This window comes from Dendrobates tinctorius, unplaced genomic scaffold, assembly GCF_039654945.1.
Source record: "Dendrobates tinctorius isolate UK_male_01 unplaced genomic scaffold, ASM3965494v1 ptg000165l, whole genome shotgun sequence".
NCBI classification, from domain to species: domain Eukaryota; kingdom Metazoa; phylum Chordata; class Amphibia; order Anura; family Dendrobatidae; genus Dendrobates; species Dendrobates tinctorius.
The window spans coordinates 28069738-28141826 of NW_027361832.1; the positions used below are offsets into that span (position 1 = coordinate 28069738).

Here is a 72089-nt window from a genome sequence, read left to right on the forward strand (position 1 = left end):
AATATATATAAAGATGTAAGTGTAGGTATGAGTAACCGACACGGGCGTGACCCGCTTTTTGCCGCTGACAGACACGAGACGGAGGCAGAATTTGTGTTCAACAGGTCCACTTTTATTGGCCGTACTCCTGACGACCACAGCAATACACCACAGCAGCTTCACACTTCTTCAAACAGAGGCCCGGGTACCTTCACTCTCTTTTCCTGTAGTCATGACGTCCTCCGTGGTTCTTTTTCGCTGTGACTGCCCTAGGCCTATCTACCACAGCGCTTCACCAATCTGAGTACGTCGTCCGTTTGGTACCCCCAGGTCGTCTCAGTCTGTGGCTTCTGTAGTGTGGGCCACCCCCCATGACCGTCTCAACTGTCAGTCCCCTATGGAGCCTCTTCTCCGTCCTCTCTCCTCAGCAGAGCCTCCTATCTCTTGCGCTCCCCTCACTGACTGACCTTTCCAGAAACTTCCCACAGCCTTTTATCCGTCCCATTCTGGTAACCCCGCCCACCATGACCTGACAGTTTCTTCAACCAATGGCAGTTATTCAGTCCCTTCCCTACACTCGTCACTGCCCTCTAATGGTCAAACTACAATACTACACTCTTTCTCTCCAGCTGTTTCCCATCTTTCACTCTAACGGTCCACCCACAATACACTACACCTCTGCCTCTCCACTGCAAACAGGTCCACCCGTCAATCCACCTTCCCTACATAAGGATAGGTTCACATCACGTTAGGCAATCCGTTTAACGGATCCGTTAAACGGATGTGCTAACGATGCGCCCCAAATTGTCTGTATTTTTGCAATCGCAATAACACATGGTTGCATTGCATTGGCCTGCATTAGCAATAGAGTTCTATGCAGAGCGAATGCTTCCGTTCGCTGTGCGCTCGCCATAACGGACCCGAAAATGCGGTAGTTCGCATTCGAAGGTGCATCACAAAATAACGGACCATTGCTAACGCATGCAGATTTTGACATGCATTAGAATCCGTTACGCTAATGGAAGTCAATGGGTGCATTAACGGATCTGTTAAATTGCATTAGTGCCACTTAGAAATGGATCCGTTAAACGGATTGCCCTAACGCGATATGAACCCAGCCTAAGATATGTACGATCTATATATATATATATATATAAATGTAATATACTGAAGTGGACCCCCATTTCTGTTTTGTCTGTATAAAGTTTGATAGACAAGAGAACAGGAGCAGACAGAAGACCTGCTCCCACTTCATGTAGAGAGACAAACTCCTGCCTCCGCTTACTGTAATGAGACACAACTTTTAAATTCCTATTTTGCATCTGTTTTCTCTCAGAAAGGAAATGTAACATCAGCTGTTCTTCAATGTCATATTAATGGAATAGAAGAATCCAGGATATCTATAAACAGAAAAATAGTGACGAAACACTTAGCTAACCTAAATGAATTCAAGTCTCCAGGTCCAGATGAATTACACCCCAGAGTACTGAAGGAGATAGCAGAAGAAATATCTGAACCCCTCTCCATAATCTTTGAAAATTCTTGGAGAACAGGAGAAGTCCCAGAAGACTGGAGAAGAGCAAATGTTGTTCCTATCTTCAAGAAGAGGAAGAAGGTGGACCCAGGCATCTATAGGCCGGTGAGTCTGACATCTATACCAGGAAAGATCTTTGAATAAATTATTAAACAACATGTATGTCAGTACCTGGCTAAGAATGAAGTGATTAAACAGAGTCAGCATGGGTTTGTAACTAATAAGTCATGTCAGACTACCTTAATTTCCTTCTATGGCGGAATCACTGGTTGGGTGGATCAGGGAAATGCTGTAGATATAGTATATCTTGACTTCAGCAAAGCATTTGACAAAGTATCTCACACAATCCTTATTGAAAAAATGACTAGGTATGGAATGGACAAGGCAACTGTTAGGTGGATTCATAACTGGCTTGGTGATCGGACCCAAAGAGTAGTCATAAATGGCTGCACATCCAGTTGGAAGAAAATCTCAAGTGGGGTACCACAGGGCTCTGTCCTGGGCCCTGTATTGTTCAACATCTTTATCAATGATTTAGATGAAGGAATTGAGGGTAAACTGATTAAATTTGCTGATGACACAAGCTAGGAGGGATAGCTAATACTAGAGAAGAGAGAGAGAGGATTCAAAAAGATTTAAATAAACTGGAGCAGTGGGCAGCAACTAACAGAATGGGATTTTAACAGGGAAAAATGCAAAGTACAATAAGACAAGGGGGATAGGGAAAATCTGGGTAACAATAACAGTGGTGGCCCTGCGATAGGGAAACGGGGAAGTGGAGACCTCCTGCACTCCCCTGAGTCAGTGTCTCTACACTCCTAACGTTCCCTAGGCCGGTTCCACACCGGGCGACGATCAGGAACCTAAAAACCCTGACTCGCCCTGCACCTAAACCCTCACTAATGAATTGGTCGGTGCGGAAACTATTCCCACCACTGCGCTAAACACACATAAGGAAAAGTGACACCACTTAGCTTTGCTCTGTTGCTTATGCTCCCAGCAACAGAGCCCACCACCTGTGTGCATCTTTTCCTGCACTGTGTTCGACATCTGGGTGTGCTGTCCAGAAACGGACCTTCTCAGCATCATAGTGCAGCCAACCAAGTCCAGCATTTTGAGTGCAGCTCTACACCATAGCTGCCACTCCACCAATCCATGCATGAACTCCTTGCTGACACCATAACTGCGACTCCACCACGCCATGCCAGCACTCCATGCAGACACCATAGCTGACACTCACTGAGCTGCCCGTGACTCTCCTTTAGCTCCATTCTTCTCCCAGGCTTGCTTGCAAATTAATACCTTATCACCAACAGTGATTACCACACCTGATACCCTCTTATAGAGCTATCACACCTGTTACATAATTAAGTGCACAAACTAAGGTAACCAAAGTGTAATGACCCTAATGGCCACCGGGGGGGAAAACTACAACTGAAATCACCACAGTGCAATGACCCTAATGGCCACCAGGGGCAAAACCACCTTTGGCACACAGCCAAGGGAGAAAAATGGTTACTTTGTGCATTTACTCTGTCAGATCCAACCTGGATCTTGACACAGCACATGTGAAAAAGACTTGGGTATACTAATAGATCACAGACTGAGTATGAGTCAACAGTGTGATGCAGCAGCGAAAAAGGAAAATGCAATTCTAGGATGTATTAACAGAAGCATACAGTCTAGATCACATGAAGTCATTATTGCCCTCTACTCCTCCTTGGTCAGACTTCATCTGGAATACTGTGTCCAGTTTTGGGTGCCACATTTTAAAAAAGACATCAACAAACAGGAGCAAGTTCAGAAAAGAGCGACCAGAATGGTGACCAGTCTGCAAACCCTGTCTTATGAGGAAAGGTTGCAGGATTTGGGAATGTTTAGCTTGCAAAAGAGAAGACTGAGAGGAGACTTAATAGCTGTCTACAAATATCTCAAGGGCTGTCACATTGTTGAAGGATCATCTTTATTCTCATTTGCACAAGGAAAGACTAGAAGCAATGGGATGAAACTGAATGGGAGGAGACACAGATTAGATATTAGAAAAAACTTTTTGACAGTTAGTGATGAATGAGTGGAACAGGCTGCCACGAGAAGTGGTGAGTTCTCCTTCAATGGAAGTCTTCAAGCAGAGGCTGGACAGACATCTGTCTGGGATGATTTAGCGAATCCTGCTTTGAGGAGGGAGTTGGACTAGATGGCCCAGGAGGTCCCTTCCAACTCTACGATTCTAAGATTCTCTGACAATCCCGCTCCACTTCCTGTACTGAGACATAGTCTTGCCCCCACTTCCTCCAGTGAGAAAGTCCAGCCCCCTTGCTGTAAAGAAACACAGTCCCGCCTCCCCACCTGCTATGACAAGACATAGTCCCACCCCCACTTTTTGTACTGTGACATAGTCCCACCTCCGCTTCCTGTACTGCGACATAGTCCCGTCCCTGTTTCCTGTTGGGACGCAGTAAATATGCATTGCATTCTGTTCTGTGAACATACCTAAATGGCACCATTGATAGCAACATTGTGGGGTATATCTACAAGGTGATTCAAAAGGGACGGTGCAAAATTATAGCCTTGGTATTTACAGTGGGTATGGAAAGTATTCAGACCCCTTTAAATTTTTCACTCTTTGTTTCATTGCAGCCATTTGGTAAATTCAAAAAAGTTCATTTTTTTCTCATTAATGTACACTCTGCACCCCATCTTGACTGAAAAAAAAAACATAGACATTTTTGCAAATTTATTAAAAAAGTGAAACTGAAATATTACATGGTTATAAGTATTCAGACCCTTGGCTCAGTATTGAGTTGAAGCACCCCTTTAAGCTAGTACAGCCATGAGTCTTCTTGGGAATAATGCAACAAGTTTTTCACACCTGGAGTTGGGGATCCTCTCCAGTTCCATCAGGTTGGATGGTGAATGTTGGTGGACAGCCATTTTCAGGTCTCTCCAGAGATGCTCCATTGGGTTTAGGTCAGGCTTCTGGCTGGGCCAGTCAAGAATGGTCACAGAGTTATTCTGAAGCCACTGGTTTGTTATTTTAGCTGTGTGCTTAGGGTCATTGTCTTGTTGGAAGGTGAACCTTCGACCAAGTCTGAGGTCCAGAGCACTCTGGAAGAGGTTTTCATCCAGGATATCTCTGTACTTGGTATTCATGTTTCCATCAATTGGAACAAGTCATCCTGTCTCTGCAGATGAAAAACACCACCATAGCATAATGCTGCCACCACCATGTTTCGCTGTTGGGATTGTATTGGGCAGGTGATGACCAGTGCCTGGTTTTCCCCACACATACTGCTTAGAATTATCACTAAAAAGTTCTATCTTTATCTCATCAGACCAGAGAATCTTATTTCTCATAGTCTGTGAGTCCTACAAGTGTTTTTTAGCAAACTCTATGTGGGCTTTCATATGTCTTGCACTGAGGAGAGGCTTCCGTAGGCAGGGCCGGTTTTAGCCAAAGTGGGACCCTAGGCAAAGTTTTAAATGGGGCCCCAAATTCTAACATATTGCACATCACAGAAGCATTCCGATTGTATTTACATGTGCTGAGTTCAGGACGCTAAATGAGTGTGATCGACAAAACTGAAGAAGTCGTTCAACACTTGTTTCCCGGCCTCTTTCTACCGTCAGAGAAAGAGTGATGGGAACAGAACGATCACTAATGGATCATTAAGGGTATGTGCACACGTTGCGGTTTTTGCTGCAGATCCGCAGCGGATTTGGTCCTGCGGATCCGCAGCAGTTTCCATGCGGGTTACAGTACCATGTAAACCTATGGAAAACCAAATCCGTCGTGCATATGCTGCGGAAAATTCTGCGCAGATTTGCTGTGGTTTATTTTCCGCAGCATGTTACTTCTTTTTTGCGGAACCGCAGCTGAAGTGTACGTTCCGGGACACACAAATCAATCAATCTCTCTCTCATCCGCACTGCCAAACCGCACTAGAACCTGCATCAAATCCGCTGTACACATGCTAGGAATCCACAGGAAAAATGCATTTGTTTTACCCTGCGGTTTCTGCCAAGAGATATTGGTTCTCTGCAGAAAAAGCAGCAGACTAATCCGCAACGTGTGCACACACCCTAACAGATCACCATACAATATCATGTTATCAGCAGCACATCTACAGTTTGCACCCCATATTCCTCCGTATAATATAATCTGCCCCATAGTCCTCCATATAGTATAATACACACCTCAGTCCTCCATATAGTATAATACACTCCTCATAGCCCTCCATATATTAAGATACACTGCTCAGTCCTCCATATAGTATAATACACTCTTCATAGTTCTCCATATAGTATGCCATAGTCACCCATGTAGTACAATTCACTTCCCATAGCATAATGCACCCCATAGTTCTTCATATAATGTATTCTCCATAGTCTTCGATACAGTATAATGCAGCCACCAAATAGAGCATAATGCAGCCTATCCCACAGAGTATAATGCAGCCCCGCCATACAATATAATGTAACCCCCATAGAATATAATGCAGCCCCCCTCTTATAGTATAATGCAGCCACCCCTTAGAGAATAATGCAGCTACCCCGGAGTATAATGCAGCCACTCCACAGAATATTATGTAACCCCCCATAGACTATAATGCAGCCCCACCCCCCATATAGTATAATGCAGCCCCTCCATAGAATATATGGCAACCCCCTCATAGGATATAATGCAGCCCCTTATAAAGTATAATGTAGCCCCTCCATAGAATACAATGTAGCCCTCCTCATATATTATAATGCAGCCTCCATCGAATATAATATAATACAGCCCCCCCATAGAATATAATGTAGCCCCAAATAAAATATAATACAGCCCACCTCCCCATAGAATATAATGTAGCTCCCCATATTATATAATACAGCCTCCCCCTATAGAATATAATGTAAAATGTACCCCCCATGGTATATAACACAGCCGCATAGTATACACCCCAGCACAACATGGTATATACCCCAGCACCACATGGTATATACCCCAGCACCACATGGTATATACCTCAGCACCACATGGTACACAGCCCAGCCCACCATGGTATACAGCACAGCATGGTATATAGCTCACCATGGTATAATACAGCCCACCATGGTATAATACAGCCCAGCATGGTATATAGCCCCCCACAGAATGGTATAATACAGCCCAGCATGGTGTACTACGGCCCAGCATGGTATATAGCCCCCCCAGAATGGCATAATACAGCCCAGCATGGTATATAGCCCCCCAGAATGGAATAATTCAGCCCAGTATGGTATAATACAGCCCAGCATGGTATATAGCTCCCCCAGAATGGTATAATACAGCCTGTATAACATGCTGAGCTGTATACCATGGTGGGCTGTATAATACAGCCCACCATGGTATAATACAACCCACCATGGTATAATACAGCCCACCATGGTATAATACAGCCCAGCATGGTATATAGCCCCCCCCAGATTGGTACAATGCAGCCCAGCATGGTATATAGTCCCCCAGAATGGTATACTACAGCCCAGCATGGTATAATACAGCCCAGCATGGTATAATACAGCCCAGCATGGTATATAGCCCCCCCAGAATGATATAATACAGTCCAGCATGGTATATAGCCCCCCAGAATGGTATAATACAGTCCAGCAAGGTATAATACAGCCCAGCATGGTATATAGCATCCTCAGAATGGTATAATACAGCCCAGCATGGTATAATACAGCCCAGCATGGTATATAGCCCCCCCAGAATGGTATAATGCAGCCCAGCATGGTATAATACAGGCCAGCATGGTATATAGCCCCCCCAGAAAGGTGTAATACAGCCCAGCATGGTATAATATGGCCCAGTATGGTATATAGCCCCCCCAGCATGGTATGATACAGCCGAGCATGGTATATAGTCCCCCCAGAGTGGCCCCACAGTCCAGTACTCACACTAAAAAAAAAAAACTCACCTTCTCCTCGTTCCTGTGCTGCTCTGGCTGCTCCTGTCTCCACCTGCTCTGTCTGGCTCACAGTGAGAGCGTGATGACGTCATCATCCTCAAGGAGGATCACAAGGACAAATGGACAGCATGTGACTCAAATATGAGTGTCTGAGCAAAGGGTCTCAATACTTATTACCAAGTGATATTTCAGTTTTTCTTTTTTAATAAATTTGCAAAAATTTTTAATTTCTGTTTTTTTTCAGTCAAGATGGGGTGCAGAGTGTACATTAATGAGAAAAAAATGAACTTTTTTGAACTTACCAAATGGCTCCAATGAAACAAAGAGTGAAAAATTTAAAGGTGTTTGAATACTTTCCACACCCACTGTATAACCAAGAGAACATAACACAAATTTATTAGCAAGAAAAGATTCCAAGTTTTAGCTAGACCTGTTTGAGGACTTATTTTTTAGGGATAACACGTATTTTTCACTTGTAATTTTGAAGTAATTTTGTTGCATTCTTTTTCAGTATTACTAAAAATCTGCATTTATTTTATTACCATATTTACCACGCAGGATAAATGGACTAATCATTTTATTGCACAGGTTGTTCCAGATGTGGTGAATGCCTATTAACATATGTATAGCTTTTAATTTTTTATTTTAACTTGGATTTGTCTTTTCAAAACATTTTTTTCTCTTCTACATTTTTTTTAAGTCCTGATAGGATAGGCGAATTTGCAATCCTCTGATTGCTAACACAGTACACTGCTATACTTCTGTATTGCTTTGTTCTATGTCCGCCAGTGTAAACCTGACAGTGATATCCCATCAGACTTCTGTGCATGCCAGACCTGGAGGTCATTGTTAGGCCATAGGCACACATTGAGTATTTGGTGAGTTTTTTACCTCAGTATTTGTAAGCCAAAACCAGGATTGAGTGAAAAATACTGAAGTGGTGACGTGTCTCTATTATACTTTTCCTCTGATTTTTCCACTCCTGGTTTTGGCTTAAAAATACTGAGGTAAAAACGGACCAAATACTAAATGTATGAACGTGGCCTTAAGGCCCCGTCACACTAAGCGACTTACCAGCGATCCCGACACCGATATCAAGGTGTCAGGATCACTAGTAAGTCGCTATGTGATCGCTGGTGAGCTGTCACACAGACAGCTTCACCAGCGATCAGCACAGCGATGCCGAGCGCCCGGCATCGCTTGCCATCCCTGTAAAAAATAGAATCAAAATAAAAAATATAGTTATTCTCACCTTCCGACGTCCCGTTCAGCCATCCTGCCTCTCTCCATGCTCCGGTCCCAGTGATCCTTTGCGAGAATGACCGCGAGATGTCACGGTCTCGAGGGCTAACAAAGTCTCGCGGTCATTCGTGCAAAGGATCACTGTGACCGGAGCGTGGAGAGAGGCAGGATGGCTGAACAGGACGTCGGAAGGTGAGAATAACTATATTTTTTACTTTTTTTATTATTTTTTACACCTGATCGCTGGTCTCCCGCCTGTCACACGCAGCGATGCGTGCTGGCCAGCGGGAGACCAGCGACCAAAGAAATGTCCAGAGGTTTCTTCCAGCGATCAGCGATACCGGCAGGGGGGCTGATCGCTGTCACACACAGCGATCTCGCTGGTGAGATCGCTGTTACGTCACAAAAGTTGTGACTCAGCAGCGATCTCGCTACCGAGATCGCTTAGTGTGACGGGACCTTTAGTCCCTCAACCACTATTGCAAACCACAGATAGAGGAGACAGGTTGAAAGTTGACACTGGCATCTATGAGGTTAAATCAGGCTATAATACCGATGACTCCTGCAAATGATGGAGTCATTTTTACAGCATTGTCTGGGAAGGAGTTATCTTCAGTAAACAATCTCATTAAAAATCAATAATTTTGGAATGACTGAACCAGGAGCCTGTCCAACAGATCTTCCTCATAGTATTCATTTCATTAGTTTGTCAGATCAGTGGCCATATATGTTGCTTTCCAGTGGTTCCCAAACTCCAGTCCTTGCGGACCCCAACTGGTCATGTTTTCAGGATTTCCATAGTGTTACACATGTGAGAGAATTCCTGACGCCTTGATGATACTTCCATAACCTGTGAAATACTAAGGAAATCCTGAAAACATGACCTGTTGGGGTCCGCGAGGACTGGAGTTTGGGAACCACTGCTTTATACTATACCTTTACACATCTGCATATTGACACTTGTTTTTAAAATGTAAAATATCCAAGCTGTCGGAATTAGAATTTTGCTTGTAGATTTTCTTTCATTTTCGCTTCATTTTCCGTCACGAAAATTACAAGAGCCCCATTGTGTCTATAAAAAAAAAAGCAAGTACATAAGAAGAAATGAGCAATTACAGTAAGAAAACTTGATATGTCTGTAAGCCGTAGAGCAAACATGTTCCTCATACATAAGTAAATCCATGATTAAATGATAAGATAAAAGCACTTGTGCTCCACAAATGAGCAGAGCTGTATGTCCTCCATATTAACACACTGTATGTACAGAGAATCCTCTCAAATGGCAGAATCATAGAAAAACATGGGCTTACTGAGAGCTATTAGATCCAGAGGACATGGTCCTTAGGAAATGAGGAAACTGAAAATACGGATTAGGAGCGACTCCCTCAAAGAGGTGGTGGTCTTTTGGAGAGTTTTCACTGGGTATAAAATCTTACTCAGGTGGTGCTGAAAAAAATTCCTAACCTACAGTATGTGGGTGCAGGACATCAGATCTTTTGATCAACAGATTTTCTTAAAAATTATTGGTCCTAGTATAAATTCAGTTTTTTTTCAACTGTACTTCCTTTTTTCTTTTAGGCCGGGAACAGACTCGTGAGAAACTCGCATGAGTCTTGCATCTCAATACCCCGCACTGCCACCGGCACTCGGGACTGGAGTGTGCGGTTGCATAAAAATACATGCAGCCACACACTCCGATCCCGAGTGCCGGTGGCAGTGCCGGTTATTGAGATGCGAGACTCGTGCAAGTTTCTCGCGAGTGTGACCCCGGCCTTAAAAATCTTCTCTGATAAACAGTTCAATCAAAGAGGATGTAATTTCATGATAACCCATACCCACGGTGCATTTGAAGACGTTGTGGAACTGTTTGGTATGGTTTTGTCAGTATTGAACCTGAAAAAAAATTTCTTGTAAAAAACGCAATTGCACTAATTGCAGAGTCCCAGCCTTTATGATTACAAATGTATTAAATAAATACTGTATATATACTGTGTCAAATCTGCACTAAAAAGAAAAAAAAATGGAAAAAGGCATTGTAAAAGTGCAACAAAACCACAATAATCAGAGCAGAATTGCTATTAAGTATTTTGGTGCAAATGTGGCTCAGTTGCCACAGAGGTACTGCACCTCCTCCTGAGGTGTAGTATCCCACCATCCAGGTAAGGTGGGAGCTCCCAACCACACTCCAACACCTGCACCCCACACCACAAAGTAGTGTAGCAAAGCACCTTCGGCGGCTCCCTGCTTGGAGTATAGCAAAGCACCTATTGGTGGCTCCCTGCTTGGAACACGAAACATGCTGGGAGTTGGGTGGAGTTAGTTTACATTACAAGGAGCGGGAAGAGTTTAGGATTGGAGGTCAGTTGGTTAGAGAGTTGGAGAGAAGAAGATCCCCGGTGAGAGGGATCGATGGATGGAAGTGCTGCAGCAGATCCCAGTGATCTGGGTCTGCTGGCACGGGAAAGGAAGAGAGAGAGCAACATAGACTGAAAGCCTGATTCTAAATAGAAAGCAAGGATTAGCACGGAACGTGAGGAGTAAGAGAGAACAGAGGACGTGGGTTAGAAGAGAACCCTTCATAGTTCTAATCTCAATGCCGGGGCCCCGTCCCCGAGGTTGTATGGATACTAATGGTCCTGCAGCAGACACTGGAGGAATAGAAGTAGTGACCACTTTATTCCCACACAAGACTTGGGGGCACAACAGCATCTGGATAGTGAGCCGGGATTTAGTAGCAAGGAGTCCCCGAAGCAGGCTACAGCTGTCTGCCGTACAAGTAGAGTTCATAGGAACATCGGACAGGAGGAACTCCAGTGTATATCAGTACTAGGAGTACTTCATCTAAAGGCGCTATAAGAGGAGACGTTCAGAAAGGCACATGTTGGCGGAGTGTTGGATAGGAGTATTCCATCTGGCCTGGAGGTTGACTGAGTCCCTGACCCGGAGGACACGGCACGGAGGCAGGCACCTGTTTGCACAACAGACTGAGTAAAGCTTTAGAACTACATGCTTTGGTGTCCTCCACTTATTCCTGCGCCAACACACCCGGCACTGCTACATCTTGGTATTCGACATTGCCTCACCTACGTCTTCCCTTGGCTTCTACATCTACACATCCCTGGGACTACAGCTCCACCTGTGGGGAGCTATAACATCTTTGCTGCGCCATACCATCAGTCCCAGAGGACCTGCATGCAGCGTCGGCTTAACACCTCCCTTGCCGAACACCACAGGTTGCGTCACGAACTATTCATTTCAACTAGATTTCACCATTCAATTCCCCTTTTACATTGGGCGCCCAGGGCCACGGATCGGCTCACCGCTGCTGTAACATTCCCATCTGAGAGACCGGCCCGATACCGAGTACCCCACAGCCCTGGGAGGGTGGCCCAACAACCTATCCAGAACCGAAAAAATACAGAAGGAAAAAATGCAGCATAAATGGTAACAAAATAATTTTAAAAAACTACATAGCAAAAAAAAAAATTATGAGAGCTTGGCTAAAATAATTATTATGTGTCAATGACTAAATTGTCAGTCCTAAACGGTTTATTGGTCACAAAATGTATTAAGTCAGATTCGTCATAGTCTTTACTGTGGAAGTCCGGTATATTTTCCTCTAGCAGCAACGCCAAGTAATCTGGAATATGCTGGAGGGTGGCAAAGTTTGTTTCAATGAATACAGCAAAAAAAAATCCTTTACTCCTTGTCTTGTGTAGATAAAAAGTAGAAGATTTAGGTTAAGTTCTTGCGGTGAGTTTTCGGTAAGTTTTTGGCGTTGCAGTATATTCGTTGTGCAAAAATGCAGCGTCTTACGGTTAAACAGCGCTTACAGTGTAAACTGACCTTGCGAGTAAACTGTGTTTTCTGTACAGATTTTGCTCATAGAATTGCATTAGATGTGGAAAATCCGTAGCTAAAAAATACAAAAGCGTTTTGTATTGTATTTCAACTGCAGACCACACGTTAGCCGCACGTGACTACCGTATATCAGTTAAGTTTTATCAAATCCAAATACCAGGAAGTATCAAAAACAAACCAGATTTATTTAAAACCTGACATTTCAAATAAGACAAAAACCACAGCGTCATTTAAAGCATATTAAAACACAATAAAAAGAACAGAACATAGTAATATAATTTACATAACCGGTGCAGAAATGCTGCAACATCGAATACTCAGCCTTAACAAGACTTTAACCTCTTAAACACCGAGTCATTATTATTTTCTAGAAAACATAACTTTTTATAATTTGTTTTGACTCAGGAGTCCAAAATTTATATCTTATTTTTTCTTTCTATTGTACCTTTTCTGTGGCTGTATCACAATGACATTTACATCATTTGGTGTATTTTTTAATTTGAACTATATAATATACCAATATGCCCCTCCCTACCACCCCCCATTAAAAGAACAAAAATGTAAGGTCTGTAAAAAAAAAAAAAAAAAAAAGATGCAAGCAGAAAAACTGTTAAAAACTTACCCTAAATATGTAAAAAATAATTGTATGTTCATATTGGGCGTTTTTGCTGCTTTTTTATGCTAATTTTGAGCTGCTTTTTGCATTACCAGCAAAGCCTATGAGATTTCAGAAATCTCATGCACACCCATAGATTTTTTGTGTCATCAGGATTTTGTGCTTTGCTGCTTTTTTTTGGACATAGAGCATGTCACTTCTTTCAGTGTTTTTGCAGCATTTTTTACCCATCGACTTGAATGGGTGTTGAAAAAATGCTGCAACAACGCAGGCATCATTACTTGCAGCGTTTTTTTCTGCAGAAAAGTCATGGACGTTAGCATGGACAAAAGAGACAGAAAAAATGCACCAAAAAGACGCACCAAATCCGCACCTAAACCTGCGTTTTTGCTGCAATTTCTTTCCTGCCAAGAAATCAGGTTTTGCTGCAGCAAAAACGCCCAGTCTGAACTTACCCTTAATGCTCATAAACAATACACTTCCTACAACCACCATATGAATCCGTATACCCTGCAAGTAAAGTCATCCTGCTGATTTAAATAGGAGATGGCGTAACACTCTGTCATAATCAATTCGGATGTTATTCTATGAATGCAAGGTGACTCCCATATTTGTACAGTGCTGAAATTATGACTGATCACAGAACTGAAGAAGCTAATTGGGAAGGTATCGGCGGTGCCCAAATAACTGTTAGTAGAAAAAATGTAGGTCATTGTGCATCAACTAGAAGTCATCCATGACATACAATTTTTCAATGAGCTGGGAAGGAGCTAATCTATACAGTTATTACAATGAATGGTGATGCATTAATATCATAAACCTGAAGATAAAAAGCGGACGGCACCGCTGTTACCGTATAACTTCAGATGATGATTTATTGACATATCACGTACATGTCAAGTCGGGGGAGTGACATAAGGAGTGCGGGAAAGGCTGACAACGGCCGTTTCGCGCTGCTTGAGCGCTTCAACGGGTCAACGAGCAGCGCGAAACGGCCGTTGTCAGCCTTTCCCGCACTCCTTATGTCACTCCCCCGACTTGACATGTACGTGATATGTCAATAAATCAGTGAAACTTTATCTCGATGAGTGCGACCTTTCTTCTTTGCATGGATTGATGCATTAATATGTTCTGCGTTATTGGCTAAAATGAGTAAAACTTGGGGTGTTCACAGACATCAGATAATTGATTACAAAATTTATTTTCATTAACTATTTAAAAAAAACCCTCTTCTTGTAATGTGAAAGTTAATGTACAATGGAGAAGAGTCCCTCTTCTTTTCTTCTGGAGAACACAACCAGCAAGAAATCCGCACTTCCCTGCTGAAAGAATGCTAGTGGGTTGGTGAGAATGTTCCAACTTTTATATACTCACACTTGAATATTGTGATATTTTGTAGTACCTATCACTATAGGACCAAATATTGACTGTTTTCTCCTCTACAGGTTTAGTTGGGTCCGGTTCTATATATTCCTTACAGGATAGGAGATATGGTCCCACCATTTCAAAGCCTTTGCTCTATTGTTTGTCTTACAGACTTACTATTTCGGTCCCATGCACTCCTGTGCTTTTATTAGCGCTTATATGTTGTTGTATGATATTTTGCGAAGCGGTACCACACCATTGTTCAACTCATCCCATAACATTGGGTCTATATCACCGTTGACCTCGCTATTCCTACATAGAGGAGTGATGGTCTCTGAGATTGTTCTTACCGGTGGACAACTCTCCTGCGAATACAGTTGGAGTTATTCTCCCTGTCTGGAAGATCTGTCCCCCGATTCTTTTTATGGTGGTCCTTATGAAAACTTTTAATCAATATGTTAAAATAATGTAATGTTTTAATTTTTCTCACTTTTGCTGTATACTCACTATTTGGTGAAAATTCTCAGTTTTTGTGTTAAGCAGGCGGTAATCCCATCACATGCTGTCTTGTCTAGTAGCCACATTGACCATAGACAGCAATACACTGGCTCTGACTCATTCCATTCTGCAGTAAACTTCCTGGGCATGGTCTGACGTATGCAGAGACCATAGTCAAGGGAGGGGGAGGAGGTGAGCTCTGACAATCACCTATCTGTTTTTATCCTGCCTGAGATTTTTTTTTATTTATTGAAATATAGTTATTAGATATATTAAAGAAATATGTTACCATAAAAACTTGATTCGGGCAGTCGGCCGTTTTCTGATGAGACAGTGCCTTTCAAAATGTATTCTAATAGCACAGATACAACCACAGTTATTACATAATTGCTCTGTACTGCTTTATGTGTTTTTGAAATATATGTTCCTTTCATATAGATAATAATTTGATTTTTTATTAATTTTAGATTTGTATACAGTCGGTGTATTTCATTTTTTGAGGTTTTAATCTGGATTCAATAGGAAAATCAGCCAGTGAAATACTCATTCTGCAAAACAAATCCTGAATGGATATGCATGAGGTCACATTTATTTGATTGCTGTCACTTAATTGGATCGCTGCCAATCCCTGTGCAGCAAGTTTATCTGGAAGGGACTTTGGCCTTGATCAATCAAAGCAATTCTCATCAAAGAATTCTGGTGTAAATTGCTCTGAAAACCTTTTGCCAATTCAGTTTCTATCAGCTTTGACAAAATGAGTCGAGCTGAAGTGGGATGGGGTGTGGTGGGGGCATGATGCCACAGCTCGACAAATTTATGACAAGTGTCAACATTCAATATGCCAGAAATCTTACTCCAGTCATTGACTGGAGTACGATTAATGTGCGCTGCATACAAAGGTGCACACCACTTATTAGTCCTTCCTGATTAATTAAAAGACTTGTGCCTCATAATAAATCAGGAGCGCCTGACAACACACCCCCTGATCAAGAAAGGCGTGGAGAACGTCAGTTTTGATGAATCGGGGGCTATGAGTTCCTGTGGAAGCATGGTTGAAAAGCGATGTCTGACTTTTATTTGTTCATTTTCATAGATTTTTCATTTATAATTACTTTCGTCAGATTCAAGTTATTTCTGTGACCATTGTGGGTTTGTCTGTCATTGAATGAGGGGTACCAACAATTTTGACCACCTGTATTATATACTGAAAATACTGCATGTATTATATACTGTTATACTGTGTGTATTATATATTTATATACTGTATGTAATATATATTTATATACTGTGTGTAATATATATATATATATATACTGAATGTATTATATATTTACATACTGTATTTATATACTATTTGTATTATATACATGTATTTATATTCTGCTTGTATTATATATTTATATACTGTATGGATTATATATTTACGGTATATAATGCATTGATTATATATTTACATACTGTATTGATATACTCTTTGGATTATATAATTATATACTGCATGGACTATACTGTATATACTGAATGCATTATATATTTATATACTTTATGTAATATACAGTATATGTATATACTGCATGTATTATATATTTACATACTGTATGGATTATATAATTATATACTGTATTTATTATATATTTACATACTGTATGGATTATATATTTACATACTTTATTTGTATTCTATTTGGATTATATAATTATATACTGCATGGACTATAATATATATGTATATACTGATTGCATTATATATTTATATACTTTATGTAATATATATGTATATACTGCATGTATTATATATTTACATACTGTATTTATATACTATTTGGATTATATAATTATATACTGCATGGACTATACTATGTATATACTGTATGCATTTTATATTTATATACTTTATGTAATATATATGTATATACTGCATGTATTATATATTATACTGTATTTATTATATATTTACATACTGTATGGATTATATAATTATATACTGTATTTATTATATATTTACATACTGTATGGATTATATAATTATATACTGTATTTATTATATATTTACATACTGTATATACTATTTGGATTATATAATTAAATATTGCATGGACTATAATATATATGTATATACTGTATGTATTATATATTTATATGCTGTACGGATTGTATATTAATATACTGTATGTATTGTATATACTGTATGTAATATATCACACAGGCAGTTGTTAGGGAATATGGTCAGACAGTCATGGATACACCCCTCCTCCTCGGTCTCTGTCTTAGGGCTCATTCACATGTCAGTTATTCATATACGAGTGCTATCTATTTTTTTTACGAACAGCCCTCGTACCCATAATCGTCTCTGGGGATACTCACATGTCCGCGATATTTTGCAGACCAAATAGTCTCTACAAAATTGCGGAGAGGCGTCCGATATTGATCTGAGCGTCAGATCAAACTCAGCAATGCAAGTCTGTGGGTTTTTGAAAAAAAAAAAAATAAAGTACAGCAATCAGATGCCATGCGTGTGCGGTCTGTTTTTCACTGACTGATAGGAGAACGTGGAGAATTTTATTTTATCATCAGGGAAAAAAACTGATGGAAATCACTGACGAACCTTCTTCTGTTTTTCTTGATTTCTGACTGAGGCCTTATGCGTGGCAGCTCCTGCTCGCTATGGTATGGCCATTGCCGGCTGCTAATGGGGAGTAAATGGGTCATTTCTGAGCTGCAGCTTAAAAATGTTTCCTAAAGTTTCGAATGAATTCATGTTGTCACATGTGAGTGCTATATCACAGGTATCATTGGCAGACGCTACAGTTTGACCACAACTTATAAAAATATTCATGTCCGTGGTGATGCCATAAAGTAATATATAAAAATATAGATTTAGGTTCAGCCCCTGTTCTACCAGTTCTAGCCTGACCTTCGTCTAATTTCCCTCACACTGTGAAGCCATGGTAAAATGAACATTGTCACAATCCACACCGCTCGCATGCAGAGGGAGCAAAACCTGGGCTGATTATGGTCCAAGAATTAGGCTGATGTTCAGGATTCTCCTAGATTATTTAAGCAGAAGCCACGAATCAATCTACATTAATGATGTTGGGGCTAATCCGAGGGTGAATCCATGGAACATATTCAGCATAATGTTACACGTCAGCCTCTGATTTCTGCCGCAGATCCTCTACTACAAATTTCTCATCGGCATAATCTGAAAATTAGGAAGAAAAAATGCAACATGTGAATCAGATATTAGAAATCATTCATGCTGCTGGTACTGTAAAAGGCGGCATTTGTCAGCACCAACAATCAGCTGTAAAAATGGAGCAAAAATGCTCGGGGTGCAAAGGCCCTAACAATTCAAGCAAATAGATGTGATTTTATGACCCGAAGCCTGAAAGACAAAAGTAGAATTACAGCATTGCTGCCCTATAAAAAATAACTAGAAATGCTGTGTCCAATCTACACCAAGAATCCAGAAAACAAAAAAAATCCCACTGAAAACAAATCAAAAATCACAACAAAAAATGCAATAAACAGAGCAAAGGTGCAGACACCTGTGGAAAGCGTGTGGGGAAAAATGCAGTGGGAAAGAAAAGCGTGAGAACATGACTTTAACGTATTCATAGTGTGACTGATAACCTGCTCAGACCGAGATTTGCACAGCACAATTCTTGGTCCTTATGTGAACTCATACATTGCAACAAATTGGAGCGGGCATTAGAACTAGGCCCTTTGAATGTAAAGGCCCCTATATACTATAAATTAAATGGGTTTGGCCTACTGTCTAATTATGTTGGTGCCCCGACAAATGCCTGTCAGAGGAGTTATGGATCTGCCATGTCTAATTTCAGACTGCTGATCCTTTCTTTACAGATAAGCCACAGCCAGAGGAGTTTGGCAATTGCACTTTCATAGAGGACCTTGGAGCGCTTGGCCAAACAAGTGTGGCTCTACATGGGAAAGTCGGGGGAGATACCCACTAGCCGAATGCTCAGACTAACCATCGTTCTGCTGACAGCCATCTAAGGGCTCCTCCCCATATGCAATTGTCATGCGAGTGTCATGCGATTTCAGTGTGATTTTTCAATATGACATGCGTACGCAATGCGATTTTAACATGCGGTTTTACATAGAGCATAGAGAGAACTGCTATATATATATAATCTGTAAAAGATATATATTTATAATACACATACATATCATGTATATAAGAGATATATATATATTGTTACAAAAAATATATATATGTCAGTGACAATTACAATTAGCATAGTGTTGCTGTCTTTAAATTATAGGGGGACCCTACACCATTTTGTTCCTGGAAATAATCATTTATTTAGTAAATACATGCCCATAATTTAGAACAACACTATACTAATTATATTTGGCACTAACATGTGTATATATGTATATATATATATATATATATATATAATCTTTTATTTTCATATATATATATCTATATATATACACATACATAAAATATATATATATGTGTATGTTAGTATATTTATAATATATATACACACATGTATTTAAAATATTAAATATATAACATATTATATATAATACTGTATATATATATTATATGCATATATATTCCCTATATCTTTAAAATAATATATTATATATATATATTATTTTGTGTGTATATATATATATATATATATAATGTGTGTGTGTATATATATATATATATATATATATGTATATATTGTATTTTATATATATAAATAAAATGGATATATATTACATATAAATTATATATATATATATATATGTGTGTGTGTCACTGACGTGTGTATATATATATATGTATGTATTCTATGTGTTTATATCTAGTTTTTTGTGAGCTGTCATTGTGATTTTCCAAATATATATGTATATATAGATACACCTATTCTATGTGTATACATGTATTATATCTTTTGTATTAGAACATGTCAGTGTGATTTTACTGTATAGCCGCATATGAATTACTGGATTTTCTATCGATCTATCTATCTATCTATCTATCTATCTACAGTATCTTCATTCCAAAAAAGGCAGCACTCCATAGTAACTTTTTTCAAAGTAGTAGGTGAGTTTTATTCAGCCCACATATCAAGGCAACATTTCGGCTCAACTGGCTTGAGGAAGGCTCAGTTGAGCCGAAACGTTGCCTTGATATGTGGGCTGAATAAAACTCACCTACCACTTTGAAAAAAGTTACTATGGAGTGCTGCCTTTATTTGGAATGAATATTGAAATTGTGGCTGAAAATGGGACTTTCTGCCAGGGGCCGTGCACCTGAAGTTAAGTACTGTGCTGTTTCCTTTTTTTCCTATCTTTCTAATATAAATACATATATAAATGTCAGTGACACACACATATATATGTATTTATATTAGATAGACAGACAGATAGATAGATAGATAGATAGATAGATAGATAGATAGATAGATAGATAAAGCCGGCAATTCATATGTGGCTATAATCACACTGACAGCTCAAAAAAGAATAGATAGAATAGATGTATACACATAAATACACAGCTATATACATGTCAGTGACGCACATACATATCTGTGCATTCTATGTGTATATATCTATACTAACATGTCAGTGTGATTGTACAGTAGCCGCATATGAATTGTCGGCTTTTTTCAAAGCGATGCATATAATTCGGACATCACTCGCATGGTGGGAGTGCTGTTAGATATTTTACCGCACCCATTGACTTGCATTGGCGATTTTCCCCTGAAAATCGCAGCATGCTGCAATTTTTTTTTCTCAGTCCAATTTCAGCTGAGAAAAAAAAAAAAAAATCGCAAATGAGATGTCACCCATTGCCTAACATTGGTCAGAGTGCAATCCGATTTTTAATCGGATTGCACGCATCCGATTTTCGCACCAGTGAGTATGAGCCCTAAAGCACATAAGGGGCTTAGAAATAAACATTTCTTATTACAGACTTTATTTCACACGATTTCTTTTATTGCTGGTTTTATGACTGTGTTTTTTCTTACTTATTGGTATCTTGTCTCACACAGAACAAAAGTGTCACTTACAAAAAGCAGCCACCCTATGTCTGATCTCCAACCCTAGTCATTGATTTATAAGCTTCTTATCTCTCCTAGGTGACACTAGCCAGATAGTTTGGATTTTGTTCTGGGAGAGACTTAATTGGCACACTCTCTTGCCAACAAGACGCCACATGCAGCTAATCTCGCTAAGTAGAACCAGAACTTCCTAAAGGCATCTAGTCTGGTTAGATTTGTTTTTTGCGCACTGAAGTCATCAAAGGGAATCTCTCACCTCATGTTTCCGAAATGAGATGCGGCCACAGCCATCAGGGGCTTATCTACAGCATTCTGTAATGCTGCAGATAAGCCACCGATGTAACCTGAAAGATAAGAAAAACAAGTTAGATTATACTTACCTGGGGGTCCAGTCCGGTCCGATGGGGGTTGCGGCTCAGTCCGGTGCCTCCCATCTTCTAGCGATGACGTCCTCCTCCTTACTTTTGCTGCGGCTCCTGCGCAGGCGTACTATATCTGCCCTACTGAGGGCAGAGCAGAGTACTGCAGTGCACAGGCGCCGGGAAAGGTCAGAGAGGTCCGGCGCCTGTGCACTGCAGTACTTTACTCTGCCCTCAATATGGCAGATATAGTATGCCTGCGCAGGAGCTGCGGCAGAAGTAAGGCCTCATACTCACTGGCGATAAAATCGGACGATTGCAATCCGATTTAAAATCGGATTGCACTCTGACCAATGTTAGTCAATGGGTGACATCTCACTTGCGATTTTTTTCTCATCCAAAATCGGACTGAGAAAAAAAATCGCAGCATGCTACGATTTGCTGCGATTTTCGCCAATGCAAGTCAATGGGTGCGATTAAAAAAAGGACCAAAAATGGACCATCCGAATTCCATCCGTTTTAAACGGATACATCACCATTCTGTGGCATAGAACACTGTAAATGGTCCTGTAAATGACTGTAGAAAAATAGTTGCAGCCAAAAAAAAAATGGATTGCAAACGGATGTAAAACGGATAGAAAACAGATGGAAAGATTAAAAATCGCATAGAAATCGCATGACACTTGCATAGCACTCCACCCTTTTTTACAGTCCAGAAATCGGACGGTTTTTTAAATCGCCAGTGAGTATGAGGCCTAAGAAGGCGGACGTCATCGCTAGAAGATGGGAGGCGCCAGACCAGACTGCAACATCCATCGGACAGGATCGGACCCCGGGGTGAGTATAATCTAACTCGTTTTTCTTATCTTTCAGGTTACATCGAGGGCTTATCTACATCTACAGCATTACAGAATGCTGTAGATAAGCCCCTGATGGTGGTGGCCGCATCTCATATCGGAAAAATGAGGTGACAGATTCCCTTTAAGGTCACAATTTTTTTTCATATTCCCATTCAAATCTCCTTCACCAATTGTCTCACATGTCAACAAGAATTGCGTAGAACTCGGTTTTAGGCCTCAGTTAGGCTACTTTCACACTTGTGTTTTTTTGTGCTACGCATCATGCATTTTTGTGCGTTTTTTGCGGTTTTGTGCGTGTTTTTTTAAAAGAACGCATGCACGTCAGCGCACCCATAGACTATAATGGGTGGTTGGGTGAAAAAAAAATGCATTGCGTGCGCATGCGTTTTTGTGGGGCAAGTCGGACGCTCAAAAAATGCAACAGAGTGCATTTTGTGCGCCCGAGCGCACCGTACAAAAAAACGCATGCGCATACAAACATGTACAAACGCATGTGTATGCGCACCCATGTAAAGAATAGAAAAAAAATGCATGCTTTTTTTGCGCAAAAAGACAGCGCAAAAAAACGCAAGTGTGAAAGCAGCCTTACACGAGTGCTGATTTTTTCATGTGAGAGAATCTGCTCGATTATGCTAATGACACTCGGCTCAAGATCTGATCTGAGTTTGATCTGAGTGTCCGCTTAGGGTACCGTTACACCTAGCGATGCACCAGCGACCCGACCAGCGATATGATGCGGGCAGGATCGCTGGTGCATCGCTAGGTGGTCGCTAGTGAGCTGCCACACAGGCAGATCTCACCAGTGACATCGCTGGGGACGGGGGTTGCTACTTACCTGTCAGACGCGGCGATCCTGCGTCCTCTCGCCCGGCTCCACGCGTCGCTCGTCGTCACAGCAGGAAGCGCCACAGGAAGCTGATGACGAGAAATGGTCCAGGAGCTTCTCGCGCGATCAGCGATAACCAGCGGGGGAGCCGGTCGGAGGTAAGTATCACATGTAGCGATATCGCTAGCAATATCGCTGCAACGTCACAAAATCGGTGACTTTACAGCGATATTGCTAGCGATATTGCAGTGTGTAACGGGGGCTTAAGTGTGATCTGATGCTCTCACGTGAGATAATTGGATCACAGATGTGGAGAAGATGGTGAACTTAATTTCACCATCTTCTCCATTGTCTGAGTCTGCAGATGTCAGGTTCCACTCGGATGACACTTGTATGTGTGCGCATGATCCAAATTCTGGAGCCACTCACAGCACGCTGCGATTCTTTTCTCATGACTAGTGTTGAGCGATACCGTTCGATACCCAAAAATATCGTATCGGATGGTATTGCCCGATACGAAAAAAATATCGGGTATCGCCAATTCCGATACCGGAAGTCCCATTCAAGTCAATGGGACTTCCGGTATCGGAATTAAAAAAAGCCCTTTATTTCCTTGTTGGCTAATTCTACATAATTGAAAACAAATAAGAATCATGTAGAATGTATTGTGGGAGGTGGAGGAGACATTAAAAGCATAGTGGTTTATTCAAATCACATGGCATAGCATTAATTCCAATTTTTTTTTTTTAATACGTTCGGAGTTAAAAAGATATTGACTATGTTAACCTTTTTTATATTTTGTCAGATATGTACTGTATGTTTCACAACTTCCATGCTCTTCACCTTCTTTTGTACTTCTCCCACACTTTCTCCTTCATGATCCGCAGCAGTAGCATTTTTTTCATCAACTTTTTCTTCACCTTATTCATCTTCTTCTTCTTCATCTTCTCCCCATTAATTTTTTTTTCCATTCTTCATATTCTTCTTATTCAGCTATTATTAATTTTAATATGCTATTTCTTCATCTTCTTCCTATTCTTCTTTGTCTTCATTTTCTTATGGTGACAGGCATTCCTGTAGTACTTATCTATAAAAGTTATAAGATTACACCTTACGTTCTGCCTGTCACAAAAGATTTACAACAGGATTTGTCCGCGTTCAGTTTGGCCTGCAGCAGCAGGCATTTGCCAGGGGCACCACAAGGAGGAACGGACTCACCCCCATTTACTGCTTAGTCTTCTTCTGCTTATAATTTTGATTTCTTCTATGCTGATTTTTAGTCTTATGCTTAATGTTCTTCTGCTTTCTGTTCTTCTGCTTTTGCTTCTTCTGCTTCTTGTTCTTCTGTCTTTTGTTCTGTATCTTGGTGGTTGTCTTCATGTTCTTTGTCCTCTTGGTCTTATTATTTAGGGTCATATTTCTGGTCTTCTTTGGTGTGGTCTTCAGGGTCGTCATCATCAGGGTCGTCGTCATGGAGATCAATAAGGATTACCAAAGACAATTTCAAAAAGCTTGATCTTGGAAATGTAGCAGAAGATACTAGAAGGCTTTTAAACTGGCGAGAACCAGCAGACAGTGCTGGCACCCGGATGGGTAGCAGAAGGAACAAGAGCCAATGGCACTACCGAGGACCAACTGACGGTGCTGGACCACGGTTACTAAGCAGAAGGTACCTGTGCTAAAAAGCACTACCAAGGACCAGCTGACGGTGCTGGACCTCGGATACCGAGATGGAGGCACCTAAGCCAAAGGCTGTGGCGAGAACCAGCAGACAGTGCTGGAACCCGGATGGGTAGCAGAAGGAACAAGAGCCAATGGCACTACCGAGGACCAACTGACGGTGCTGGACCACGGTTACTAAGCAGAAGGTACCTGTGCTAAAAAGCACTACCAAGGACCAGCTGACGGTGCTGGACCTCGGATACCGAGATAGAGGCACCTAGGCCAAAGGCTGTGGCGAGAACCAGCAGACAGTGCTGGCACCCGGATGGGTAGCAGAAGGAACAAGAGCCAATGGCACTACCGAGGACCAACTGACGGTGCTGGACCACGGTTACTAAGCAGAAGGTACATGTGCTAAAAAGCACTACCAAGGACCAGCTGACGGTGCTGGACCTCGGATACCGAGATGGAGGCACCTAGGCCAAAGGCTGTGGCGAGAACCAGCAGACAGTGTTGGCACCCGGATGGGTAGCAGAAGGAACAAGAGCCAATGGCACTACCGAGGACCAACTGACATTGCTGGACCACGGTTACTAAGCAGAAGGTACCTGTGCTAAAAAGCACTACCAAGGACCAGCTGACGGTGCTGGACCTCGGATACCGAGATGGAGGCATCTAGGCCAAAGGCTGTGGCGAGAACCAGCAGACAGTGCTGGAACCCGGATGGGTAGCAGAAGGAACAAGAGCCAATGGCACTACCGAGGACCAACTGATGGTGCTGGACCACGGTTACTAAGCAGAAGGTACCTGTGCTAAAAAGCACTACCAAGGACCAGCTGACGGTGCTGGACCTCGGATACCGAGATGGAGGCACCTAGGCCAAAGGCTGTGGCGAGAACCAGCAGACAGTGCCGGCACCCGGATGGGTAGCAGAAGGAACAAGAGCCAATGGCACTACCGAGGACCAACTGACATTGCTGGACCACGGTTACTAAGCAGAAGGTACCTGTGCTAAAAAGCACTACCAAGGACCAGCTGACGGTGCTGGACCTCGGATACCGAGATGGAGGCACCTAGGCCAAAGGCTGTGGCGAGAACCAGCAGACAGTGCTGGAACCCGGATGGGTAGCAGAAGGAACAAGAGCCAATGGCACTACCGAGGACCAACTGACAGTGCTGGACCACGGTTACTAAGCAGAAGGTACCTGTGCTAAAAAGCACTACCAAGGACCAGCTGACGGTGCTGGACCTCGGATACCGAGATGGAGGCACCTAGGCCAAAGGCTGTGGCGAGAACCAGCAGACAGTGCTGGAACCCGGATGGGTAGCAGAAGGAACAAGAGCCAATGGCACTACCGAGGACCAACTGACGGTGCTGGACCACGGTTACTAAGCAGAAGGTACCTGTGCTAAAAAGCACTACCAAGGACCAGCTGACGGTGCTGGACCTCGGATACCGAGATGGAGGCACCTAGGCCAAAGGCTGTGGCGAGAACCAGCAGACAGTGCTGGCACCCGGATGGGTAGCAGAAGGAACAAGAGCCAATGGCACTACCGAGGACCAACTGACGGTGCTGGACCACGGTTACTAAGCAGAAGGTACCTGTGCTAAAAAGCACTACCAAGGACCAGCTGACGGTGCTGGACCTCGGACACCGAGATGGAGGCACCTAGGCCAAAGGCTGTGGCGAGAACCAGCAGACAGTGCTGGCACCCGGATGGGTAGCAGAAGGAACAAGAGCCAATGGCACTACCGAGGACCAACTGACGGTGCTGGACCACGGTTACTAAGCAGAAGGTACCTGTGCTAAAAAGCACTACCAAGGACCAGCTGATGGTGCTGGACCTCGGATACCGAGATGGAGGCACCTAGGCCAAAGGCTGTGGCGAGAACCAGGAGACAGTGCTGGCACCCGGATGGGTAGCAGAAGGAACAAGAGCCAATGGCACTACCGAGGACCAACTGACGGTGCTGGACCACGGTTACTAAGCAGAAGGTACCTGTGCTAAAAAGCACTACCAAGGACCAGCTGACGGTGCTGGACCTCGGATACCGAGATGGAGGCACCGAGGCCAAAGGCTGTGGCGAGAACCAGCAGACAGTGCTGGCATCCGGATGGGTAGCAGAAGGAACAAGAGCCAATGGCACTACCGAGGACCAACTGACAGTGCTGGACCACGGTTACTAAGCAGAAGGTACCTGTGCTAAAAAGCACTACCAAGGACCAGCTGACGGTGCTGGACCTCGGATACCGAGATGGAGGCACCTAGGCCAAAGGCTGTGGCGAGAACCAGCAGACAGTGCTGGCACCCGGATGGGTAGCAGAAGGAACAAGAGCCAATGGCACTACCGAGGACCAACTGACGGTGCTGGACCACGGTTACTAAGCAGAAGGTACCTGTGCTAAAAAGCACTACCAAGGACCAGCTGACGGTGCTGGACCTCGGACACCGAGATGGAGGCACCTAGGCCAAAGGCTGTGGCGAGAACCAGCAGACAGTGCTGGAACCCGGATGGGTAGCAGAAGGAACAAGAGCCAATGGCACTACCGAGGACCAACTGATGGTGCTGGACCACGGTTACTAAGCAGAAGGTACCTGTGCTAAAAAGCACTACCAAGGACCAGCTGACGGTGCTGGACCTCGGATACCGAGATGGAGGCGCCTAGGCCAAAGGCTGTGGCGAGAACCAGCAGACACTGCTGGCACCCGGATGGGTAGCAGAAGGAACAAGAGCCAATGGCACTACCGAGGACCAACTGACGGTGCTGGACCACGGTTACTAAGCAGAAGGTACCTGTGCTAAAAAGCACTACCAAGGACCAGCTGACGGTGCTGGACTTCAGATACCGAGATGGAGGCACCTAGGCCAAAGGCTCTGGCGAGAACCAGCAGACAGTGCTGGAACCCGGGTGGGTAGCAGAAGGTACCCATTCAAAGCAAAGTAGCCAGGCCGCAAGCCGGCCGCAGTTACCGAAACCCACAGTCCTACAGGGGGTCCATGTCCCATTGGCACCACGGATCCAGTCTTCAGTGCCAGTTCCCGCAGCCCACATAGGAGTCACCTAAACTGCAGGCACTGTAGAGTCGGCTAACCCGGCCGCAAGATGACAGGACAACGGATTGGTGGCATAGTGACCTTGACACTACCCGGAAACAGCAGGCGGGCTGAAAACAGGCTGGGCAACAGGGAGTACCCGTGCCAAAGACACTGCTGAGAACCAGCTGACGGTGCTGGAACCCAGATGGGTAGCAAAAGCTACAAGAGCCAATGGCACTACCGAGGAACAGCTGACGGTGCTGGACCACGGTTACTAGGCAGGAGGTACCTGTGCTAGAAAGCACTACCAAGGACCAGCTGACGGTGCTGGACTTCGGATACCGAGATGGAGGCACCTAGGCCAAAGGCTCTGGCAAGAACCAGCAGACAGTGCTGGAACCCGGGTGGGTAGCAGAAGGTACCCATTCAAAGCCAAGTAGCCAGGCTGCAAGCCGGCCGCAGTTACAGAAACCAACAGTCCTACAGGGGGTCCATGTCCCATTGGCACTACGGATCCAGCCTTCAGTGCCAGTTCCCGCAGCCCACATAGGAGTCACCTAAACTGCAGGCACCGTAGAGTCGGCTAACCCGGCCGCAAGACGACAGGACAACGGATTGGTGGCATAGTGACCTTGACACTACCCGGAAACAGCAGGCGTGCTGGAACCAGGCCGGGCAACAGGGAGTCCCCGTGCCAAAGACACTGCCGAGCACCAACTGGCGTTGTTGGAGCCCAGGGACAATCATGGTGTAGGCCGAGGCCTACTTGGTGGTAGTTTTAGATTGTTTGTAGGCTACAACAGACTGTCAACGTGCTCCAATTAGGCATCTGTCTCCACTCTGTTTCCAGGATTTCACGTGACCACCAACACTGCCAGTTTATGCGTACAGTAGCCGTCTGCCCAATCCACACGTGTTCCTGTGTTACTGGTGTTCTGTAATGTCAGCAGATCCCCTGATGTTTGTATGCCAATGTCTCCTGCTCTGTCCACATTCCCACCACTTGCAGTGGGAAGGTGGACAGCGCAGGAGACAGTGCCGGACACACATTGGGGGATCAGCTCACGTTACAGAACACCAGGAACACAGGAACAAGTGTGGAATGCGTGGACGGCAACTGTGAGCAGGAACTGGCGGTGTTGGAGGTCAGGGGAAATACTAGAGACAGAGTGGAGACAGAGGCCAAATCAGAGAATGTTTAAATCTGAAGTAGTTACAATTTGGAGGCAGCAGCAGTTTGCCCTCCACACAGCAGGGGATCAGCTGACGTTACCGAACCCCACTTTCACATGAACGAGTGTGTTTTTCTGTGTGGACAGCACTTCCGAGCACCAACTAGCGTTGTTGGAACCCAGGGACAATCAGGGTGCAGGCCGAGGCCTACTAGGAGCCAGGTGTAAAGCTGAGATATTTTGACTTTGGAGGGAGCAGGACACTTTGCCCTCCACACAGCAGGGGATCAGCCGATGTTACCGACCCCACTTTCACATGAACGAGTGTGTTTTTCTGTGTGGACAGCACCTCCGAGCAACAACTGACGATGTTGGAGCCCAGGGATAGTCATTTTGTAGGCTGAGGCCAACTTGGAGGCAGTTTAAGATAAGACGTTGTTTGAATTTGGAGGCAGCAGCAGTTTGCCGTACACACAGCAGGGGATCAGCTGACGTTACCGAACCCCACTTATACATGAGCGAGTGTTTTGTCTGTGCGGACAGCACTTCTGAGCCCAACTGGCAGTGTCGGAGCCCAGGGAAAATCAGGTAGTAGGCCGAGGCCTACTTGGTGGCAGTTTGCGATTGTTTCTAGACTACTACTAACTGTCAACGTACTCCAATTAGGCCTCTGTCGTCACTCTGTTTCGAGTATTTCCTCTGGCTTCCAACCACGCCAGTTGCTGCTCTGAAATGCCGTCTGCACAACCCACACTTGTTCCTGTGTTACTGGGGTTCTGTAACACCAGCTTCTCCCTAGAGGTGAGTGAGGCAATGTCTCCTGCTCTGTCCACATTTCCACTACAAGTAGTGGGAATGTAGACAAAGCAGGAGACATTGCCGTGCTCACCTCTGGAGATGAGCAGATGTTACAGGACCCAGGTAACACAGGAACAAGTGTGGATTGTGCAGACGGCACTTGAGAGCAGAAACAGGCGGTGTTGTAGGCCGGAGGAAATACTCAAAACAGAGTGGAGACAGAGGGCAAATCAGAGAACATATTAAATCAGAGGTAGTCAGAAGTTGTAGGCAGCAGGAGAGTTTGCCGTACACACAGCAGGGGATCAGCTGACGTTACCGAACCCCACTTACACATGAGCGAGTGTTTTGTCTGTGCGCACAGCACTTCTGAGCACCAACTGGCGGTGTCGGAGCCCAGGGAAAATCAGGTAGTAGGCCGAGGCCTACTTGGAGCCAGGTGTAAATCTGAGGTTGTTTGACTGTGGAGGGAGCAGGACACTTTGCCATACACACAGCAGGGGATCAGCTGACGTTACCGAACCCCACTTACACATGAGCGAGTGTTTTGTCTGTGCGGACAGCACTTCTGAGCAACAACGGGTGTTGCTGTAGCCCAGGAAATAAAGTTCAGGTCATAGAAACATGAACACAACAGGAGACCTGGATCCTGTTGCCAGCCAATTATTTATTCTGGAAGAGGACTGGCAAATTCAGGTGAGATCCAGGCCTTGTTCATTTTCACAAAAGTAAGCCGGTCAACATTATCGGCGGATAGTCGCGTGCGACGGTCTGTTACCACACCACCTGCAGCACTAAAGACACGTTCCGATAATACACTGGCAGCAGGGCAAGCCAGCACCTCCAATGCATACTGGCTAAGCTCTGGCCATGTATCCAGCTTAGAGACCCAATACTTGAACGGGGAAGAGCCGTCTGGGAGAACACAGGGCACGACAAGTAGTCTGTCACCATCTGACGGAAACGTTGCCTCCTGCTGACTGGAGCCGTCTGTGATGGTGTAGCCGTTTGTGGCGGTCCCACAAAACTTTTCCACATTTGGGCCATACTGGCCTTGCCTTGTCCTGCGGCACTGCCTCTGCTACCTCTTTGTGCAGAGCTTCCTCCACTGCCTCTACCCACATGGCTGCTTTGAAAAGCAGTACCAGCAACACTTGCGGGGGGAATGGAGAACATGATGGCCTGCACAAGTGTTTCTTGGTACTCCCGCATTTTTCGCTCCCGGTTCAACTGTGGTATGAGGCTTTGTAAGTTGTCCCGGTAGCGAGGATCTAGGAGGGTGTACACCCAATAATCAGCCGTGTGGAGAATGTTGGCGATGCGGCGGTCATTTAACAAGCACTGCAGCATGAAATCAACCATGTGCTGCAGACTGCTAACTGGACCGGAAACGCTGTCCCCAGCTTGAGGCAGCATCTCTGCCTGCTCAGCATCACCCCACCCTCGCTGTACACACTGACTACTAGAGCCTTGTGTACTTCCCTCCTCTGGAGAGATGTATTCCTCCTTCTCCATTGACTCCTCGTCATCCTCCTCACTAAGTGTCCCCTGCCTGGGCCTTTGTGTGGAAGCACGTTGCGCAGATTTGCCAGAAGCAGATGGCATTTCTGACTGCTCATCCTCGACCTCTTCAAAAACCTCCTCACTTAGTGCTTGTAAGTAGAGTTGAGCGAAACGGGTCGAAAAATTTCAAAAGTCGCCGACTTTTGGCAAAGTCGGGTTTCATGAAACGAAACCCGACCCTAGGATGAGGTCGGCCACGAGGTCGGCGACTTACGCGCCAAAGTCACGTTTCAAAAGTTTGTTTTGCGCTCTTTTTCAGCCAATCAGGATCCACGGACACTGTGGGCAACGTGATGACATAGGCACGGGTCACCACCATCTTTCAGAAGGGCATGCAAGTGATTGGCTTGCTTTGGTGGGCGTCACAGGGGGTATAAAAGGGCGTGCACGCCGACCGCCATCTTACTTCTGCCGATCTCAGTATAGGGAGAGGTTGCTGCTGATTCTGTAGGGAGAGCGTTAGGCAGGGAAGAAGACAAAAAAACTGCTTCTGCTGCTAGCGATTTGGCCTGTACAACACACCAGTCACTGTGTGTGCAGTGCAAGGGGAGGCTATATAGTGGTGTATCAGTGGTGTTGGTTGTTGGGCTGCCTTCTAAGGCTTCCTGACATTCCTGCATTGCTGTTTACCCACTGCTCCGCAAACTGCTTTTTTAAAAGCAATTCCAATTTTTTTTTTTTGTCCTGCTGAGAAGAAAAAAAAACTGCTTCTGCTGCTAGCGATTTGGCCTGTACAACACACCAGTCACTGTGTGTGCAGTGCAAGGGGAGGCTATATACTGGTGTATCAGTGGTGTTGGTTGTTGGGCTGCCTTCTAAGGCTTCCTGACATTCCTGCATTGCTGTTTACCCACTGCTCCGCAAACTGCTTTTTTAAAAGCAATCCCAATTTTTTTTTTTTGTCCTGCTGAGAAGAAAAAAAAACTGCTTCTGCTGCTAGCGATTTGGCCTGTACAACACACCAGTCACTGTGTGTGCAGTGCAAGGGGAGGCTATATTGTGGTGTATCAGTGGTGTTGGTTGTTGGGCTGCCTTTTAAGGCTTCCTGACAGGCTGGCATTGCTGTTTACCCACTGCTCTGCAAACTGCTTTTTTAAAAGCAATCCAATCTCCCTTATCCACTAGTCACTTTTGTCACAGCTGTGCCATCGAGCCTGTGACATAGCGCTCAGATATCAGTGGGCCTCACACAATCCAAAAGTGTCCAGTGTCCACAAGTGTCTGCAGAAATTCAAAATCTCCCTTATCCTCTCGTCACTTTTGTCACAGCTGTGCCATCGAGCCTGTGACATAGCGCTCAGATATCAGTGGCCCTCACACAATCCAAAAGTGTCCAGTGTCCACAAGTGTCTGCAGAAATTCAAAATCTCCCTTATCCTCTAGTCACTTTGGTCACAGCTGTGCCATCGAGCCTGTCACATATTGCTCAGATATTCATTGGGCCTCACACAATCCAAAAGTGTCCAGTGTCCACAAGTGTGTGCAGAAATTCAAAATCTCCCTTATCCTCTAGTCACTTTGGTCACAGCTGTGCCATCGAGCCTGTCACATATTCATTGGGCCTCACACAATCCAAAAGTGTCCAGTGTCCACAAGTGTGTGCAGAAATTCAAAATCTCCCTTATCCTCTAGTCACTTTGGTCACAGCTGTGCCATCGAGCCTGTCACATAGCGCTCAGATATTCATTGGGCCTCACACAATCCAAAAGTGTCCAGTGTCCACAAGTGTGTGCAGAAATTCAAAATCTCCCTTATCCTCTAGTCACTTTGGTCACAGCTGTGCCATCGAGCCTGTCACATAGCGCTCAGATATTCATTGGGCCTCACACAATCCAAAAGTGTCCAGTGTCCACAAGTGTGTGCAGAAATTCAAAATCTCCCTTATCCTCTCGTCACTTTTGTCACAGCTGTGCCATCGAGCCTTTCACATAGCGCTCAGATATTCATTGGGCCTCACACAATCCAAAAGTGTCCAGTGTCCACAAGTGTCTGCAGAAATTCAAAATCTCCCCTGTCCTATAGACACCTTGTACCTTGTTTTACATTACTATATAGTTTGTTGGATTTTGTCTACATTTCTACCAAAAATGAGGAAGGCTGGTGGAAGAGGCCGTGGAATTGGGCGGGGGTTGGCAGCTGGTAATGATGGTGTTGGTGGTGGATCTGATGGTAGTGGCAAGAGCAAAATAGGACCGAATGCTGGAGGTGTTGAGCCTGCGTCATCGTCTGGCTACATAAGGCCTCGAACGCTTAGTTTTCTAGGAGTTGGCAAACCGCTTTTAAAGCCAGAGCATCAGGAAAAAGTTTTGTCTTACATTGCTGACTCAGCCTCCAGCTCTATCGCCTCCTCTTCTTCAGTTGTAAAAAGTAAAAGCACTGAGTCGTCATTGGAGGCTCATGTTCATAACCACACCTTTCCTTGTGTTCTTCACCCCAACCAAGATTGAAGGATGACGCAGGCCATACTGCTGATTACTCCATGGAGCTGTTTTCACATACCATGCCTGGATTATCAAGTCAAATGGTGAATTACCCAGGCCAAGATGAATCTGACATGGAGTGCACTGATGCACAGCCGCTGATGGATGATTCTGCTGGTACATTCACTCAGAGCACTACATTGTCCTCGCAGTGTACAGAGCCCGATTCTGACCCTGATGAGACTCAGGTGCCCCTTCCCGCACACTATACCACCATACACGGTGACACAGAGGAAGGTGCACATGACATAGAAGAGGAGGTGATGGATGACCCAGTTGTTGACCCAGATTGGCATCCATTGGGGGAAGAGGGTGCTGCTTCCAATAGCTCAGATGAGGAGCATCCACAGCAGACATCGACATCGCAACAGCTGTTATCTGGCAGGCCCGGAGCACTCCAAAGACAGGTTCCAAACATCAAAAGAGTTGCTGGACAGCTTGTCCAGAGGGTCAAAAGATCACAGCGTGCTAGGCCGCAAAATGTCTGCCAAAGTAGGAAGAGTGCAGTGTGGCACTTTTTTGACCAAAATCCTCATGATCAGGCCAAGGTTATCTGTAAGAAGTGCACAAAGACCTTTAGCCGAGGGAAAAATCTGAAAAATTTGAATACCAGTTGCATGCTTAGACATTTAACCAGCATGCACTTGCAAGCGTGGACACAACACCAAACCTCAAGTGCCACATGTGCAACTGATCACAACGAAGGTAGTCAGCAACGCTACATTGTTTCCCCCACTGTAAGCCCACCGGTTAGCACAGCAGCAAATGTTGAGGTGTCGTTGCAAGGCCACAGCAGTCAGGGAATCCCACTGTTATATCAACGAAAGACTGATTCTAGGCCATCAGAAAGAACACCAACTCCATCACCATCATCAACCCTCTCTCAGTCCGCCCTGTCCACCGCTACTTCCACCATATGCAGCTCTCAAGTCCAGCTCACCCTCCCAGACACTATGAGTAGGTCAAGAAAGTACTCAGTCTCTCATCCGCGTACACTGGGTTTGAACGCCCACATTGCCAAACTAATCTCGTTTGAGATGATGCCCTTTCGGTTGGTGGAAAGCACAGCTTTCTGCGAACTCATGGCCTATGCAGTACCACGCTATGACCTACCCAGTCGCCACTTCTTCTCTCGCAAAGCCATCCCAGCCCTCCACCATCATGTGAAAGACCGCATTGTCCATGTACTCAAGCAGTCAGTGAGCGGAAAGGTGCACCTCACAACTGATGCATGGTCCAGTCGGCATGGCCAGGGCCGTTACGTGTCCATCACTGCGCACTGGGTTAATGTGGTGGATGCAGGGTCCACAGGGGACAGCGGTGGTGGGACAGTGCTGCCTAGCCCACGGTATAGGAAACAGTTGGCTGTAGGCGTTCGACCCTCCTCCTCCTCCTCCTCCAGAAGCAAAAGCTCGTCCACAGAGCGCAGTCGTACGAGCACTCCATCTGCAGCTGCCACTGTTGCACACGATGTGTCCCCCTATCGAGCAGCTAGTGGAAAGCGTCAGCAGGCTGTGTTGCAGATGATGTGTTTGGGCAACAGACACACCGCCGAGGTGCTGGCCGAGTACTTGAAGCGACAAACTGAGTCATGGCTGGGCAGTGTACATCTTGAGGCAGGCAAGGTAGTTAGTGATAACGGCCGTAATTTTGTGGCAGCCATAGCCCTTTCAAAACTCAGCCATATACCTTGCTTGGCTCACACCTTGAACCTGGTGGTGCAGTGCTTCCTCAAAAATTATCCGGAGTTAACAGCCCTGCTCCAGAAGGTGCGAAGACTGTGCGCGCACATCCGCCGGTCGCCTGTACACTCCGTTCGTATGCAGAAGCTGCAGCGATTGCTCCACGTTCCCAACCACGGCCTCATTATCGACATTGCAACAAGGTGGAACTCCACCCTGCACATGGTGGAGCGGCTGTGCGAGCAGAGGCAGGCCATAATGCATTTGTGGGAGGATACACGGCCAGGCACGTTGAGAGCAGACATGGAGTTGACAGGTGTGCAGTGGTCGAAGCTGAAAGACCTCTGTAAAGTCCTTCAGTGTTTTGAGGAATGCACACGGCTGGTAAGCGCAGAGGACGCCATCCTAAGCATGAGCATCCCACTTATGCGTCTGCTCATGCAAACTTTGACGCACCTTAAGGAGCAGGCGTCTGCAGCCAATGTTGATGAGGAGGAAGAGGAGGAGGGAATCCTTGATGACATTCAGCCATTGTCTGCTCAGGGACCTCTCCTGGACGAGGTGGAGGAAGAAGAGGAGGAGGAGGATGATGGGGATGATTACTTAGGGGAGGAGGATGCATCTCGTGGGGCAAGTGAAAATGTTGGCGTGGCAAGGTCTGGTACAGGGTTTGTGCGTGACTGGAGGGATGTGGATTTGCCAGAAAGTGCTCCTCCAACCAGGACTCGCAGTGAATCATTGACACCGGGAACATTGGCCCACATGTCAGATTATGCCTTGCAGATCCTAAAAAGGGACCCACGCATTGCCAAAATGATGAACGATGACGACTACTGGTTGGCCAGCATCCTGGATCCACGCTATAAAGGCAAATTACAAAACATCATGCCACAGGAGAACCTTGACCTAATATTGGCTAATAAACAAGCAACTCTGGTAAATCGGTTGCTTGAGGCATTCCCAGCACACAGCAGCGGTGATGGTTCTCACACGAGCCGTACGGGCCGGGGGCAGCTTGGCAGAGGTGTTCGTGGTGCACACAGCAGAAGTGGCGTTGGAGACAGGGGTTTCATGACAATGTTGTGGACTGATTTTTCAAGTACCACTCACACAACTGGTAATACTGCATCGATGGAAAGTGACAGGAGACAGCAGTTGTCAACTATGGTTACAAACTACTTTTCCTCCCATATCGATGTTCTCCCACACAGGTCATTCCCCTTTGACTATTGGGCCGCTAAACTGGACACCTGGCCTGAATTGGCACAATATGCCTTACAGGAGCTCGCTTGCCCAGCTGCAAGTGTGCTATCGTAAAGAGTCTTTAGTGCAGCTGGATCAATCCTGACAGAAAAAAGGACCCGTCTGTCAAGCCAAAATGTGGATGATCTAACCTTCATTAAAATGAACCACGCATGGGTTTCCAAGGATTTTGTCCCACCTTCCCCTGATGACACATAGGGTGACAGAAAAATGGCTGGCTTTGGTCCACCTCTTCCTGGGACTTGACCTATTTCACCTTTTGCATCAGCTGAATGTCCAACATCAACATATGCCACTTTCTAAAACTCCCTAACTGTGCTGCCTCCCCCCCCCCATGGCCGGGGTCACCACCTAGCGCACGACACCGTGCGAGTGCCGTTGCCCTGGACAGGTGGGTAGGCCGACTCTTGGGCGCGGGCACTGGCACAGGGTCCTTCATAGTGCAATCAAGTGTCTCTGACGGTGGTGGTGCACACCCGCCGTCAGACACACCGCCGTACTATGAGGGGCCCAGTGCCAGTACCGACGCCCACGAGTGGGCCCCCCTTGCTTGGGCAGGGCCCCAGCATTTGCAATCTTTACCTCTCCCTGCTCCTCCGCTGTGTAGTCTGGGCCGTCAAATCCATACTGTGCCTGACACCGTCTGAGCCTGCCTCCTGATGTATAGACATATATTTTGAACGTGTACGCTATCCATACATGTTATCTGGGGATACGGTACCCTTTCTAACCTTTGTGCAATCACGTGCAATCCATACTGGGCCTAACACCGTCTGAGCCTGCCTCCTGATGTACAGACATATATTTTGAATGTGTACGCTATCCATACATGTTATCCGGGGAAACGGTACCCTTTCTAACCTTTGTGCAATCACGTGCAATCCATACTGGGCCTAACACCGTCTGAGCCTGCCTCCTGATGTATAGACATATATTTTGAATGTGTACGCTATCCATACATGTTATCTGGGGATACGGTACCCTTTCTAACCTTTGTGCAATCACGTGCAATCCATACTGGGCCTAACACCATCTGAGCCTGCCTCCTGATGTATAGACATATATTTTGAATGTGTACGCTATCCATACATGTTATCCGGGGAAACGGTACCCTTTCTAACCTTTGTGCAATCACGTGCAATCCATACTGGGCCTAACACCGTCTGAGCCTGCCTCCTGATGTATAGACATATATTTTGAATGTGTACGCTATCCATACATGTTATCTGGGGAAACGGTACCCTTTCTAACCTTTGTGCAATCACATGCAATCCATACTGGGCCTAACACCGTCTGAGCCTGCCTCCTGATGTATAGACATATATTTTGAATGTGTACGCTATCCATACATGTTATCTGGGGATACGGTACCCTTTCTAACCTTTGTGCAATCACGTGCAATCCATACTGGGCCTAACACCGTCTGAGCCTGCCTCCTGATGTATAGACATATATTTTGAATGTGTACGCTATCCATACATGTTATCTGGGGATACGGTACCCTTTCTCACCTTTGTGCAATCACGTGTAATCCATACTGGGCGTGAGAACGGCTGGCGAGCTGTTAAGCAAGCTACAGCACCTGTGGTTTGCACACGTAAGTTTTTTATTTTTTCAGGAATGACGGTTAGGCCTAATTCCGGAACTGCGGTTGACCTGCACTTACTGGGAAATCATTGTTCGCGGGTTATAATTGTAATCAGTGATCCCCATCACTAACGTTGTTCAGCGGGTTATCTGCACCTGTAAGCGACAAACGCTGGCCTTTTCAGTGTAGCGCACATGCAGCCACGGACATGTAAGGGCATGACACACCAGTTATTGGCCAATCTCATGTGCCAGAGCCTCACATGTCCCTCTAGTAAGCCGGACTCGGACCGCGGGGCATGACGGAGTCTCGTTCGTTAACGGAATTAAGCTTGCAATGTGTGCATCTGTTCTGTAGCTGGCATGGTTGAGGTTTCCCAGGTGGAGTCGAATTTAACCGTAGGCTCCACTCCTGGTGGTGCCCTTCTGGACATTCCTTTAAGGTTCAGCTTTGCAACCATACTGCCCACGTAAAACAAACACTTTGCCTTCATGAACGCTGTTTGGAGGGTCATGACTCATGGGAATAACGCCGCCCAATCAGTTAACCTGCTAGAGAGATCGTTCATTGCTCCCAAGCATGACATCACACTCCCTAGGAAGAAGGTAATGCCACTGTGGCGACCGTACTCCTGGGGGCGACACAAGTGCACTGATGCCCAGCCACTGCTCGATGAATCTGCTGGTACATTGACCCAGACCACTACATTCCCCTCGCACGCTACACGACCTGAATCTGACCCTGATGAAACTCAGGTTACCCTTCCCATATACAGTTCCATCTTACACGGTGACAAAGAGGAAGCTGCAGATGAAAGTGCAGGTTCGGCCCACCCGCCATCAGACACACCACCGTACTATCAGGGGCCCTGTGCCAGTGCCGTCGCCAACGAGTGGGCCCCCCCTGCTTGCTCAGGATCACAGCACTTGCAAAGTTGAAATACTTTGCAGTGAGATGGAAGATGGGGACGACGAGGAGTCCAGACAAGTACAGGGATTCCCTAGCGAGGAGACTTATTTGATTGTTTTCAATGTTGGGACAGCAATTTTTGGGGAGCACTATACTCTGGAGAATGATAGATGGGGCCCACCATACACTGGAACATTCCAAAGGTGGACATCAGACACTGGAGCAGCATTTACAGGGCCCATTATACACTAGAGCATTAGAAATGGGGCCCATTATGTTTGGAGCATTATTTGGGCCCATAAGACAGTGGAGCTTCATCCATGGGGACCAACATATACTGTAGCATTATGTGGAGCTCATCATATACTGTTTCAAACATTATATGGGACCAATGATTCTGTATGGAGAAATAGATGGGCCTCGTCATGAGATGTAAAAAGTGAGGTATTTTTCATTGTACTATACCGCTATTTCTCTGCCGTATCGGAGCATGATGAGTTGTGGTATGTGTTAAAGGGGCGCTCTTTCGCCCAGTGCACATGAAAACCTGCAGCCAGCCCTCCCCCCCCACAACTTTAGCCAAATAACCCCCATTTTTTCAGTGCGTAACTTGTATTATGAAGTTAATTAAGGTTGACAAGCTTAAGTAAGAAGAATTGATGCTTTTGGCATTCAAATGGGCACTGTAGGTGTGTTTCCTGTCCTCCTCTCACTGCCGACTTTTATTCCCCATTGACTTACATTGGGTTTCGTGTTTCGGGACGACCCCGACTTTTCCCTATAATCGGACGATCTTGCTCGACCCGACTTTTGGAAAAGTCGGGTTTCACGAAACGAAAAGCGACCCTAAAAAACCAAAAGTCGCTCAACTCTACTTGTAAGGTTTTTTGAAGCAGACAGATGAGGGGGACAGTCATGCTGATTAGTGCATCATCTGCACTGGCCATCCGCGTGGAGTCATCGAAGGCACGCAAAACTTGGCAGATGTCCCTCATAGTGGCCCACTCAGTGGTGGTGAAGTGTGTCCGGCGCACAGATTGACTTGTTTGCGCCTGATGCAGCTGGTACTCCATTACTGCTGCCTGCTGCTCACACAACCGCTCCAACATATGTAACGTTGAATTCCACCTGGTGGGGAGGTCACATATGATGCGATGTTCTGGCAGGCGGAATCGTTGTTGCAGAGATGCAATGCGCGATCTTGCCATGCTGGAACGCCGCAAGTGAGCACACTCTAGGCGAACCTTGTGCAGCAGTGCATCAAGATCCGGATAGTCCCTCAGAAAGCTCTGCACGACCAAATTGAGCACGTGTGCCAGACATGGTATGTGAGTGAGGTTGCCTAGGCCCAGAGCTGCCACTAGATTTCGGCCATTGTCACTCACTACCAAACCTGGCTGGAGATTTGCTGGCACAAACCACACATCGCTCTCCTGCTTGATGGCATTCCAGAGCTCCTGTGCTGTGTGGCTCCGATTCCCCAAAGAAATTAATTTAAGGACGGCCTGTTGACGTTTGGCCACACCTGTGCTCATATCTGGCCTAACAGGCTCACGCAGTGCTGATTCTGAGGAACTAGAGTAGGAGGAGGACTCAATATGTACAGACTGCATTCCTGCAATCCTTGGAGTTGGCAGAATACGTACAGAGCCACTCTCCAGATCTGTACCCGGCTCCACAACATTGACCCAATGGGCAGTGAGGGAAAGGTATCGTCCCTGTCCATGGCTACTGGTCCACGCATCGGTGGTCAGGTGGACCTTGCTACTGACGGCATTTAGTAGCGCATTTTTAATTTTTCCCTCCACATGCTTTTGCAGGGCAGGGACGGCTTGCCTGCTGAAATAAAAGCGGCTGGGCAATTGTGGAACTGCCAATGACATAAAGTTCCGGAAGGTGTCAGTCTCCACCAGCCTGAATGACAGCATCTCAAGGGCCAGTAGTTTGGCAATGCCGGCATTCAGAGCCAGTGCTCGGGGATGGTTTGCCGAGTATGGCCGCTTTTTCTCCCATGCCTGTGCTACCGATTGCTGGTGAGTGGCCTGGGAGTGTGCTGATGACTGCGAACGTGGTTCAGTGGGTGGAATTTCACTGAGTCTCAGAACAACAGTGGCAGTGGTTCTTCCATGGCGTTCCAGTGAGGAAGCCGAACAAGCTGTGTGTGAGCTGGAGGAAGAGGCCCCAACACGAGCTGAAGAGGTGGTAGGTGCTGCTGAAGGTTGGCCTACATCTTCAGTGTGTCTGTGTAACTCCACCTCGTGCTTGGTACGCACATGTTTCCACATATTTGTGGTATTGAGGTTGCTCACATTTTTCCCTCGTTTCACTTTCTGATGACACAGCTTGCATTTGACAAAGCAAATGTCATCTGCAACTGTGTCAAAAAAAGACCACGCACTGCAAGTCCTGGGAGCGCCCGTTTTGTGTTTTGGAAGAGGATTGCTCCTCACAGGTGCCAAAGTGGAGGCTACAGGCAACCAAGTCTGCCCCCGCCCTCTCCCTCCTCTTTTGGCCGTTCGGGGAATCTCTTCCTCAGAGCTGCTCCCACCACCTTCCTGTGGCTGATGCCATGATTGGTCAAGGACCTCATCATCTCCACTCCCCTCTTCAAGCACCGGCTGGTCCTGGGTTGTCTCGCCAGCACCGTACGCACCAGAAATTGGCAACTGAGACTCATCATCATCAGATGAGCACTGAGGTGTGCTGACAATAGCACTGGCCCACCTGCCTCTTCAGATTCAGAGGGACAAAGCAGTTGCGCATCACTGCATACTCCCTCTTCTTCACGCTCTAGAATGCTGCTTGGCTGGCCACCTCTTTCCAAGCCAACAGATTCTGAGAACAGAAGTAAAGATTGAGATGGCTCCTGTCCAGGGCTCTCAGACTGCCTGGGCAATTTGGCAGGTGGTGAAGAGACAGATGGTTGCTCTTCAGTGCTCTGGCCTTGGGAGGATGCGGAAGTCATTGAAGTGGATGCGTTAGCTGCCATCCATCCGACAACGGCTTCAATTTGTTCGTCACGCAGCAGTGGGGTACGGCGAGGTCCTACAAAGCTGCGCATGAAGGACTGTTGCCTGGTAAAAGTGGGGGATGTCGGGTCACTGGTGGCCGCAGCAGACACCGAATCCCCACGTCCTCTCCCTGCTGAATCCCCCCATCCTCTCCCTGCTGAAACTCCACGGCCACGACCACGTGCCTTACTCCCTGCCTTCTTCATCTTGGTAGACTGATAAAGATAGGCAGAAAAGTAAAAAAGGGGTGGCTTAGTGTTCTTATTCCTGAACACCTGCTAACCAGTATAAGAAACACTAATTTGGCTAAGAGTGTGTGTACTACACTTTAATATGATCTAATGTGGCCTAGACAACTGTAAAGTGGAGTGTTTGGTGAACTTTATTTCCTTTTTTTTTGGGGGGGGGGAAGAAAAGGATGTGACCAAAGTTTGAAAGCTATAGTATCACAAACTTTTTGGAGCGATTACAATGCAGGAAGCTAACCTACAATGCAATTGATGAGGCTCCAAAAAATAGGGTGATACTAGCCTGGCTGGCCCTGAAGGGCACAAGCCAGCGAAAAGGCTCCTCTATCTAATCCTATATAGTGTTTGCAACCAACCAATGACAATGGATGCGGTTGGAAGCACACTAATATAGGAGCAAAAATCTGGCTAAATTAGCTGCAAAAAAAGGACTATGTATGAGGCAGTGACGCACGCTGAGCGGACTACAGCTAGCGGTGGCTGTAGAACACACTGCAACGTGAGCTGCACTCACACACAGAGACCTATCAGACAGCCAAAAACAGTGCAGAGAAATGGGCTATAGCACTGAAAGGCTGCTGAAAGGCTCCGCTGTCCACTCCTTTAGTGTTTGCAACCAACGTATATGGATACGTATGGAAGCACACTATACAGGAGAAAAAAAAGCAGCAATAAAAGAAAAATGTGTATGAGGCAGAGACACACGCTGGGCGGCCTACAAGCAGACGTGCCTGCAGGATACACTACACAGCGTGGGTCTGCACTCACACAGCCCTTGCAGACAGCTGTGAACACTGCTGCTAGGCAAAAGAAAGCTACAGTGGTGGTTTATGTAGCCTGGATAAAGCACAATATTGTTTTTAGAATCGCTATTTCTAACTGTCCCTCACAGTCTTCAACAGCAGCCTGTCCCTAACTGAATTCACAGCAGAGTGACCAGAAATGGCGGCTGCAGCGGTTTTTATAGTGCATCATGACATCATTTCAGCAGCCAATCACAGCCATGCCAGTAGTTAACATGCCTACATGCCTAACAGGATGTGCCCACACTTCTGAGGATCCCCATTGGCTGAATCAAATCGAGCGGGCTCCTAGCATTATGGGAACTTCCGATTCCGGTATTCGATATGAAAAAAGTATCGGAACTAAGTATCGGAATTCCGATACAGCTAATATCGGCTGATACCCGATACTTGCGGCATCGGAATGCTCAACACTACTCATGACACTTCCCATGCTATAACACTGGCCCGAATACTATCCGATAGTACAGGTGCTTCTCACAAAATTAGAATATCATCAAAAAGTTAATTTATTTCAGTTCTTCAATACAAAAAGAGAAACTCATATATAGAGTCAAGACAAACAGAGTGATCTATTTTAAGTGTTTAATTCTGTTTATGTTGATGATTATGGCTTACAGCCAATAAACAGCCCAAAGTCATTATCTCATTAAATTAGAATAACTAACAAAAAACACCTGCAAAGGCTTCCTAAGCATTTAAAAAGCTCCATTAGTCTGTTGCAGTAGGCTCCATAATCATAGGGAAGACTGCTGACTTGACAGATGTCCAGAAGGCAGTAATTGACACACTACACAAGGAGGGTAAGCCACAAAAGGTCATCGCTAAAGAAGCTGGCTGTTCACAGAGTGCTGTATCCAAGGATATTAATGGAAAGTTGAGTGGAAGGAAAAAGTGTGGTAGAAAAAGGTGCATAAGCAACCAGGATAACTGCAGCCTTGAAAGGATTGCTAAGAAAATTCGATTAAAAAATTTGGGGGAGATTCACAAAGATTCACAAAGAGTGGACTGCTGCTGGAGTCATTGCTTCAAGAGCCACCACACACAGATGTATCCAGTATATGGGCTCAGGGCCACCATCAGGGCATTAATGCCCTGACTGGCAGATGGGGCCCAGTGGGCAGAGGGGGCCCGCATTGAGCCCAGTCTCCTCTGCTCACTGGGCCCCTACTGGCAGCTAAACCGGACCCTCGGCGCTGTGGCAGTTAAACGCTATTGACATGCGGACCCGGTGGCCCGAACGTCAATAGTTAACAGCCACAGCAGCCGCCAGCCAATTGGAGGCTGGCAGCTGACGTCAGCCGCAGCGTGCACCTCTCCAGCATCTGACGTCAGTGTCAGTTGCTGGCAGAGCACCCTGCAGCGTGGAGGGAGCGCGAGCATCGCCCGTCGCTGGAGCGCGGCCAGGTAATTATTAGAACTTTTTTTTTTTCACAGCGACGACCCGGGGGGCCTGGGGGCAGAATGCTAGACATGACAGAGAATGCTGGACTGGGGCAGAATGCTGGAGACTGAGGCAGAATGCTGGACATGGGGCAGAATGCTGAACATGGGGGCAGAATGCTGAACATGGGGGCAGAATGCTGAACATGGGGGCAGAATGCTGAACATGATGGGGGCAGATTGCTGGACATGATGGGGGCAGATTGCTGGACATGATGGGGGCAGATTGCTGGACATGATGGGGGCAGATTGCTGGACATGATGGGGGCAGATTGCTGGACATGATGGGGGCAGATTGCTGGACATGATGGGGGCAGATTGCTGGACATGATGGGGGCAGATTGCTGGACCTGATGGGGACAGAATGCTGGACATGATGTGGGCAGAATGCAGGACATGATGGAGGCAGAATGTGACAGTGAGACACAGTAGGGAGCAGAATGGACACGGGGCAGAATGTGACAGTGAGACACAGGAGGTGGCAGAATGTGAGGCACTGGGGCAGAATGTGGCAGTAAGACACAGGAGGGGACAGAATGTGGCAGTAAGACACAGGAAGGGTGCAGTATCATGGGGCAGGATGGATACGATGGAGCCAGATGGGGAAATCATAGGGGGCACAATGGATACTCATGAGGTCGGGATAGGAGGAACAGATGGCTGAAGCCAGGAATGAGACACACGGGAGCTAGGATGGGGAATATTAATACCATAGGGGTTAATTAAGGGATATTATTACTGCAGTGATGTCTTTATTTTATTTTTTGAGTATACTGTTTTAAATGGGGGATGGTCCTGTTACTGTGTAGAGTGACACTGTGTCGCCTTTTTTTCTTCATGTGATGTAATGTAGAAGTTGGGAAAAAATAAGTAATGTGTTCTGCAAGCGGAGCTCTAGATAACTGTGTTATTTCCTGCAGAGACGAGTCCTGACTGGAAGATGTGATGGCGGTCTGTGATGGATGAAAGATGAAAAGCAAAAATGAAGGACTTCACCTAGATACATCACTGGTGAGTTAGTGTGTTACCTATACATTGACACTATATACTGTATACTATATACAGAGGTCCTGTGTATAATGTCACCAGTGATCACTGTATTACCTGTACATTATATACAGAGCTCCTGTGTATAATGTCATTGATCACTGTATTACCTGTACACAGACATTGCATACTAAGTACAGATCTCCTGTGTATAATGGCACTTATGGTGATGGTATTGTGTTTTTTTATTACTGATCAGCATTGTAGTATTCAGTCACTACGTGGTCTTAATATGTGGTCTGGACATGGTGTTGTGGTATTTGTCCCTTGTATGTGCTATTATTTGGTCACTTTGTGGTGGTAATATGTGGTCTGGTCATGGTGCGGTGGTATTTGTTCCTTGTATGTGATATTATTCGGTCACTATGGTAGTAATATGTGGTCTGGTCATGGTGTGGTGGTATTTGTTCCTTGTATGTGGTATTATAGGTCACTATGTGGTGGTAATATGTGGTCTGGTCATGGTGCGATGGTATATGTCCCTTGCATGTGATATTATTGGTAATTTTAAAAATTGAAAAATAAAAATATACTGTACCTAAATTGTATTGCATATTTTAACAAATATTTAATAGGTTACAGTAGAGTAGGGCTTGGCCAAAAGAGTCTACAGTGTTGTGATGGTGGCTTAAAAAATATTTTGGCCAAAACAAGAGCTGCTGGCTATATTTGTGATCTGGTGATGGGAGCTGTTAATGTGTGATTGGTGAGAAGTGGAGTTTTTCCAAGAGAGTGGCGGGACAGTGGACAGTTTGAGGAGTGGAGGCGGGGCTGGGGTGGAGCCTGGGCGGAGTCTAAAGGAGGCCCCGAAAATGTTGCCAGTATGGGGCCCTGAAATTCCTAGTGGCAGCCCTGTATGGGCTACAAGTGTCGCATTCCTTGTGTCAAGCCACTCATGACCAATAGACAATGCCAGAAGCGTCCTATCTGGGCCACGGAGAAAAAGAACTGGATTATTGCTCAGTGGTCCAAGGTGCTTTTTCCAGATGAAAGTAAATTTTGCATTTCATTTGGAAATCAAGGTCCCAGAGTCTGGAAGAAGAGTGGAGAGACAGACAATCCAAGCTGCTTGGGTTCTAGTGTGAAGTTTCCACAATTAGTGATGGTTTGGGGAGCCATGTCATCTGCTGGTGTAGGTCCACTGTGTTTTATCAAGACCAAAGTCAGCGCAGCCGTCTACCAGGAAATTTTAGAGCACTTCATGCTTTCCTCTGCCGACAAGCTTTTCGGAGATGGAAATGTCATTCTCCAGAAGAACTTGGCATCTGTCCACACTGCCAAACGTACCAATAACTGATTTAAAAACAACAGTATCACTGTGCTTGATTGGCCAGCAAACTCGCCTGACCTTAACCCCATAGAGAATCTATGGGATATTGTCAAAAGGAAGATTACAGACACCAGATCTAACAATGCAGATGAGCTGAAAGCTGCTATCAAAGCAACCTGGACTTCCATAACACCTCAGCAATGCCACAGGCTGATTGCCTCCATGCCACGCTGCACTGATGCAGTAATTGATGCAAAAGGAGCCCCGACCAAGTATTGAGTGCAGTTACTGAACAAATATTTCAGTAGGCCAACATTTCAGATTTTAAAATCATTTTTCAAGCTGATGCTATAAAGTATTCTAATTTACTGAGATAATAACTTTTGCGTTTTCATTGGCTGTAAGCCATAATCATCAACATTAACAGAAATAAACACTTGAAATAGATCACTCTGTTTGTAATGACTCTACATAATATATGAGATTCACTTTTTGTATTGAAGAACTGAAATAAATTAACTTTTTGAAGCTATTCTAATTTTGTGAGAAGCACCTGTTCATCGGATAGCACTAGTCCAATATGCTCATGTGAACCTGAAAACCTACATCTTACGACAAGCCTACAACCTGCAGTAACCACCAAACAGCTGCACAACCAGCTCTACCCTGACCTACTCTATCCTCACCCATCCAGTCATGACTTGTATTTGGGTCGCCCTCCCAGGGCTGTGGGGTACTCGGTACCGGGCCCTATGAGCTTCAATGGGAGATGTCACGGCAGCTGGGACCCGGCCCGTGGCCCTGGGTGCCCATTGTAAAAGGAGTTGTTGCATTGTGCTTAGGGTGATGAAAGTTTATAAGTGATTCGTGATGCCACCTGTGGTGTTCGGCAATGGAGATGTAAGCCGACGCTGCAGACAGATCCTCTGGGACAGATGGTGTGGTGCAGCAATGATGTTATAGCCCTCCACAGGCAGGGCTGTAGTACCAGGGCAGTGGAGGTGAAGTGACACTTAGATGGTGTAGTGTCAGGCGCAAGGGATGTAGCATTGCTGGGCGGGTTGGCGCAGGAATAAGTGGAGGACACCAGGGCATGTAGTTCCAAAGCTTTACTCACAGTCTATTGCAGGTACAGGTGCCCGCATCCGTGCCGTGTCCTCCGGGTCAGGAGCTCAGCCAACTTCCAGGCAAGATTAAGTACTCCTTTCCAACACTCCGCCAACATATGTGCCTTTTCTGAACGTCTAATCTTATAGCGCCTTTGAATGAAGTACTCCTAGTACTGAGTTACACTGTAGTTCCTCCTGTCAGATGTTCCTATGAAGTCTACTTGTACGGCAGACAGCTGTAGCCTGCTTCAGGGACTCCTTGCTCTCTCTTTTGTTGCTGTTGTGCCCCCAAGTCTTGTGTGGGAATAAAGTGGTCACTACTTCTATTCCTCCGGTGTCTGCTGCAGGACCATTAGTATCCATACAACCTCGGGGACCGGACCCCGGCCTTGCGCTGTGAACTTGGGAAGGGTTCTCTCTTCCAAACCTGTTCCTTAGTTCTCCTATTCTCCTTACGTTCCGTGCTAATCCTTCTTTCTCTGTCTCTTTCCTGTGCCAGCAGACCCAGATCACTGTGGCCTGCTGCAGCACTTCCTTCTTCCATCCCTCTCCCGGGGATCTTCTCTGTCTCACTCTGTCCTTCTACATCCTCACTCACTGACCCAATGAATGACTGAACCACTGACTCAACTCTTCCCGCTATTTTGTGTAAACTAAACTCCACCGACCTCCCAGCACGTTTTGTGTTCCAAGCGGTGAGCCACCAAGGGGTGCTATGCTACATTCCAAGCAGGGAGCCACCGAAGGTGCTTTGCTACACTACTTTGTGGTGTGGGATGCAGGTGTTGGAGCGTGGTCACCTTACCTGGATGGTGGGGTACCACACCTCAGGAGGAGAGGAGGTGCAGTACCTCTGTGGCGACTGAACCCTCAGGGGCGCCACATATTCAGGGGTGTAACTACCGGGGTCTCAGGGGTCACAGCTGCGACAGGGCCCGGAGGGATTAGGGGCCCGCCCCGGGTGTGGCTGGCAGGGGGCACAGTCGGGCCGTCTAATGCGGCAGTCCGCAGTGTCTCCTCCTGCGGCTGCATTCTACCTCTACCCGTACTGGGAGTTGGCTGTTCTCTGTGCCGGCTGTCACATTTAATGTGTGGCGAGATTTGGAGTAGGGATGGGGGGATTTAATGTGTGTGGGGAGATTTGGAGTGGTGATGGAGGATTTAATGTGTGGGGGGAGATTTGAGAACACAAAATGAGTAAAGGGAGAGATGCAGGGCATGTATGAGGAAACAGTACAGGAGAATGGGGGGCATGTATGAGGAAACAATACTGGGGAATTGGGGGCATGTATGAGGAAACAGTACTGGGGAATGGGGGGTATGTATGAGGAAACGGTATGGAGGAATGGGAGCATGTATAAGGAAACAGGATGGGGGATGGGTGCAGACACAGTATGGTGAGTGAGGATGGGTGCAGACAGTATGGTGAGTGAACGGGGGAATGTGTGTGGACACTGTATGGGTAATGATGTGAAAAATGTATGTGGACAGAGTGCGGGGAATGAGTGTGATAGGATGTATGCAGACACATTGGGTGTATGTGTGAGGGGTATGTGTGAGCAGGCAGTATAGAAAGTGAGGGGGTAAATATGCGAGGAGACAGTATGGTGAACAGGGGGGATGTGAGAGGAGACAGTATAAGGAGGGAGGGGAATAGTGTGAGGAGACAGAATGGGGAGAAAAGTGAGTTGGCACAGAATAGAAACTGAGTAGTGAGGGCGTAGCATGGGGAGACAGTGTATGGGTACAGCCAGGAAGGGACAGTACACCAAGGAGGGGGAGTGCAATGACAGAGTTCAGTATAAATACTGGGAGGACACTGAGAGAGAACAGTGTGAAGAAGGGGGCTGGTATGGCAAGGAGAGGTCAGTGTTATCCTGGAAAAACAGTTGATTTCTTCTGCTCAGGCAATGTTCCCCAACTCTGAGGACTGTTTTTTCCAGCAAGACAATGTGCCATGCCACACAGCTAGGTCAATCAATGTGTGGCTGAAGGACCACCACAATTAATCCCTGTCATGGCCAGCCCAATCTCCAGACCTGAACCCCATTGAAAACCTCTTGAATGTAATCAAGAGGAAGATGGATAGACACACGCCATCAAACAAAGAAGAGCTGCTTAAATTCTTGTACCAGGAGTGGCATAAGGTCACCCAAAAGCAGTGTGAAAGACTGGTGGCAAGCATGCCAAGATGCATGAAAGCTGTGATTAAAAATCATGGTTATTCCACAAAATACTGATTTCTGAACTCTTCCTGAGTTAAAACATTAGTATTTTTGTTTCTAAATGATTATGAACTTGTTTTTTTAGCATTATTTGAGGTCTGCAAGCACTGCATTTTTTGTTATTTTGACCATTTCTCATTTTCTGAAAATAAATGCAAAATTTAGTGCTTGGAAATTCAGAGACATGTTGTCAGTAGTTTATAGAATAAAAGAGCAATTTACATTTTACTCAAAAATCTAATATATAAAGCTCAATGTGTGTGTATGTGTATATATGTTTTTATGTATGTGTGTATGTCCGGAATTGGCATCTGCACCGTCGCAGCTACAGCTATAAAATTTTGCACAGTCACATGTCTGGACTCCGAGAGCGTCATAGGCTATGTTGCGAGGTGAAATTTTAACCCCGCGCATTCCAAGTCACCAAACAATTTTGCCCCTAGGTACATAACGGGGAAAAAGTGTATGTATGTATGTATGCATGTATGTGTGTATGTCCAGGATTGGCATCTGCACCGTCGCAGCTACAGCCACAAAATTTTGCATAGTCACACGTCTGGATCCCAAGAGCTTCATAGGCTATGTTGTGAGGCAAAATTTTAACCCCGCACGTTCCAATTCACCAATTTGGCCTATTATTCTTATCATTTCTATGGTGTTATCGTCCTTCTGTAATGCTGGAAATAACACAATTTATTACCGTGCCAACACAGACCACCCTCTGACACACACTGCAGGGGAGCCCAGTATCACACAGGATAGGATTAGATACACGGCTCAGCAGTCAGTATCACACTGGATAGGGTTAGATACACTGCTCAGCAGACGGTATCACACAGGATAGGATTAGATACACTGCTCGGCAGTCAGTATCACACAGGATAGGAATAGATACTTGGCTCAGCAGACAGTATCACACAGGATAGGATTAGATACACGGCTCAGCACACAGTATCACACAGAATAGTTTTGAAGGCTGAAGGAAGACCTTATGTCCATCTAGTTCAGCCTATTTTTAGTGCAGCTGTTCAGCATTGTTGATCCTGGGGAAGGCAAAAAACCCACAGAGTAGAAGCCAATTTTCTCTATAGGGAAAAAAATTCCTTCCCCTAAGCTGGGTCAACCATCTAGCTATAATATTCTGTTATTCGTAACCTTCTATACTGTTACTCACAAGAAAAGCATCCATTCCTTTCTTAAATTCATTCAGTGAGTTGGCCATCACCACTTCCTCAGGAAGAGAATTCCAGAGCCTCACTGCTCTTACCGTGAAGAACCCTCTTCTATGCTGGTGCAGAAATTGTCTTTCCTCCAAACGAAGAGAATAGGATTAGATACACGGCTCTGCAGTCAGTATCACACAGGATAGGATGTTTTTATGTGCAATATAATCATTATAATTTGTTATAACTAACCACAGTTGGTTACTATGCCCAGGCAATGCCAGGCTCTTCAGCTATTATACCTATAAAGGGAAAAATCAGGCAAACTGAAAATTTTTCAGTGGTCACTTAATTTTTGCCAGTGCTGTATATGAGCAGAATCAGTGTTCATTATCTGTGACATGACATGATCTCACTGGGAAAAACAAGATAATCTTGTAGTTATGATATCTTTTAATGGCTATCAAAAATAAAATAAATTATGTTACCCATCAAAAGGTATCATAACTGCAAGATTATCTTGTTTTTCCCACTAAGAACATTCTTTTTTCAACTGACTAACATGGTACCAAACGCCCTTTTTTCTCTGAGATGACTACATGTGAGGAGTGACTGACATCTCTCTGCCTTTGGTTAGCAAGTGACACGATTTTTGGAGTAAAAAATGAACTAACGCAAGAGATTTTTTTGCTGCATCACAGGTGCTGCTACATTGTATGCTGATTTTGATCATTGGGGGGTGCATTTATAGCAAACTCCTTTTTGGGAACTTTTGCATCTCTGTTCCAGGCCCACGCTTCCAGTCATTACATGCTGCCAGTTGTCCTACCCTCCTCCATTTCCCTTCAACCACCCTTCTCCCCCTCCTGCTCATCCCAGCACATGGCTGGAGGACAGGCTGTGAGCCTGCCAAGGAGGGGGAGGAGGACCCTGCACAGAAAAAGCATGTGCATGGCCATTTTTTACTAGTCACACACTGTCACACTTAAGTTAATAGTATTGATGAGCGAGTATACTCGTTGCTCGGGTTTTTAGTTGTTGAATAGATAGAAAACTGCTACGTGCACTTTTCATTCAACCTGGCTCTGAATTAAATTTTGAAGCAAAACTAATGGATAGTCGGGTTTGGGAAGAGTGGAAATTGCACGTAATGGACTAGGTCAGCATTTATCCAGGTGCGTACTCAATAGGGAAACCAAGGCAGGTGATCGATCCTCACCTGTGAACCCAAAGGAATTCCTTACAAGCAGGCACAATGGGAATTTACTCTACGGTCATAACCTATGAGAAGAGTTGCCAAGAAGAGGACATTGCACTTAGGACTACAACCCACAGAGTGCAAATTCTCAGTGTAAGAGGAGGGTTAAATGCCTGACTGTTTCCAGAATCCAGGGTAATCAATGTCATACCCACGCCTTCTAGTGATACACCTTTTATTCCAGTGCTTGAAACTGAAAGTGGAAACACGGAAGTTCAGAAGGACTAGGAAAGCCCATAGGAGGGACATGGATACTTTGTAATCATGCTATTCGTCCATGGCGTGTTCACACAGCTACAGCTGAACACAGTGTCAGAGACCGGAGTCACAGACTCGAACATGGACTCCGCTAGGATGAAGCCACTTCTCCCAGACAACTCAACATGACTACACCTCACCAGCTCCTGCACCGACCTCCCAGACCATGTTAAATGGTAAGTAGCCCAGTGCTGTATGCTGGGGCATGGGCTTCAGTCCTGACAAGAGTCAGCAGCTCCTGTCATGACATAGCCTTTGTCACTTGCAGCCTATAGAGCACACTGTCATCACAACATGGAACTAGTGGTGCCCAGGTAAGTGTCCGTCAAGTCGTTGTGACCGTAGTCCTTCACACGTGCAGACAGCAGTGATATTTGTTATATTCATACATTGCAGATTTGTTGCATAAATGTTTTAACTTTCTAAACATCTGAATGGAGATTGCAGAAATCCATTTACCTGCTGCAGAAACAAAGCCAATCAGAGGACGGAGCAGGTCTCCGGTTAGCTCTGCGAGTGCTTGGTCTAGTGCATGTGTAGTAGACACACACACAATGTAATAATAATAATTTTATTTCTATAGCGCCAACATATTCTGCAGCACTTTACATTTCAGAGGGGACTTGGACAGACAATAAAAGACATTACAGAATAATAATAATCACATAAAACAACAGATACCAAGAGGAGTGAGGGTCCTGCTCACAAGCTTACAATCTATGAGGAAATAGGGGAGTGCAATGATCTGTCATAATCCTACTTCTCACCTTATGTAGTCTTCTATGTCCAGGTCTAATATATCTTTGTACTATGTTAGCCAGTAGACGGAAAAAGAATAAAATTTGAGAGTCCTCAGGGGTTGATACCTTTTAATGGCTAACTTAAAAGATGGTAACATAGACAAACTTTCCAGACTTCGGCTGTTTGTTACCATTTTTTCTGTTAGCCATTGAAAGGTATTAACCACTGAGGACGCTCAAATTTGTAATATTTTTTTATGTCCAGGACTAGATCTCAACCACGCAGACCCCATAGTCTCCTTACCACGTCCAGTTGGTGATGTTTGGCTTACAGCTTGCTACGCCAGGTGAAGCATGTGGTGCCCAGGCGAAACATGCAGCCTTCAGCCCAGCTCCTTCTCCTCCTACAGTCTTATCAAAGTGGCAGTTCCCTCAGCTTCCTCGTTGGCTTTTTATTCCGTGTAAAGCTGGGATTTTCCCACATTTTCATAATGAAACTTTTCCTCCTTCTCTTTATTGGAAGCAATTTCTGCTGCTGGGAAATGAGCTTTCAAAATGATAATAACCACATTGTGCAACCAATGTGCTGCGACAAGTGCCAGTTCGTACGTACGGGAACAGTCTATAATACCAGAGAATGCAGATCTGTGTGGCTGCTCAATTTACTGTAATAAAGAAAAATATATATCTGGGTGCAATGTACAGTATACTGTGATACTGTAGATATGTGTCTGTGAAGATACTGCCTGTAAGTAATATATAGGAAAAGTACCATATAACATTCTATGATCAGACACTTGTGCACTGATAGGTGGGTTGTGTTCTGTAATCCATGAGAACTACAGCTATGTAAAGGTATAGTCCATACATGAGGACTTAGGGGCGCTGTTTATTTTGTAATTTCAGAGAACGGTAGATATGTGTGGATGCAGATTTATACTGTAATATCTCAGAACTGGACATATGTAATGGTAAAGTACAGGCCTTAATATCTAAGCAAATAACCTAATAGCCTAATATCTATTTAAATAATTAAATAAATAACTAAAGAGACTTGTTGTGTGCTGTGTGCTCAGTAATATGATAAAACTATAAAATATACGGCTGCAGTGTATACTGTGATATGAGAAATCTGTGGATGCGTACAATAGGTGCATTGTATCTCTGAGCTGTAGAAATGAAGAGACAGACAAGATATGAATGATTTGTAGTTTTATAGGTACGGTAGCTGCCATTTAGAATCCAGTGTAGATACAGAGGTGCGTTGTATGTTCTAGGGAAAGAGAACTGTAGATTAATGTGGATACAAGTTTACAGTATGTTATATCAATGAAAACTGCAGAATAATTGATATGAGGGTGCAGTCTATACTGTAATACAGGGGAATAGTAGATATGAGGGTGCAGTCTATACTGTAATACAGGGGAATAGTAGATATGAGGGTGCAGTCTATACTGTAATACAGAGGAATAGTAGATATGAGGGTCCAGTGTATACTGTAATACAGGGGAATAGTAGATATGTGGGTGCAGTGTATACTGTAATACAGGGGAATAGTAAATTTGAGGGTGCAGTCTATACTGAAATACAGGGGAATAGTAGATATGTGGATGCAGTCTATACTGTAATACAGGGGAATAGTAGATATGAGGGTCCTGTGTATACTGTAATACAGGGGAACAGTAGATATGAGGGTGCAGTCTATACTGTAATACAGGGGAATAGTACATATGAGGGTGCAGTCTATACTGTAATACAGGGGAATAGTAGATATGAGGGTGCAGTGTATACTGTAATACAGCGGAATAGTAGATGTGAGGGTTCAGTGTATACTGTAATACAGGGAATAGTAGATGTGAGGGTTCAGTATATACTGTAATACAGGGGAATAGTAGATTTGAGGGTTCAGTCTACACTGTAATACAGGGGAATAGTAGATATGAGGGTGCAGTATATACTGTAATACAGGGGAATAGTAGATATGAGGGTGCAGTATATACTGTAATACAGGGGAATAGTAGATATGAGGGTGCAGGTTATACTGTAATACAGGGGAATAGTAGATATGAGGGTGCAGGCTATACTGTAATACAGGGGAATAGTAGCTATGAGGGTCCAGTGTATACTGTAATACAGGGGAATTGTTGAAATGTGGGCACAGTGAACACTGCATTACAGGACAAATGTAGATATGTGGGTGCAGTGTATACTGAAATACAGGGGAATAGTAGATATGACTGTTCAGTGTATACCGTAACACAGGAGAATTGTTTATATTTGGGCACAGTGAACACTGCATTACAGGAGAAATGTAGATATGTGGGGGCAGTGTATACTGTAATACAGGAGAATAGTAGATATGAGGGTGCAGTGTATACTGTAAGGGTATGTGCACACGTTGCGGATTCTTGTGCGGATCCGCAGCGGATTTGACCCTGCAGTTCCTCTGCGGATTTGCCAGTGAATAAAGTACAATGATATCCTATGGAGAAAAAAAAACGCTGTGCACATGCTGCGGAAAATTCCGCACGGAAACGCAGCGGTTTATTTTCCGCAGCAAGTCAATTCTTTGTGCGGATTCGGTAGTGTTTTTACACCTATTCCATTATAGGAATCCGCACAAAATCCGCTAGAAATCCGCAGTATATCCGCAGGTAAAACACAGGTCATTTTACCTGCGGATTCTGCAGATTCTACATGGAAAATTCCACACATGAATCCGCAACGTGTGCACATACACTAATACAGGAGAATTGTTGATATGTAGGCACAGTGAACACTGCATTACAGGAGAAATATAGATATGTGGGTGCAGTGTATACTGTAATACAGGAGAACAGCAGATATGGGGGTGCAGTGTATACTGTAATACAGGATAATAGTAGATATGTGGGTGCAGTGTATACTGTAATACAGGGGAATTGTTGATATGTGGGCACAGTGAACACTATTACTGGAGAATTTTATATATGTGAGAAAAGTGTATACTGTAATGCAGAGGAATTGTAGATATGTGGGTGCAGTCTACTGTAATACAGGGGAATAGTAGATATGAGGGGGCAGTATATACTGTAATACAGGGGAATAATAGATGTGAGGGTGCAGTGTATACTGTAATACAGGATAATAGTAGATATGTGGGTGCAGTGTATACTGTAATACAGGGGAATTGTTGATATGGGGGTGCAGTGAACACTATTACAGGAGAATTTTATATATGTGACAAAAGTGTATACTGTAATGCAGAGGAATTGTAGATATGTGGGTGCAGTCTACTGTAATACAGGGGAATAGTAGATATGTGGGTGCAGTGTATACTGTAATACAGGGTAATAGTAGATATGTGGATGCAGTGTATACTGTAATACAGGCGAATAGTAGATATGTGGATGCAGTGTATACTGTAATACAGGCGAATAGTAGATATGTGGGTGCAGTCTATACTGTAATACAGGGGAATAGTAGATATGAGGGTGCAGTCTATACTGTAATACAGGAGAATTGTTGAAATGTGGGCACAGTGAACACTGCATTACAGGACAAATGCAGATATGTGGATGCAGTGTATATTGTAATACAGGGGAATAGTAGATATGATGGTGCAGTGTATACCGTAACACAGGAGAATTGTTGATATGTGGGCCCAGTGAACACTGCATTACAGGAGAAATGTAGATATGTGGGTGCAGTGTATACAGTAATACAGGAGAATAGTAGATATGAGGGTGCAGTGTATACTGTAAGGGTATGTGCACACGTTGCGGATTCCTGTGCGGATCCGCAGCGGATTTGCCAGTAAAAGCAATACAATGATATCCTATGGGAAAAAAAACGCTGTGCACATGCTGCGGAAAATTCCACACGGAAACACAGCGGTTTATTTTCCGCAGCATGTCAATTCTTTGTGTGGATTTGGCAGCATTTTGAATTGTAGATATGTGGGTGCATTATATGTTGTAATGCAAGGAAAGTAGATATGTGAGTGTAGTGTATACAGAGAGAATAATTGCTATGTGGGTGCAGTGTATACTGTAATACAGTGGAATTGTAGATATATGGGTGCAGTGTATACTGTAATACAGGAGAATAGTAGATATGTGGGTGCAGTATATTCTGTAATAGAGGGGAATTGTAGATATGTGGGTGCATTATATGTTGGAATGCAAGGAAAGTAGATATGTGAGTGTAGTGTATACAGAGAGAATAATTGCTATGTGGGTGCAGTGTATACTGTAGTACAGGAGAATTGTAGATATGTGAGTATAGTGTAAACTGTAATACAGGGTATATGTAGATATGTTTGGTTCAAGGTATACTGTAAAATAGAATAGTTGTAGATTTGTGGGCACAGTGTAAACTGTAATAAAGAGGAATTTGTCATGTGGGTACAGTGTGTACTGTAATATGGGAGATTTGTAGATATGTAGGTTCTAGTAGCATATCTAAGAGAGGCAGGTGGAACATTTGCACCAGGCTCAGTCAGCAGTGGGGCACTGTCAGGCGACCAATGTAGCTGTCCGTGGTTTCTCCCAGGTAGTGGGCTTCGGTTGTTCTCTAAGCCAGTTGTCAAACAGACAGCCAGCTCAGTGACCACGTAAGACACCAGCACCCTGAATTCACTTGAACTCACATATTTCAGGCATCTGTAAAATTGAACATCTGACGGCTGACTCTTCCTTGTCAGGGCAACATCAGCTGCGTGATCAGGTCAGCTCATTATGCTACTAATGTCACTCCGGCGCTCGAGAGGAGGTGAATGGTGGCAGCGTAAGACAGTGGAGCTAAAGAAACAGGAGTGTTATTGGCCGGGGGAGTCTTGTGAAAAGACAGTATGGGGGTTGTGAGGCAGTGAGAGGGGACAATACAGTATATAGGTAAAATGTGTAAGGCTATGTGCACACGCTGCGGATTCTGCTGCGTTTCTGCAGTGGTTTTGGCCCTGTGGAAATGCAGCAGTTCCGCAGACATGGTACAGTACCATGTTAGCCTATGGCATATAAAATCCGCTGTGCTCACGCTGCGTTTTTTCCGCGGTTTACAAACCGCAGCATGTCAATTCTTTGTGCGGTTTCACACCTTTAACAAAGTAGAGGTGTGAAACCGCAGGGCAAAACCGCAGGCTAATCCGCAGGAAAACCCCAGGTCACTTTATCTGCGGTTTTACCTGCGGATCCGCGCGGAAAAACCCGCAGGTGAATCCGCAGCGTATGCACATAGCCTTAGGTGACAATAGAGTGGAGAAAAGTGTGGGGGTAAGTAGGGGTAATAAATGTATGAGGGGACATTATGGCAGATCAAACATGTAAATCAGGGAATAATAAGGGGGTAAAATGTGTTAGGGGACAGTATGCAGGGAGAACAGTATAAGGAGAAGGTATGGAGGTGGAAAATTGAGAGGGGACAGTATGGGGAAGAAAAGTATGGGGGAAGAATAAAATTGAGAGGGGACAGTATGGGGGGGATAAAAGTATGTGGAAACAGTATGGAAGGAAAAAACCGTGAAAGGACAGTATTGGAGAAGAATAATGTGAGGGGACAATATGGTGGGAGAAATATGGAGTGCCCGACCAGGGCTATCGGGGTACTCAGAACCGGGCCTGTTGATCTCAATGGGAGTTGTCACAGAAGCTGTGACCCCGTCCGTGGCCCTGGGGCTCCATGGCAAAAGGGGGTGAAAGAACAATGAAATAGAATTGATGAATAGTTTTTGACGCCATCTGTGGTGTTCGGCAAGGGAGATGTTAAGCCGACGCTGCATGCAGATCCTCTGGGACTGGTGGTGTGTTGCAGCCAAGATGGTGAAGCTCCCCACAGGTGGAGCTGTAGTCCCAGGGCAGTGTAGATGTAGGGGTAGCTGAGAGCCGCAGGCAGTGTAGAAGCTGGTACCCAAATGTAGCGGTACCAGGTGTGTTGGCGCAGGAATGAATGGAGGACACCAGGGCTTGTAGTTCCAAAGCTTTACTCACAGTCTGTAGTACACAGGTGCCTGCCTCCGTGCTGTGTCCTCCGGGTCAGGGACTCAGTTGACCTCCAGGCAAGATAGGATGCTCCCTTCCAACACTCCGCCAACATGTGCCTTTCTGAACGTCTCCTCTATAGCACCTTTAAGTGTGAAGATCTCCTAGTACTGAGTTACACTGGAGTTCCTCCTGACAGATGTTCCCAAGAACTCTGCTTGTACGGCAGACAGCTGTAGCCTGCTTCTGGGACTCCTTACTCCTGAGTCCCGGCTCACTATCAATGTTGCTGTTGTGCCCCCAAGTCTTATATGGGAGTAGTGCATTTACAGCCCACTACTCCACCGGTGTCTGCTGCAGAACCATTAGTGTTCATACAACCTCAGGGACCGGGCCCCAGCCTTGCGCTTAGAACTTCTAGGCAGGGTTCTTCCTCTAACCCATGTCCTCTGTTCCCTTTTACTCCTACATTCCATACTATTCTTTCCTTCTTATGGAAGATCAGCTTTCTGCTCAATGTCCTTCTCTTTCTTTCCTTTCCTGTGCCAGCAGACCCAGGTCACTGAGATCTGCTGAAGCACCTCCTTCCTCCATCCCTCTCCCAGGGATCTTCTTTCCTTACTCCTCTCTGAGTGACTCCGAGCTGACTGACTGAAATTCTAAACCTTCCCACTCTTTTATGTATTCTAAACTCCACCCACCTCCCAGCACGTTTAGTGTTCCAAGCAGGGAGCCACCAAAGGTGCTCTGCTACACTCCAAGCAGAGAGCCGCAATGTGGCTTTGCTGAACTACCATGTTGTGTGGGATGCGAGTGTTGGAGTGTGGTTAGGAGCCTCCAACTCACCTGGATGGTGGGGCACCACACCTCAGGAGGAGGTGCAGTACCTCTGTGGCAACTGAACCCTCAGGGGCGACATAAATATGAGAGGGCAGTATGGAAAGGAGAGAAACGTGTGGAATTCATGTACCATAAGAGGGATAGCATGGGAGTCATATTTTGTGCAGGGAACACAGTGAGAGGCAGTTATTCAGGGACACAGCGTAGGATAGATATTTTCATTAAGGAGCATTATAATTACTGCAGAGGCGAGCTTTGGATGTGAAAAGTAATCACAGCATCTTCATAAGATGGATATGAAAAGAAAGGTAATGAGTCCAATCAGAGAAGATATCACATATAAGGTCCCTTGGTGTAAATGTTGATTTGTAATACAGACTACTAGGGAAGAGCGAGCACTAAAACACTTGGATGCTCGTTACTTGAACAAAGCAATTCCTAATGTTCGGGTGCTCGTTTCAACAAACGAGTATAATAGGAGTCAATGGGAAATCCAAGCATTTTTCTGTCAGACCCTAAAAGAAGTTCAGGGGGCAGTGAAAATGTTGAAATGCATCTGAAAAGTGCTGAATGGAAGGAAAACAGCATGGGGAAGACCCCTGAAAGCATCTCAGACTTCCAGGTCGCTGCTGAGTACAATATTGTCACAGTTTTACTCTACTTTAAGGACTGACAATAAACATTCAAAATCGAAGAGAACTTAAAGTTTACAGAAAAAAAGAATAAGAAACATTTTTTCCTGTATACTGACTTGTATATAAGGCAACATTTAAAAAGGATTAAAAAAAAGTAAATTAAGTGAACCAAAATTGAATTTTTTATTAAATATTGGAAATTGTATTGTAATTTATGAAAGAAGCAAGAAGTGCCAAAAGTTAAGGACTCAGAGGGACTCAGATACACCCTGAATTAGACATAAAGACTGACCTATCGTCTCAACATACATATCTAACTATTCCTGCTTTGCCCATACAAAATTCTCTTCAAAACCAGGACCCTTACAAGGGCGGACCTACCGCCCGTGCAGACCGTGCATTGCACGGGGGCCCCGGGGGAGAGGGGGCCCCTCCAGCACTGCATGGCTAATTATGTCAAAATTCAAATTAGCCATGTGTACTGCAATGAGGAGAGCAGCGCTGCGGGAGGCAAAGGGGCCCCTGTGAGCCTGCCCCCAGCGTGGACTCCACCCCCCCCGCAATGATGGAGGCAATAATGGAGCCTGGAGGAGAGAGCGTCAGCTGACGCTCCCTCTCCCATCATTCCCTGCTCTGCCTCTGACACAGCGGGTGTGCGATGACATCATCGCGCTCTCACTGTGTACCAGGCAGTGCAGGAGAGGAGACAGTAGCCGGGAGCAATGCAGGCATGAGGAGAAGGTGAGGAGTGTTTTTTTTTTTTTTTTATAAATCCGTGTGACTACTGGACTGTGAGGCCATGCTGGGGGGGCTATATACCATGCTGGGCTGCATCATATCATGCTGGGGGGCTATATACCATGCTGGGGGGGCTATATACCATGCTGGGGGGGCTATATACCATGCTGGGGGGGCTATATACCATGCTGGGCTGCATCATATCATGCTGGGGGGCTATATACCATGCTGGGGGGGCTATATACCATGCTGGGGGGGCTATATACCATGCTGGGCTGTATCATACCATGCTGGGGGGGCTATATACCATGCTGGGCTGTATCATACCATGATGGGGGGCTATATACCATGCTGGGCTGTATCATACCATGCTGGGGGGCTGTATACCATGCTGGGCTGTATTATACCATGCTGGGGGGCTATATACCATGCTGGGCTGTATCATACCATGCTGGGGGGGCTTATACCATGCTGGGGGGGGCTTATACCATGCTGGGGGGGGCTATATACCATGCTGGGGGGGCTATATACCATGCTGGGCTGTATCATACCATGCTGGGGGGGCTATATACCATGCTGGACTGTATCATACCATGCTGGGGGGGCTATATACCATGCTGGGCTGCATCATACCATGCTGGGGGGGCTATATACCATGCTGGGGGGCTATATACTATGCTGGGCTGTATTATACCATGCTGGGGGGGCTATATACCATGCTGGGCTGTATTATACCATGATGGGGGGGCTATATACCATATACCGTGACGTGGCGGGATGGCTTGTACATTATTTTGATCAACATTATGTTTACTAAATACCCTTACTATTATTATTACCTTTATGTATTATTTGCAGTTTATTTTTTACTTTTTAGTTCAGGATATTTGTGTTTTTTGCTTTTTGTTTTCTCTGATTAATGGTCATGTGTTAATATGCACTTACATTGTGCATACACATTAACTTACTTTCTCAGTTCAGATTCGTTTTTTAGATATTATATCCAGCCCTGCATAGCCTCAATATTAGATAACAACAAATACCAAATAACTCTGTTGCCCTATGAAGGGGGGCCCGAAAAATTTCTTGCACAGGGGCCCACTACAGTCTGTGTCCGCCCCTGGAGCCTTATATTATCTGTTCACGCACCCCACATGCATCTAATAGTCCACTTTGTCTGCACACATACTAGATGATGACCAGTTCATGCAGCATTAGGTGAACAAAACCCTTTTTATTATAATAATGGCTGGACCGTACAATACAAGCAATTTTTGCCACCTTTCTTGTCTCCCCTATTTTGTCATAGATTGTAAGATTGAGAGCAGGGCACTCACTCCTCTTGGTATCGGTTGATATATATGATTTTGTTTATTCTGTAATGTCTTTTATTGTCTGTACAAGTCCCCTCTAAAATGTAAAGCACTGTGGACTGTGTTGGCGCTGTAGAAGTAAAATTATTATTATAAAGGAGGGTCTCAGACAAACTCTGTTCAAATAGTCATGTAGTGCTACTCCTAGACTCATAACGGCTATGTACTAAGTGCAAAGCCTGCGAAAAATTACAAGCAGTGTCATCCATATACCTTTGAAAGCAAAAAGTGTCACTCATTTAAATATTGTGGACAGAGTGTGGTTGTGGTACTTCTATACTCTTAAAAGCTCTGCACACAGTGGAAAACCTGCCAAAAATTACAAGCAGGGTAATCCTTACACTTGTCACAGGTATACTGAGACAGAGAGGAGCCAGAAGACCGCAGCGTCTGATTTCTCCTACTCCTGCACTGATTAGAAGCACTTCAACTTCATATTAAATGGTGCAAGTTTCTTTTAGCAGTGCAGGGCATAATCTGATCAGTTGAGAGCTCCTGGAAGCTTTCCTGCATTAAGGCTCTAAGGTGTGCACTGTTAGCCACTTCCATCTCCTATATAAACTGGGTCCTGGCTAGCACTCGTAATCCTAGAGATAGCTTTTGCTGCATGGCTGGTGGTTGTTGGTGTTTGTTATTGGAGAAGGCATTTGGTAGATTTATCTGTGACTGTTGCTAGGTTTTGAGTTGTGATTTTTCCCTTTCTTCTCCTACTTTGGTTTAACCTCATCCTCCACTCCTCAGTGTTTACCTCTGTTGTTTATGTGTGTACATTTGTATGATTGGTATTTTCCTTTATCCCTGCTAATATTAACGTCTGGTTGGTATATTACGGTACACTACTACTCCTTTATTCCCTGGGTGGAGGAACGGTATAGACTGAGGGCTGATTCAGGAGCTAAGGCAAGGTATGTGACCCCGCCATCTTCACCATCAGAAGTAAGCAGGGGAACAGAGCGAGCTAGGGCACCCCTAGCGTTAGGGACAGGGAAGGAGCCCTGGTCCTAGAACACCCGACAACAGAGTCAAGACAACATTATTCAAGGCACCAACTGTAGCACCTCATTCAAATAATAAGAAAGTGTATTTGAGGTGCATCTACACTCATAAAGGCTCTACGCACAGTGCAAACCATGCCAAAACCTACAAGCAGGGTCATCCATACACCCTTTGAGGCACCAACTGGACTGCCTTTTCAAAAAATTAAGATAGTGTAGTTGTGTCACTTCTACACTCATAAAGGCTTTGCACACGGTGCAAAGCCTGGAAAAAAATTATAAGGAGGGTCATCCATAGACCCTTCAAGGCAACAACTGGTGGGCCTCATTCAAATATTGAATATTAAAAACTGTTTATGTGCTGCTTTCATCTGATGGTGTGGAAAATTTAGGGCTAATCCAAGCTTTGTTCATTTTTATCAGAGTGAGCCTGTCAGAACCTTGTAGACAGGTGAAAGCGTCAGTCTGGTATGACCTTCCCGGTGGTACTAAAAACCCACTCAGGCAAAATGCTAGTGGCAGGGTGGCACATCATTTCCAAGGCATAGAGAGACAGCTCATGCTAGGTGTTCATCTTTGAGACCAAATAGTTGAAGGTCCCAGAGGAATTAGAGAGTACATTGGTTTTGTCAGCGAGGTAATGCTTGACCATCTTGAAAAAATTTTCTTGACTTGTCAAAAATACCCAGTCAAGGCCATGACTCTGGAAGGATGTCATGAAATTAGTTCAGACCTTTGACAGTGTACCTCTACTTCTGCTGTACCTGGTGATTGTCTCCCTTGCCTCTCCTCCTTGGTTGGTAGCTTGACCCCTGCCGCTAGCATTTTCTGACGGGAATTTTTTCAACATATTTTCCACAATGGCCTTCTGGTGCAGCATTATTTTATATAAATACCTCTACACCTTTGGAAGCAGTGATGCATGTTTTCCTTTTAGCGTAGGTCTAACAGGTTGAACAACCAGTACTTTTTTTTTTTTTTTTTTTTTAGGCCAAGATGAATGTACCACAATTGTCATGGAAAAGGCAGTGGTACAAAAAGTCTGCCATATGTGCCAAAGGTCTCTACTGCCATCACTTACCTTCTCCACCATAATATGATTACTCTCCATCTTCTCTTCCTCTATCTCTTCCTCTTCATTCTCCTCCACAGCCCATCTGCATAGGAAAGACGGGACAAAGCATGGTGTGGGCCAGCTCATGTTCCTCCTCCTCTTTCTCAGCCTCCACCTCCTCATTGTTACCCAATCCGCACTGAGCAGTTAAGATGAGGCTGGGTAGTATCTCCTTGTCTCATGTCTTCCTCCATCTCCACCTGGTCTGCTAAGCTTCATGTTTCATTGATAGCAGTAACTGTTTAAGTATACTAGAAGCAGGATAGTTGTACTGGTGATGGCATCATTGCCGCTCACCATCTTTGTGGAGTCCTCAAAGTCTTGGAGAACTGCACTAATGTCAAACATCCATGCACACTCTTCAGTTGTTAAGTACGGAGGCTGACCAGAAAACCGAATGGCCTCTGCTGCTCACTAAGCCTTGCCACAGACCACCATTATGTAACACAAAGCACATAATACTCTATGGAGGACAAATTCAACCCAGAATTTTTTTTTTTATGTAAATACTTTTAAAGTGTAACTAATGTATTCCTAAATTCATAAAGGCTTTGCACAAAGTGTAAAGCCAGTAAAAAACTTTAAGGAAGGTAATACAGTAATGCTGTTCAGGTGTCCGCTTCTTCTCCTTCCTCGAGAAGCTGAGGGGACTGCCTCCTACTGCTTCCTGGAGTAGATTTCCAGGTGCTTGGGCTGTAAGTGACCAGCTTCGAGTAGTGCCGGCGCTCTCGACATGCCTTCCATGCAAGTGTTCTGTCTCTTCTGCCCGCTGGTTGAACAAGATATGATAATGGATCCCAAACTCTATGGATCCCCATTTACACTGCCGGTCAAAAGTAACAACCTTTCCCTGGGATGACAACTCTTGGTACCTTGCGTCTAGTGATCCCACTAGCATTTCTCCAGCCTTGGTCCTGGCTTACCTCGTTTTCTCTTCTGACCAGCCCCCCACAGTCTGCTCACTAGTTGCTGGATTCTGGCGCTCTCACCTGCAGTCCTCAAGAAACTCAGCGGTGAAGGCTGCGGCCTGGTTAGGTCCTTGGTAGTTCCGGGAAAGCAGTCGGTTCCACCACCGCTGTCTTACCAGCTTGGTCTGGCTCAGATTTTCCTCTGGTCGCTCCCTCGTGTGTCTTGCAGGATTCTGCCATCTTTGTCACCTTGTCGCCCACTAAGCACATTACTCTGTATGGATTACTAATTCAATATAGAAAAATATTTGAGCGTTTCTTTTAGTGTTATATACCACCGAAATGTAAAATAAAGCATGGATACTCTATGGATGACAGATTCAATCCAGAAAATGTTTCAACGCTTTTTTGGAATGTTATACAGTATACCACCAAAATTTTACACAAAGCATGTAATACTCTATGGATAAATAATTGAATACAGAAAAAATATTTGAATGCTTTTTTGGCGTGCTATATACCACTGAAATGTAAAACGAAGCACTTAAAACTCTATGGATGACAAATTCAATCCAGAAAATCTGCTGTCGGGAAGTGGTGGGATTGGATTGAAGGTGCAGTTGGAAGAAGGCCCACTCCTCCACCATGTCTGTTGCCAGGGCGAGGAGTGTGAGTGAAGTGGAGACCGCAATAGCATAATGCAGCAGGGGAGGTGGTGTCGGAGGGTGTCAGCCATGTTTCAGTGAGGCCAAGGAAGGAAAAATTGTGAGAAGTAAAGAGGTCACGAATCACATGGAGTTTATTGCAGATGGAGCCTACATTCCAGAGTGATCCAGAGAGAGGGAGCAGGGTGGTGGGCGTTAAGGGCACGTATTTCAGGTTGGACAGATTTTGGGTGTTTATTTTGGATTGGGAGCAATAGAGGGGGTAATAACGGAAGGTATGAGCTGTGGGGGTCCAGGATTGGGAGATATGTCGCCAGCAGTGAGGAGAGGCAGAGCAGGTGGGAGAAGGAGAGTGGGCAATTTGTTTTGTGTGTTATTAGGAGAGATCTGAGGTTGAGGAGCAGGTCAGCGGAGGAGGTCAGGTGGGGGGGCAAGAAGGAAGGAGAGATTATTACTTGGTTAGAGAGTGCTTGGGTCTGTGGATAACGAAAGAGAGTTAGGAGTAATTGTGGCAAAACCACATGGTATGTAATGATATTAGGGTCTCAATGGAGTATGTAAAAGAAGAGGTTGGACAAAGAAATGACATCACAATTCCTTTTTTAAAAAATAATATATCTTTACTTAGCTTACAAAAACGCATACAAATCAGCTGAAAAAAACGCATGAAAATCCACATAAAATCTGCATAAAAAATGCATCAAATTCATGCGGATTTTCAACTGTGTTTTCTTACAAGAGCAGAAGAATCCATGCAGAAAATTCCACAGGCAAATGTGCACAGGCAATGTGTGCACATACCCTAAAACCTCAGGCGAATCACAAAATTGTTTAACATTGGGCTGTGTAAATAGAAAATTGCCATTTTTACCCCTAGAAGGTTGCTGGTGCCCCTATTTTTTACTTTTTGAAGGAGTAGTAGGAGAAAACGAACATTAAAATTTGTTACGCAATTTTTCCTGAGTGCCCCGACACCCCATATGTGGTTGAAAACTACTTTTGAGGCACAGTGCAAAGCTCAGAAGAGAAGTGCCGATTTTGTTGGAATGGTTCGATCGTTCCATGTCACATTTGAAGAGCCCCTGAGGTGCTAGAGCAGCAGAACCCCAGCATAAGTGACCTCACTTTACAAGCTACACCCCTCAATGAATTCATTTAGGTTTGCAATGAGCATTTTTAGAGAAACCACCGAGAGCACTACTGGGATAGGTGCCTAAGTAGGTTCCCACACCATGCATAAATATAGAATGAACTTGGACACTCAACTTCGTGATGAAGAAGGTACATTTAATGTAGTCCAGAAAGTAGTAAAGAAAAACGTTTCGGTCAAATCGACATTCATGAGTTACCGACTGCAGAGAATATGGTAAATAGGAGAAGTGGTAAATTGTACCAGGACACGTACATATCCACTCTGAAATGATTAATGGGTATATCAGGATTGGCCCGTATTGCAGGTGCTATATGGTATCCTTGTAACTGCTTGTATGTGTGTCCTCCCGTGATGCGACCTTCATCAATCATTTCAGAGCGGATATGTACGTGTCCTGGTACAATTTACCACTTCTCCTATTCACCGTATTCTCTTCAGTCAGTAACTGATGAAGATTGATTTGAGCGAAACGTTTTTGTTTACTACTTTCTGGTCTACATTAAATGTACCTTCTTCATCACTAAGTTGAGTGCCTAAGTTCATTCTATATTTATGCAATGAGCATATTGACTATTGACAACACATTGGCCTGAATTTTAAACCATTGGGCAGTAAAGAAAATTACATTTTTACCACTAAAATGTTTTAGCCTCACATTTCTAATGTAATTTATTTTTATAATGCGTAATAAGAAAAATGGATCTCAGTCTGTTGTGCAATTTTTTTCCGGAGTGAAACAATAACCTACATGTAGCCAGGAAATACTTTTGAAGAACAAAAGCCCTACAGATGACTATCCGTTCCTGCTAATACATGTGGGGACAAATGACACCACAAGAAAGGACCTGTAAACCATCTGCAGTGACTTTGAAGACTTAGGCAAAAAAGTGAAAGAACTGGGAGCACAGGTGGACTTCTCATCCATCCTCCCAGTAGATGGCCATGGAACAAGGAGGTGGAACAAGGAGCTGGAACAAGATTCTAAAGGTAAACACCTGGCTACATCGATGGTGCCCTCAGTAGGGATATGAATTTCTGGATCATGGATTTACTTACCTACAGTGGGTACGGAAAGTATTCAGACCCCTTTAAATTTTTCACTCTTTGTTTCATTGCAGCCATTTGGTAAATTCAAAAAAGTTCATTTTTTTTTTCTCATTAATGTACACTGCACCCCATCTTGACTAAAAAAAATTTTTTTGTAAATTTATTAAAAAAGAAAAACTAAAATATCACATGGTCATAAGTATTCAGACCCTTTTCTCCATATTGAGTAGAAGCATCTTTTTGCGCTAGTACAGCCATGAGACTTTTTAGCAATGATGCAACAAGTTTTTCACACCTGGGTTTTGGGATCCTCTGCCATTCTTCCTTGCAGAACCTCTCCAGTTCCGTCAGGTAGGACGGTGAACATTGGTGGACAGCCATTTTCAGGTCTCTCCAGAGATGTTCAATTGAGTTTAGGTCAGGGCTCTGGCTGAGCAAGTCAAGAATGGTCACAGAGTTGTTCTGAAGCCACTCCTTTGCTATTTTAGCTGTGTGCTTAGGGTCATTGTCTTGTTGGAAGGTGAACCTTGGCCAAGTCTGAGGTCCAGAGCTCTCTGGAAGATGTTTTCATCCAGGATATCTCTGTACTTGGCCACATTCATGTTTCCTTAAATTGCAACCCCTTGTCCTGTCCCTGCAGCTGAAAAACACCCCCATAGCATGATGCTGCCACCACCATGTTTCACTGTTGGGATTGTATTGGGCAGGTGATGAGCAGTGCCTGGTTTTCTCCACACATACCGCTTAGAATTATCACCAAAAAGTTCTATCTTCATCTCGTCTGACCAGAGAATCTTATTTCTCATAGTCTGGGAGTCCTTCATAGGTTTTTTAGCAAACTCTATGCAGACTTTCATATGTCTTGCACTGAGGAGAGGCTTCCGTCGGGCCACTCTGCCATAAAGGCCGGACTAGTGGAGGGCTGCAGTGATAGTTGACTTCGTGGAACTTTCTCTCATCTCCCTACTGCATGTTTGGAGCTCAGCCACAGTGATCTTGGGGTTCTTCTTTACCCCTCTCACCAAGGCTCTTCTCCCACGATTGCTCAGTCTGGCTGGATGGCCAGGTCTAGGAAGACTTCTGGTGGTCTTAAACTTCTTCCATTTAAGGATTATGGAGCCCTTGAGTACTGCAGAAATTCTTTTGTAACCTTGGCCAGATCTGTGCCTTGCTATAATTCTGTCTCTGAGCTCCTTGGCCATTTCCTTTGACCTCATGATTCTCATTTGGTCTGACATGCACTGTGAGCTGTGAGATCTTATGTAGACAGGTGTGTGCATTTACAAATCAAGTCCTATCAGTTTAATTAAACACAGCTGGACTCCAATGAAGGAGTAGAACTATCTCAAGGAGGATCACAAGGAAATGGACAGCATGTGACTTAAATATGAGTGTCTGAGCAAAGGGTCTGAATACTTATGACCATGTGATATTTCAGTTTTTCTTTTTTAATAAATTTGCAAAAATTTCTACATTTCTGTTTTTTTCAGTCAAGATGGGGTGCAGAGTGTACATTAATGAGAAAAAAATAACTTTTTTGAATTTACCAAGTGCCTGCAATGAAGCAAAGAGTGAAAAACTTAAAAGGGTCTGAATTCTTTCTGTAGCCACTGAATGTGATGTACTGTGATCTTCCTATGACTAAGGATGCTGAAGCGTGCCAGAAACCAATTAGGTTTGGCGGGGTTTCCCTCTTATTTTAAACATTTTTAAACCATTCTAATAAAAGTAGATTTTATTTTACCTGAGTAGATGTGCTGGAATCACCCTTTCAGCTCTCCAGTTTTGGCTGAAGACACTAGCAGGTATGACAGCCACCATCTTTATTTTCCTGTAATGATTCCTATGTTTTTACAGCGTGTCAAGCTCCTACCCTCCCCCACTCCTTATCTATAGGATGGACTACTTGCTAGAGATGCGCTGCAGCTTACCATGACTGGAAAACATATATTTGGAAGTCACCTTGCTACACATCAGGAGAGCTTTAAACTAGAACATTGTGTAAAGAGAAGCAAAAGGCCAGAGAAAGCCATACAGCGAATAAATGATAATGAGAACTCTGCTATTAGAAGTGAAAAGGGAAAAACAAAGCCAAAAAAAATCAGAATAATAAAAATATTGGAGAAAGAGAAACTGATCACAAACTAAGATGTTTCTATACAAATGCACAAAGCATGGGTGACAAACAAGGAGAACTGGAGCTAGTAATGCAGGAAAATGAAAAGGCTAGAATGATACAACTTATTTGCAAGAAACAGACTTGATAAACGAGGAGGAGGTGTTGCATAGTATGTTAGAAAAGCGTATATCGGCACGGAGCTAGAAGCTTCAGAGACTGGGAGTTCTATGGAAACTGTTTGGGTAAGAATGCAAAGAGAGAACAACGGATAGGACAACATTATAAGCATTTACTATAGGCCACCTCGGCAAGCTGAAGATATGGATGAACTCTTTATGCATCAGATGGCCGAGTTGTCAAAAAAAATATGACTTAGTGATCATGGGAGATTTCAACTATCCAGACATTTGTTGGGAATCTCTCTCAGGCAAAGGTATCAGGTCCAGCAAACTTTATCTTCCGAAAGGTAGAATAGAGAACAATGGGATCTGCTACCTTGGATCTGATACTTATAAACAGGGAGAAATGGTTGAGGAGGTAAAGGCCCCTTTACATTTAGCGATGCACCAGCGATATGACCCGGTCAGGATCGCTGGTGCATCGCTAAATGATCGCTAGTGAGCTATCACACATGCAGACCTCACAGCGATGCAGCAGCGACGCAGTGCACGATACTTACCTTTCACACACAGCGATCCTGACGTCTTCC

At 44.9% G+C, this 72089-nt stretch overlaps 1 long non-coding RNA gene across 1 annotated transcript; it reads right to left on the reverse strand.

The window, feature by feature from the left end:
* Positions 1 to 9516: 9516 nt before the first annotated feature.
* Positions 9517 to 54402, reverse strand: LOC141053219 (uncharacterized). Its single transcript, XR_012220982.1, has 3 exons — positions 54141 to 54402; positions 51592 to 51726; positions 9517 to 9757 (listed from the first exon to the last, which is right to left on the reverse strand). It is a non-coding gene; the product is annotated as an uncharacterized lncRNA (long non-coding RNA).
* Positions 54403 to 72089: the final 17687 nt, after the last annotated feature.